The sequence below is a fragment of the Chrysochloris asiatica genome, unplaced genomic scaffold, assembly GCF_000296735.1.
Source record: "Chrysochloris asiatica unplaced genomic scaffold, ChrAsi1.0 scaffold00037, whole genome shotgun sequence".
NCBI lineage: Eukaryota > Metazoa > Chordata > Mammalia > Afrosoricida > Chrysochloridae > Chrysochloris > Chrysochloris asiatica.
In genome coordinates, this window is record NW_006408555.1 from 2,727,936 (window position 1) to 2,797,986 (window position 70,051).

At 52.5% G+C, this 70,051-nt stretch overlaps 3 protein-coding genes across 3 annotated transcripts; 1 reads left to right on the plus strand and 2 right to left on the minus strand.

Moving 5' to 3' along the window:
• Positions 1-8,838: 8,838 nt before the first annotated feature.
• Positions 8,839-10,501, minus strand: FOXC2 (forkhead box C2 (MFH-1, mesenchyme forkhead 1)). The gene has a single exon (XM_006860119.1). The coding sequence runs from the start codon at positions 10,410-10,412 to the stop codon at positions 8,907-8,909; it is 1,506 nt and encodes a 501-aa protein (XP_006860181.1). The 5' UTR covers positions 10,413-10,501; the 3' UTR covers positions 8,839-8,906.
• Positions 10,502-24,043: 13,542 nt separating this feature from the next.
• On the plus strand, positions 24,044-38,596 carry MTHFSD (methenyltetrahydrofolate synthetase domain containing). Its single transcript, XM_006860280.1, has 8 exons — positions 24,044-24,059; positions 26,843-26,946; positions 28,227-28,340; positions 29,597-29,710; positions 30,871-30,961; positions 32,816-32,928; positions 33,164-33,289; positions 38,069-38,596. Exons 1-8 carry the CDS (start codon positions 24,044-24,046, stop codon positions 38,594-38,596), a joined length of 1,206 nt encoding a protein of 401 aa, XP_006860342.1.
• A 15,888-nt stretch (positions 38,597-54,484) lies between these two features.
• On the minus strand, positions 54,485-56,772 carry FOXF1 (forkhead box F1). The gene is made up of 2 exons (XM_006860120.1): positions 55,754-56,772; positions 54,485-54,642 (listed from the first exon to the last, which is right to left on the minus strand). Exons 1-2 carry the CDS (start codon positions 56,733-56,735, stop codon positions 54,485-54,487), a joined length of 1,140 nt encoding a protein of 379 aa, XP_006860182.1. The 5' UTR covers positions 56,736-56,772.
• Positions 56,773-70,051: the final 13,279 nt, after the last annotated feature.

The window sequence follows — 70,051 nt, forward strand, 5'->3', positions numbered from 1 at the left end:
TTTCTTCCCATGCACTAAACAAATGTGGAGATGGCATCATGTAGGTAAAATGTCTTCTTGATGCCTGGAAGTTTTTAGAGATCTTGGGAAGAGATGTGGGGAGAAAGAGGGTGAGTCCATCCAAGCAGTTGGGGTGTATGCTGAGAGGGGGACAGAACCCTCCTGGAAAGATACCCATCAGGCCCTGAGTGGGGAAGTGTTTTCTAGGGACCTGGCATCCCCCAAAGGGACATGGAAGAGGCTTCAGGGTTTCTAGGCATCTGAGGTGCCCCATTTCTCCAGAACAGGGCACAGGGGACGAGGGACCTGGTAAGGGGGAAGGTTTACAAATGAACTGGTTTGGAGAGTTGAGGGGTGGGGTGGGGATTAAGGTCATTCTGGTCTGGTTGAGGTTGCAAGCGAGGAACACCATAAAAGGGGAATTTGGCAGCTGAGGCAGGAGAGCTGGTATTTGTGAATGCGGGTCTGTAGCTTTATATTCTGTGCTTTCCTGTTTATAACAAGGAGGGGGGTTATAACAACTTTACAAGTGCACGCAGCTGGCCCGTGATTACATTTAGCATTTGGGAAGCCTACTTGCGTCTCCCCCTAACCACCCACTCACCCACCCAGGGGGGTGTAAGCAAACCACCTCCCTCTCATTTTGCATTTTAGCAAAGTCAGGGTTTGAAGGGGTGGGGGGGAATCCTGAGGGTGCTTACTTGAGAGGTCTCTTCCCCAAACTCTACCTTGTGTAGTGTGTGGTGTGGTGTGTTTGTGTGTGTGTGTGTGTGTGTGTGTGTGTGTGTGTGTAGAGAATATAGATCTAGGATGAACGTTTTTAAGACAAAACAAAACAAAACCAAGAATGGAGGGTAACTGAATTCAGGTCTCATTGAGTAAATCCAGAGGCAAGCCACAGAGGAGGGGTAGCTGAGGGCCACATGGAGTGGAAGAGGCATCCAATGTGCATTGATGGGGGTCTCTGCCCTTGTCTTGGAAAGGTGGCACCAGGCTGGGGCCTGGCGGTGAGTTTCAGTTCACCTCCTGGACACTGAGATTCAGGGAAAGCCCCAACTTCACAGCCAGGAGGTCAGCAAGTGCCCCCATGTGTCTGGGGGTTTCTGGATACCTGGTGGTGGAGCAAACACACTGCAGGGAACCAGTAAACTGAAATACTAAAAAGGAAGTCCCAATCAGGGTGGAAAAACCGGTTTGGGTGCAGGCACAGCCAGAGGCAGAGCTGGGTCAGGCCTTGGGACATCCCTAGGCCTCCCTCCATAGCACTGTGCTGTACCTTAGGCCAAGCCACGCTAGGTTTGGTCCTGGCGGGAACCCTAGCTAGAAAGGGGGTGGAGTGAGGGCATTGTCCTCTCTCTGAAGAGTTCTAACCTTTCTCTGAGCGCCCCCTTTCAACCCTGGGGTAAAGAGAACCACAGAGACCATACCTCTGTCACTCGCATGACGCTATATTCTCTCCCCACACACACCCACCTCCACCGCCACCCAACCTCTGCAGATCTGAGCGTCCCAGAGCAAGCTCAAACGTGGCTCTAGGTCGGCCCACTCACCCAACCCAAGCCAAGAGACAATACACCCACCCCACCTCCTCAACCCACAACTCCTCCTGGACCCTTCCTGGGCACCCTTAGCCCCGCACGCACAGCTCTGGCCTTTCCTGAAACGCGCGCCAGCCTGGCGACTCTCCTCAATTCTAAAGCAAATCCAAGCTTGATTTCCTGCGATAATAAACACCCGCCCGATTTTGGCAGGGGATGGGGCTCGGGCGGGGACACGCGCGGCTGGAGGAGGGTGGGCGGGGCGCGGACAGTAAAGAAAGAAAATATCCGCGTTCTGGTGGTGGTTTGGAGAAGCATGCCCAGCCAGCCCGTTTGCAGACGTCCCAGCAGGAGAAGTCCCGTGGCTCGCCCCAGCCCCGCTCAGGCTCCGGCCCGGGCGCGTCTCCCTGCTCCCTGAGGAAAAGTCTGAAACTTGAGCCTCAGAAGGGGCTGCGATCGGATGAAGCTGCACAGGGGCAGATTTTCCGGGGAGTGCATGATGCGCGCGGATGCGCCCTCGTGCGGAAACTCCACTGGGAGAAGACGCCCAGAGGCCGAGTAGAGACCATTGAGGCTTGGGAGACAGCCTGGCAGCAGGGCTGTCCCAAAGATTCGATGGGGGCACCTAGAAAATGCCCTGCAGGTACCCAAAGATGAGCGTTTGTCTAGGAGTCATCAGGTAGGAGGGCATCGCCTGGCCCTTTTGGAGGCGCTGGTGCTTGGATCAACTTCCAGCCCTGGGGCTTAGCAAAGCTGTAGTCAATGTCCATCAGAGCAGAGGGTCCCATTCCCAGGCCGGGGGGCGCAAGAGGTGTCCTCCTGGGGAGGTTGGGAGGATCTTTGGCAACTATATTGTCCTCAGGAAAAAAGAAAAGGGAGGGAGACCCTGCACTCATCCTGCCGCAGATGCACAGAAGAATGAAAACATCCGCATACAGGCTACCTGCCACCATCTCTCCAAATACCTGCATCCGTTTTCCAAGCGTGAAAGCCAGCTAACAAGGTCAATGATCATGCACGTATCCTTGTCTGCTGTGTAATAATAGTGCAGCGTCGTGGTTACGAATCGGGCTGCGAACCGCAAGGTCAGAAAGATGAGGCTTTCTGCTCCGGTAAAGATTTACAGCCTCAGAAACCCTGTACAGGGTCGCTATGAACCAACTCCACGGCATATAACCACCACCACTACGTGTGAGAAAGGGGGAGCTGGAAAGACCCTACTGTCGACCTGAAAAAAGAACTACGATAGGAACAGCGAGATTACTAAGTACACTAAGGAGTGCGCTGCGTGTCAGCATCATTAACCATTAACTCATTCATTCTCACAGCAGCCCTAAGAGGCAGGAACCATTTTGCAGAATCCCCATTCAGCAGTGCAAGAAACGGAGGCCCAGGCGGTTAAGTCAGCTCACCTAAAACTGTCCTCTGAGAAAGTGTCCCAAAGACAGAGGCGCAGTTGTAGTATAATGGCTACCATATGTGAATGCTAAGGGCTTTGTGAAAGTTTTAGCCTGAGACTTCATAGAAAATTTGGGAAGGGGGCAATGATTCCCCCATTTTACAGAGGAGAAAACTGAGGCTCAGCATAACACATCCAAAGATCACAGAAGTAGTAAAGGAGAGAATAGGGATAGGGACACCCCCCATGCCCTCATAGCATAGTCGCCCTTGAAGGTCAGTCATGTGCATTTTAATGAGCTCAATCTGACACGCTCAGTAAACCACTGGGGCTCCAGAGAAAGAGAGAGACAGAAAGACAACCCATGAGGGTGGAGGAGGCTCCCCCAGAGAGGAGAGGCATTTGGCAGTCCCAGAGACTTGGGTCCTCATTTAGGAATCCACTGAAAGCTAGATGCTCCTCTTCCCTATTGATTTGAAAAGAGAGGAGGGGTTTCTTTCATTGCTTCTTGTGAGGTTATGGGGGGAGGGTAGCATGGGATTTAGAGGAGTCCTTGAAGATGCAGGAAGAAGCCCAGAAAACAGGGTAGGATTTTCCAAATTACTGCTTTACCTGGGTCCCAGAAATTACTTAAAGGGTCTAAATGCCTGGCAATTAGGCCACGCCTCCCCCCTCCCTTTTTGGCCCGATGCAAATAGTGAGCTGAGATCAAAGAATCCTTCTCCTCAGTCACTCAGACCAATCCCAACTGCTAATCCTGGGAGTCCTCACTGCAGGGCAGCTGCCTTGGGATGCACTTCCTCAGCTGTGGCAGGCTCATTACTTCATACAACCACCCATTGGATGAGCCTACGGCCTTTCCGTTGAAATGCTAGCCCAGAAGGAGAAGGTAAAGTGCTGATAAGGGCCGGAGTTATTTCCCATGGATTCAGCTGCCCTTAAAAACAACCCCCAGGCAGTCTGAACTGGGGCCTGGAGACAGCTGGGAAGGCAAGGGACAGCCAAGGGTTCTGAGACTTAAGGCTTTTCTGCCCGACCCCCCACCCCATCTCCCATGCAGGGTAGGCAGGCACAGACTGACTTCCCCAGAGCACAAGACCATACCCCAGGAGTTTGGAGGAGCAGAGACCCTTTCCCAATGATATCCAACTCCATTTCCTTAAAAGGACCTTGGATACTAGCACCCTGCCATCCTGCCAGCCCCCTCCCCCACCAATTTAAGCCCCCCCACACACACACACACACACGACTCTATCAATGAACTCTGAGAAAACCATAGCTCCTACCGTGGGGAGGCAAAGCATCACGTGAGGGCTACACATGACCCATCTTTTCTGTCTTTGCTGGTGAGCAAGAATGCAGAAGCAGCAAGGTAAAGACTTGCGAAGGCTCCCCACAAGAAGCTGTCCCACACAGCCTGCAGCGTCCTTCAAGCTGTCCCCCTACTCCCTTCTCCAAATGCCTGTGTCAGAAAGCACACATTTGGAACGCCTTGGCAAGCTGAGGCCACAGAAGAGGCAAGCAGGGAATGCTTCTGGAAGTTTGGGAAGGCATTTCAAGTATGTGGTGCAAGAAGGCATTCACTGCAGGGGGGTGACAGGGAGAGGCTGAGCTGGGGGTCCTGTTCACCTGGAGCTGAGGGATGGGACTCTAAGCCCACCAGCCTTCCAGTCATCTGTATCTAAGGAGTTAAAAGCTCAAATCCACACATCCACACCCATCACCTGCTGAGTACCTGACAGGAGGGCACAACACTGGCAATCTTTCCCTGAGACCCTAGCACTTTCAGAATCACAGCCCCTTCCTGAAAATGTGGTCCTACCCCTTCATCAATGGGCATCTTCCTCAGCATCTCCTTCTAACCAGCTCAGATTGATGGCTATCAATAAATTCCTATCAACCAAACTTGCCCCAAATCCCTGTTCCCCGGTTTTGAATTTGTTGTTGTTGTTGTGTGCCATGGAGTCCGGTTCTGACTCATAGTGACCCTGTACAGGGTTTCCGAGGCTGTAAATCTTTACCAGAGCAGAAAGCCTCATCTTTCTCCTGCGGAACAGCTGGTAGTTTCGAACTGCTGACCATGAGATAAGCAGCCCGTCAGTAACCACAAAGCTACCAGAGCTCCTTGGTTTTGAATTTAGGGGTGGCGATAAAGGATGTTTGTTTTAGGGGGAGCCAAGGACTATGCTGTTTGCACTTGGAGTGTGACTCACAACCCTCTCCATATAGTGCAGTGACCCCCAGGTAGGCCCCAGGGAGAAGGAGAAGATGGCCCCCAAAAGAGGAGCCTAGTGACCTGGATCCCAAGCCGCTGCTTCTACCCCTCCCTCTCACTTCTGATCTCCTGGGGGAGGCTGGTGGGCTGATGGAGACCCCAAGGCAGGAGCCCTGCTAAGTGGTAAGAAAGTTGTAGTCAGTCTGAGCACTGACCCACCGGGTCATTTTGCAGATAAGAAGACATAGGTCAAGGAGGGGATGTGGCCTGTCCAGGCAGCAGATGGAGCCATCTGGGGTTTCAAGTCTCCTGAATCTGGTGTCTGTGGGGACAGGCCATTTGATACAAGGTAGTGGGGGACAGAGTCCGGTTTTCAGGGTCCTCTTGTTAACAGCAGTGAACTTGGAAAGGCAACCCCAGATTTTCCCAGCCGATGCTCTGAGGTTAAGATGGACCGTGGTTGGTGTCACAATCTACCCACAAAGGGCCAGCCCAGGGGACACAAGATTAATGCCAGGGAAAAACAGGCTGTTTGCCATGAGTCTTGATATCTGGGTTGCTTTCATTTCATTTGCAATTATTTGCAACCTTGAAGCCCTGTCTTCTGGATGGAGAGCAAGGAGCCGTGTCAGATGAGGCCTCTCACCAACTATATTTGCCTCCTCGAAGGCTGCAGGGCCCTAATTCCAAGTATAAGGCCGCCTCCTTGCTCCCCTCAAAGGCTCACGGAAGGGGTTGAAGCGGACCGTGGAGAGAGGGCGGCTTGGGCCGTGAAGCGGCAGAAGCGCAGGGCGCCGCATAGGCAGCCTGGCGCGAGAGCGTCAAGCGGGAGCTTCCAAGAGCTTGGTGCCTCGGGTCTTCCCACGCCGCCCGCTGGGGAAGCAGCCAGACGGTCCGACGCCGCTATGCCCCAGGTTCAAGCAGTGCACATCTCCGGGGCACCTCAGGCCGTCCAGGGCCAAACTGAGCTCTGAGCCCAGAACAAGGGTCTCCGCACCCCTCCTGTCTCCCTCGACGTCTCGACCTACAAGGTCACCTTTGGGAGTCTAAAGCACGCTAGAGCCTGACACTCCCAGAGGCCTCCAGATACTTGAATTAAGCGGTAAATATGCCCCCCAAAGTGTTCCCATTCCAGGGGAATGGACGTCCATCACCCTGCCTCCAAGTGAGGAATTACAAAACAAATTGTCCACTGGGGCTGGCCGACCCATGCAGAGCACGGACTTTTTAAGAGAACCGTCATAAAGATGCAAAAGCCAGCTCGATTTCCACGCTGAATAGAGTTCCATCACACCCCCCACCCCCGAGTCCATGCTTGTAGCTCCTTTATCCCCATGTGTCCCACAGGCCTTGGCTGAAAAAACAAGGACTCCAAATCTTACTTAAGATGAGGTAAGCTTTCAGGAAGCCATCTTTGGAATCTCTGGGGCTGGAGGAAGCCAGTTAGCGTGCTTGGGATCTAGAACACACTGGTCTTTGCCCTGATGGCCAAGAGCTTAGAGGGGGGAACAAAATGAAACTGAGTAGCAGAGGGGGACCGGCTTGGATCATCTCTCACGCCTCAGATAGGTTCTTTTCCTTTTCCTTCCACCGGACTAGCTAATTCAACCAAGCAGTGTGGCCTACGGTGAGTGGGGGGTGGGAGGTGGGGGAGGCTAATGAAAGCTAAGTACCCACTCCCTCCCACAAGTTACAAATTGTTGTTGTTGTTAGGTGCCATCCAGTAGGTACCGACTCATAGCAACCTTATGCACAGCAGAAAGAAACACTGCCCGATCCTGGCCCAAACAGCAATAGGAAAAAATAAATAAAACTTGCCTTGGTCCCTAAATCCTGCCACTTGCCTCTTTTCCAGGAATATGCTTCCAGCTTTCTGCCAGTCTATTTCAGCATGAGGACAAAATACTCAGGTTCTGACAATGCTGCCACATCGAACAAAATCACCTTTTGGAAAGTTCTCCCCACTTGAAATGGTAAATTCACAAGGAACTTTACCTTGGCAACCTATAATAGCTCACCTGCTGGAATAGGGACCAGAGGAAATTCTAGCCCCCCAAATTCATACTCAGAAGACTGTGGGGGAGTTGTGTGGTTTGGCTGATGAAACCGAATAAAACCATTCAGGCCACATCTCACCCAGACTCGCTATTTAAATATGTAAAAAGCAGTAGTCATCATGAGAAAGACAAACAGTGGCCTGGTTGCAGAAAGTTTTCAATCGTTGAGACATTTGGAGTCAGCAATGCATTGGGAATTGTTTGAGGTTTGAAGAAAAGTTTTCACTGAGACAAAGGAAAAGATTTCTAAATCAAATCCTGAATCACAGAGGGTTGGTTGATCTCCACTGTAGAACGGAACAAACGGGGGAGGAAAACGCTGACACCTCCGGTGATCTATCTACATTGTATTATTTTCTGGACACCCTTGTAAGTGGGTGAGGAAGCCCACATTTCAGGGACCAGAGGGACTTCCCCCTCGTTGTAATAAACAAAGGGGAAATGTTTATTTCGCCCCCCTAAATTAGGCACTGCTGGAAAACTGAGATGGAGTGCCCAGTGCCACTGTTTGCTTTGACAATGGATATCTTTTTCTGCATTTAGCAAAATGCAAGGCTGCGAAGAGACCCGCACCAAGTCCTTCATTTGGTCCATCCAGCCCTTGGGTGCCTTGGACATTCTTGGCCACAGTGGGATTTTAAAATTAAGTCAAAAGCCTTCCCCACACTCCACACTCTTGTGCAAACAGCTGTGTAAGTCTATCCATACGCCCACCTGTCTAACAAAAAATAATTAAAACAGGTGGGTTTGCAAACATACCTCATTTAAAAAAAAATTCCATCACACAAACACACTGTGCAAATTTTGGGCAGAAAAACAACACAGATTTATTTCAGGGTAAGTACAACAATTAAGACCACATAAGACAAACACAGGGGAAGTGAAATTGGTTTTTTTTTTCTTCTTTTCCTTTCTTTTAGTAATGCCCAGGGTGAATTCTACTATACAAAATCATCACGCTTGGTCAAGAAAAAGTATCAGATACTAGACTTCTTTATCCGCGGACAACAAAAACAATAAATTACTTTCTTGTTTCGTAAAAGCCTACAGCTGGGAAAGAATGACCTTGCATAATTGTAAAACGGGGTGAGGGGAACCCATCTAGGTTTCTTTACTTCAATTTGGCAGTTAGAAATGGTTGGGCAAGATGAAAAAACAAAACAAAACAAAACACGTTATCCAGTGAACTCAACTTTAAATATTATATTAATGGCTCTGAACAACAACAACACATAGCCTGGTTACAAATGCACACATTTGTACAACACGGTTAGAGAAATTCATAATAACACACAGCACTACATTATCTGTAGAGAGTCACATACACTTACGTGAGTCTCCACAGAAAGGTACTGTTGGTCTCACTATATGGGACAGGGTCCATAACTTAATTTTCTTTCTTTCTTTTTGAAACCCGGAGAGGAGCCGAGCACAGCCATTCTGTTTACAGGGTAAGGGAAGGGGGCTGGAATTTCAATATCCACCCCCTTTAGAGGTGCTTCCTGGGGTGTCAGAAACCAGTCGGCGAGTTAAAGTTACCTGCAACTTCTCAGAGGGCTGGTGCACAGCGCTCTCTCTGCTCCCGGGTCTGAGCAAAGGTGGGTTGGGCAAGTTTGGTGTCTCTTTTGTGTCTCTGCCGCCTTAACTGTCTGAGAGGGAAGCCAGAGCGAGCCGGGGGCAGGGGAGGCCCGACGGAGTCAGTATTTCGGACAGTCATAGGAGTAGGGGGCTGCGTGGCGGTACAGCGACGGCGCCGACCTGTAAGGCAGCTGACAGCTGGCGTTGCTGCTCACCTGATGATCCCCAAGACCCGAGTTCTCCAGGCCCAGCCGGTGGGAGTTGAACATCTCCCGGACGTTGGGGAAAGACTGCTGCTGTGCCGCGAACGTGTGGCCTGAGAGGTGGTTCAGCTCCCCGCTGTGGTTGAGATACCAAGAGGCCGTCTGGGCCGCGGCGGTCCCGGGCTGCGGCGCCGGCTGGGGCTGGGGCGCCGGCGGGGGCGGCGGCGCGGGTGGGTGGTGGTGACCGTGGTGCTGGTGGTGGTGTCCCGCGGCGGCCAGCGCGCCCTCCTGGCTGGCTGCGAGGTTGAGAGCATTCAGGGGTGACGTGGGGCCGCTCGCGTGGTCCGAGAGCGCCTCGTCCAGAGCAGGCGGACCGCACACGTGCGCGGACCGCTCGGCGCCGGCGTACAGGCTCATGGCGCGCACGCTGCACTGGTAGCCGCCGGTCGGCCCGGCTTCCAGGCCCTGCGCACACGGCTGCCCGTAGGTGGCGGGCGGGGCAGCGGCGTAGGGCAGCGCCAGCGGCGGCACCACCAGCCCCGCGCGCCCCCCGGCGGGGCTCAGCTCACCACCCGGCGGCGACGTTCGCAGCGTCATGATGTTCTCCACGCTGAAGCCCGGCAGCCCATTGGGCGGCCCGGCCTGGTGCTCCGGCAGCGAGCCGTCGGGGGAGCCGGCGGGAGTGGACGCGGCGCTGCGCGGGCTGGCTTGCAGCGCGCCCTCGGGGCTCAGGGTTTCCACCTTAGTGATGACCGGCAGCGCTGGCGACGCCGCCTCGCTCTTGATTACCACCTTCTTCTCAGTTTCTTTGGGGGCGTCCGCTAGGGGGGGCCCGGTCGGGGCGCCCTTGGTCGCTGCTGGAGGCGGCTCCTTGAGGTGCGCGCGCTCCTCCTTCTCTCGGGGCACGTCCTTCTTCTTGAAGCGCCGGCGTCGCCGCAGGAAGCTGCCATTCTCGAACATGTTGTAGGAGTCCGGGTCCAGCGTCCAGTAGCTGCCCTTGCCCGGCTTCTTGTCGTCGCGCGGCACCTTAACGAAGCACTCGTTGAGCGAGAGATTGTGTCGGATGCTGTTCTGCCAGCCCTGCTTGTTCTCCCGGTAGAAGGGGAAGCGGTCCATGATGAACTGGTAGATGCCATTTAGGGTGATCTTCTTCTCAGGAGCGTTCTGTATGGCCATGGTGATGAGCGCGATGTAGCTGTACGGCGGCTTCACCAGGTCCTTGGGCGCCGCGGGCTGGTGGTGGTGGTAGGGCGCGTACGAGCGGCCCATGCCTGCGCCGTACTGATCCGGGTGGCCGGAGTAGACGCCCATGGGGCTGGCCATGCCGCCGTAGCTGCCCGCCGCGCGGTAGTAGTTCTGCTCACTCAAGTAGGGCACCACGCCTAGCGCGTTGGGGTCCGACACGGAGTAGCGCGCCTGCATGCTGCGGCCCGGGGCGGCCGGCCACCGCCTGCGCGCGCGGACGCGGCCGGGCGATCGGCCGGGCGAGGAAAGGCCTGCCTGCGAGAGCGAAAGAGAGAGAGAGAAAAGGAAAGAGGGAGGAGGAGTGAGGCGAGAGTGGAGCCGGCGGCCAGGAGCCTCAGAGGTGCTGCGCCGGGTGCGTCGGCCTCGCCGCCGCCGAGGCCGAGTGGTGCGCGCTCAGCGGCCGGGGCGGTTCGGCATCCCCAAGGCGCGCCGGGGAGCGCCGCCGACCACTACTCCCTCGCCCTCCGGACGCCCGGGGCAGGCGACCGGGACCAAGGCTCGCCCTTGTGGCCGCGCGTGAGAGGAGTCCAAGCAGATCGGCGCGCTGGGGTCCGGAGCGGGTGGCTGCGGAGCCAGAAAAAAAAAAAAACAGTCCAAGTCCCTTTTCGGGTTTGGGAAAAGTTTCAAAAGTCCTGTTGCTGAAAGCAAGTTTTTACTTTCCTCTGGCCACGCCCCCTCCTGAAACTTTGGGCCAATCCGAGGGCAGCTGTGGGAACCTGGCACCAATCAGGGCGAAGAGCGGCGAATCCGTCGGCTCTAAGACCCCGCAGAGCTAGACTTTGCGGCTCGATAGCAACTTAAAGAGCTTTTTTTATTTAAGTTCTATCTTATTAAAATTTATTTTATTATCACATTTTGTTTAATGGGCCTACGTGTCCAGAGGGGGATTAAAAAAGGTGTTCCTTTGCAAAAATCCATCTTGAAATATAAAATCGAATTGATTAATATAGATCTCCCCAAAGACCCTATAGGTAACAAGATCCAGTGACCATTTTTCTCATTAATGAGTGATGAGGCGAGTAATTGGATTTCCTCATTAACGGGGCCCAGGTTGACTGGATTCAAAGCTTACGGGCCAGACTCGAATGGGAACATCTCTCTATTGGGTGCGATTTAATACCAAGCAGGTCCGGGACCGTCAAGAATGACCTAGAACGATTTTAGAAGCGAATTGCAGAAACCGAATTCTCTTCCTCCCTCCGGCGGAGCCGGGCCTGGCGTCTACGCGGGAACACTGAAGGCTGGAGGTTAGCGGCGGTCCTGACAACTGGATCCTCGCGCATCTCCACCAGCAATGCGGTGGATTTGGGGAAGGACTGCGCAGTAACTGCCCCGTTCCCCACTTCCCTCTCCTGCGTAAACGGCTCCAGTGGCGAAGGGTCTCTCCCTACCCCCCAGCTAGAAGCCCCTTTGGGCGAGTCGGCCCCCGCGCTCCCGAAAGACCAGAACGGCGCAGCAACCCACGGACCCCAGGCCGAGTCAGGGTCCCTCTGCCCGGCGACAAGAACTCCAGTCCGAGTGCGGAGCGTCCGGGCTCTGAGCTAGCCAGACCCCGGGCCAGGCCCCGACCTCCCGCCTCGGGCAAACCCCCCTCGCCGTTTGCCAAGTCGACTCTCTGCCTTCTAGCCTGTTCTATTTGGTTAGTTTGGGGAGACGTGAGTTGGGGGCCTGGGCTCCTTGGGAGAACCGGGTAAGCGATTCCAAATGGTCAAGACCCTTCAGAGGTTTTATTTTGGATGCCGATCAGCTGCGACCTGGAGTTCCTCGCCCTCCGACGCTTCGGTTTCCTTCTTCCGTCTAGGAATTGCGGGCACTTTATTTCTAGACTGATTTATTTATTCCTTCAACGCCTCAGAAAATCAGATCCCGTTCGCCCACTTCCGAAAAGGAGAATCCCGCTTGTAAAGGGCTAAATAGTGATCAAGATGCTTCTGAAAGCTGTCGGTCTGCTGGGGGGTAGGAGAGGAGGATTTCAGAGGAAATGTTTGTAATTCAAGTATTCTGTTTTTTCTTCCATTAGTCTTTTATTAGATTTCCCAGCAAAGGCCGTTCGCGATTGAGTTGCTCTGCTCGTAAATTTGGGGAGGTTGACAGAAGACATTGGTAGTCTCATTCATTAAAAAATAAATAAAATATTTACGTGCGTTATGAATATTATTAATGCTTTTTCTCGATAAATTCAAAATCAAAGAGACCGAACAGAACGATTTCTAGTACCTTGAATATTCTACTTCGGAAACCCTCACTATATGTATTTCATGGGTTCTGTGGGGAGTTTATCTAACTTGATCCTTTTATTATTATTATTTTAACGAAGTATACATCCAGCCAGCTCTCAGCTCACACGGGAATGTTTTGGGCTTTCTTTGCTTAGCTTCCAGCACTGCTTTATTATAATTTAATAGCTCTAGACTTTTCACGTCAATCTTTAAAAAAAAAAAAATAAAACAGACTCATCAAAGTGCCATTTCGCTGGAGGCACCCTGAGATTTTTTTTCACATTTTTTTCTTTTAATTGGAAATGCTGAGTATTGTCAAAGAACACCATTCAGTCTGTGGGCTTCCTGGAGGAATATTATTTATTTTGCTTTTATGAGTTGTTTAAAAACAAAAACAAAACTAGTTTTTATCACACCACAGGGTAAAACCCCCCAAATAGCTAAGGATCATGAAGAATAAACTCCAAAATGTCGGTTTCTGCCTCACTTTGTATTTATTTACAAGAGTACCCAGGTTTTAACCAGTATCATCGGAAAAGAAGGAGGCTGCGTTGCCAAAAGTAAATATCATTTGCTCCCCTCTTACCCCCATAAAGTGGGGACTGGTTCGGAGAAATCCTAAAAATCAAGACCGAGAAGGAACTTTCTGTTGCCTTGGAATTGGGTTTCTTCTCAGCTCAGCAATTCCCAGGGAGAGATGTTTGTTCAGGTGATTGAAGCGACGCCTTCCACGCACCTGGAGTTTCCGATCCTCTCACCTGCTTGGGTTTTTGGGATTGGGGACTGCTAATTTTCTTGCTGATTTCCCTGACCTGCTGCTAGTGAGCCGGAATGGGGATCGGGCCCCAGAGGACCTGCCTGTTACTAAAATAATAAGCGATGATACAGGCAAGAGATATTCCAGTTATTTCCACCCCCAACTCTGCATTCCGCCCCCAGGCGCCGCCCTGGCTTCCGCACCTGGAGGCTCCTCTAAGGACTTTTGTGGGTGTTGGCGCCATCTAGGGGGGTGGGGGTGAACTACGTCGATAAAAAAACAAACCACAAACCAGACCAATTCTGGTTGACATGGAGGTACTGACACCTTGTGGCTAGATCTTGGCATTGCACGGCAGGACTTAGGCCTCCCTGGGATGTGAGTTGTTTGTTATTAAATGCCTTGGAGTTGGTTCCGACTGTGTGCCACACGTCGGTTTAAAAAAACAAGCAAACAAACAAAAAAAGCCATTTTCTGGGGAGCAAGAAAGCTTCCTTAGGGAGACTCACAGAGTTTTTAAGCAAATAAAATTTGTGCCTCTTAACTGGCTAGGAATCTGGGTTTTTGTTTCTTCTCTCTCTCCCAGGGTTGTTGTACAAATTACCCTCCAAGCGTCTTCCCTCACACGGTTGGGAGTGCAGCACAAATTCCAGAAAATTGGATAGAAAACCCTATGAGGTTGGTTGACTTTGCTTAGAGAAAGACTTGCAAATGTGTCTCACAGTTACATGGCTTTGGAGACATGATGGAGAACTAAGAGACAGATACCAGGTGAAGGGAGTTTTTGGTTCTTAGATGTTCTTTGTATCCATCCCCAAAGCCTGCAAAGATTGTCCTGGACTCACAGGTGCTGGTAGGTTTTAAGGGCGGAGACCAGGTGTAAAACCACGGTCTCCAGCTTCTAAAATCTACCTGGGAGCTGGGTGGTGCCAACAGTTAAACTTTGCACCTGGGGGTGCCTCAGAAGACACACCTGGCAATGTGCTTCGCAAAAAGTCACAGCTTTGAAACCCTAGGAAGCAGTTCTGTTCTACACAACATAAGTCCAGCTCAACCACCCTCACTCCCACCGCTGACACCATCAATAGCAAAAGGTACTGTGGACCTCAAGAGACCTTGGGTTACACGGAATCGGTGCAACTTCCTGAACCATCTACTGTGAAAAGGAAAGGAAGCAGGAAACACAGGGAGGAGGGGTACGCGATCTGTGCATTGCAGGGGCTGCAGTCCATAAGATGAAACAAAATGTGTAGGAATTGCTGGATGGAAACCGATGGTTTTCATCCAATTCACAATAAAAAGATTAAAAACTCGATTGTGATTCAGCATCTAGAAATGGTGTCTGTAGGACATAAAACTGAGGATGTGAACTGCCCAAGCCCAGTTTACTGAATGTGCCCTTTATGACATGTTAAACTGATGTTGTTGAGAAGTGTTGTTGAGTCCGTCCCAACTCATAGCGACCCTGTACAGGGTTTCTGAGGAGCAGCTGGTGGGTTTGAACCACCGAACTTGTGGTTTCCAGTCTAGTGCTGATCTTACAGCGCCATACCAGGAGTCCCAAAGTGAAATGGTGCCCTTCATCCATAACAGAATTCTGAAGCACAAAATAACAATAACAAAACAAAGAGATTAAAGAAATGTCACAACCAAATATGTTGCAGGCAGCCTCTCAGAGGTACGGTGGGTTCAGTTCCAGATCACAGCAAGAAAGCAAATATCATAATCTTTAGTTCCCCAGTGCATAGGAAGATGTTGACACTTTACTAAGAGTCTATGAAGTATTCGGTAGCAGGGTGAAGACATCTGAATTATTGTGAGAAAAACCAACAGAGGCCACAGAGACGACACGAACTTGTATTGGTGGGAAAATGGCGCGGACAGACGTCCACCACTGCCCACAGCGGTGGCACAGACTGTCACTTTGTGCGGTATCTGCGAAGCGCAAAAAAACAGTGCATGATATATATATATATAAAAAAAAACGAGATCTGCTTTATTTAATCCTAGATGAAGAAAGCCAAAATCTTACTAAGGACAGGTCTGGGGATACTTGGGGAGCTTAAAATCTGGTGAGCACATTAGATAATAATCTCTTATGGTTCAAATTCTTGAGAGTGCTAATTATATGTGGCCAAGTAAAAGCATGTCCTTGTTTTGAGGACATGCCTGTCAAAATATTTAAAGCTGATACTCATCAACTTTGCAACTTTAGAAAGATTCCGCCAGAAGTGTGGGAAGAGAGAGAAAGATAAGGCCAAGTGAGAACAATTACTCAATGAAAGGAATGTAGGTATTTGTTGAACTATTATTGCAGCTTTTCTGGAGGTTTGCAATTTTGCAAAAAAGGAGCAAAAGTCTCTTATTATTCTGAGTATTTGAAAAGGGACATGACACCAAGGAACGTCTTTCTGTGGGACAAAGTTCAAAGCTTCGAGTGGGCATTTTTACAGTGTACACAGTAACTTCTGATGGTTAAAAGACAAAAAAAACAGCCAGAGCAGAGATTCTCTGAGAAGCTTGCCTGTCTGACCTTTAAGTGGTGCTACAATGAATATAATAAAAAGTGCAAGACACCCAATAGAGTGATACAGATGTTTCCAAGATGTGGCCTGAAAGATACACATAGTATTTCTTTGTAAAGAGTGTTAATTACCTGCGTCTCCTCCAGCCTTACTTACATACTATATGTAGCCTCCCTTATGCGGACTATCAGTCATTGTAGGCTAGCGCCAGATGCCAGGGCTCAATGACTTCATTCTGAACCAGCTCCTCAAAGTCACTGGGATCCTGGCTTCGAGAAGCTTCCTGTGGTGACCTGCTTCCATAGATACACAGCCCTAGGGATGAAGTGTTTCAGCCGGAAGTGACACATTGTATCCATTCACAACTCATCACATGGCTCCCCGGACACACTGAGGGGACTGTGCCCAGGCAGCCCAGGCAGGTGACTATTGTGTTCCATGCCTCTTGGCAGCCCCACGACCTTTTGCAGCACCTAGAAAATGCACATAGTAGGTGTTTGTTGAAGGAATGTGTGACTACTCTAAAATTCTTATTCCTAATTTACAAGGGAATTGTAATGCATTCATACTATGTGCCAGGCAGTGTGGTAAGTGTTCTGCACATAATGTCTCATTTAAAGCTTAACTGCAAGGTGAGGGGCACCTCAGTCCTCAGAGTAACACCTTCGTTTGTGGGAGAGCCTTTATTCACATCCTGCAGGTGGGGAAACTGAGGCTTTGAGGCACGCAACAGCTAACCTGGGGTCTTGCAGTTGCATGGGATGGAATCGGGACCTTGTTAGCATCACTTAACTGCCTTTTGAGACTATGACTAGGCCTTGGAAATTAGAGAAAATTCAATAGGCTGATATAGAAATCTCTACATAGAGGAGCACGGTGGCTCCATAGGATAAGCACTAAGCTGCAAACCACAAGGTCCACAGTTCAAGCCCATCAGCCACTCTGCAGGAGAAAGATGAGGCTTTCTGTTCCTTGGAAGATTTAAAGCTTGGAAACCCTATACCATCACTATGAGTCAGAACTGCCTTGATGGCACGTAAGGACAAAATGAGTAGAATATATACAGGAAACTATATAGAAAGAGTCCTGGTGTGGTGCTGTAGGATAAGCACTGGACTGTTACCCCAAAAGTTGTCAGTTCAAACCTACCAGCTGCTTCTTGGAAACCCTACACAGGGTCGCTACGAGTCAGAACCAACTTGGTGGCACTTAACAACTCAATACCAACAATATATGGAGTCCTGATGTGGCACTGTAGAATAAAACTGTTAACCTCAAGGTTGGCAGTTCAAACCTACCAACTGCTTCTCAGAAACCCTGTACAGGGTCACTATGAGTCAGGACCAACTGGATGGCACAGAACACTGCCATAAATATACACAACACTCACAACACTGCCAGAAATATACACAACAGTCACAGTGTGTGCCTCTAGGCGTAACTCTGTACACACAGAACCAAAAGTCCATGAACATGAACCTTTGTCACCAGCTTGAAACCCAATCTTGTGGGGGTCCAGGGACTTATTCTTGGAGTCCAACAATGAAGCTGGCTGCAGGCTGGGAGGTGCAGAGAGGGCCCCAGTGTCTGGATGAGCAGAGATTGAGGAAACAATGCGGAGGCTGAGAGCCCCGCAGTCTGGGGGGTCAGGGAGCTTGCCGGGGTTCAGCACCCATGCTCAAGGCAAGCACAGGCTGACTTGTGCTTGCTTACTCATCTGTAGTGAACAATTTCACACGTTTCCACCGCATCAGCGAGGCTGCCTCTAGATCTGGCTAGTCTCTGTCTTTTCCCAGCCTCTTAGCCCCTTCCTACAGACTCAAAACCCCTTTTCAAATTGACAATCCCTGACAGGGAGAGAGTCCCCAGTCAGTGAGGTAAGCATGGGCTTACCTGTGAAAAACATAGGAATCTGTTCACTATAGACCAGTAAGCAAGCACGAGTAAGCCCATGCTTACCTTGCTTATTGGGTAACCTGCCCCTGACACTAGCATATCAAAGTATCCCCGAGGTTGCCCTGGGACATTGGAAGGACTGGACAAAGTCACCTGCCCAGAGCAGCTCCCCAGGGAGTGTGGCCGGCACTGAAATGGAACCCTCGTCACCTTGTAAGATAGGATGAAAGTCAAGAATGCTGTCCCCACATGTGACCAGTGCTCTTCCACAGAGACGTCCCTGCGCCCGCATTCTCAGAGTCCTTTCTAGGGTGTTCTTCTCTGGGCCATCTTTGTTCTGCTCTCAGCTCCCTGTCTCCTCCTCAAGAGCCCCCATCACCCACCCACCTCCTCTTCCTCCTACCTTCCATCCCAAGATTGCACATCCTCAGTGGCACTGCCTACCTGTCCCACACAATCTCATTTGCTCTTTGCCCACCCCCACCCCCCTCATGCCCAAATCAGTGCATCATGAAGCAGGCAGGGCCCCGGTCTGCTCACCCCAGCTGGTTCCCAGTCTCCACGGCTGCCCCTGGCCCAGATGCCACACTGAGCTACTGTAAATGGAATAAGGGGCTCAGAGACCCCTCCTCATTCTGACCCCCTCCTGTTCACCCTATTATTAGGTGAAGGAGGGATCTCCCACCCTAAATAGCATGAGATGGTGAGACATACAACACTTGTTAATGGACTGAATGTGTCCCCCTCCTCCTAAATATATGTCAGCTTGGCTGGACCACGAGTGGCATACTGTGGTCATCTCCTCCCCTCTGTGATGTGCGATGTTCATGAGGCAGGATCAGAGGCATCTACGTTCATGAGTACAATCTACAGGATTGGGTTGGACCTTGAGTTAATCTTTTTTGAGACATGAAAGGGATTAAGTAAGTAAATGGGGAGAGGGGAGCCTACGACCATCAAGAAGGAGAAGTTGGGGTAGGAGTAGCAAATCCTTCGGATTTCCTGTGCTGGGAACCTCCTAGACCCAGGGGAGGAGTGACGCCGGGACACGTGGAGCTCTTCAAGGGACGGAGCCCACAGATGCTGAAATAGACAAGGACCTTCCTTCTAAACTGTGAGTTAACATAGAGAGGAAGCTTCCCCTAGAGCCGGCACTATGAACTCAGACTTCTAGATTGCAAACAAAAAGAATAAATTTCTGTTTGTTAAAGCCATCCCTCGGTGGTATTTCTGTCACATTAGAACTAACACAAGATTCGACACTGGACAAGTGAGAGAGATCTGTACTTACCGAGGAGGACGCAGTACCACACAAGGCCACACGGGGGCAGAGTGAAGCATCAGAGACCACAGGAGACAGGCTTTGTGGAAATTAGAGGGTGGGGTGCCCCGGTTTCTGCGGGAGATGTGATTGGCTGATTGGAAAGATTTCCTGGGTGTATGCAGCTGGCCTAGTAGGTGTGGAAACTAGCCAAGTGAAAAGCCTTTTCGCTGAGTTGGAGGCACATCTGGTGAAAGCAGAGAAACGGAGTAAGAACTTTTGGGGCCCTGAACCTCAAGGTTGGTTTGATGGAAAAATCGGTGGTTCAAACCCACCAGTCACTCCTCAGAAACCCTGTACAGGGTCCCTATGAGTCGGAACAGACTCTAAGTCACTTAACAACATCATGAGGCTCAGAAAGCATTCCTGGGAGCGTCAGTGATTGAGTGACTGCTGGTCTAAAGGTTGAGATTGCAAATCCAGCCACAGGCACCACAGAAGAAAGACCTGGCTGTCTACTTCTAACAGTGTTGAGAGCCCGTTGGAGCAGCCCTACTCTACACGGATGGGGTTGTCATGGATTGGAATCGACTTGGCAGCGGCTGACAATGATGACAGGGGCTCAGAGATGTCAAAGTCACCTTGAAACTTTCCGGTCTTATGAAATTCAGAATTCTGGACTCCCAGAATTCAATCCGAACTCTTGGTGTTTATTGTAGGCAGAAGCTGCATCCAGAATGGGGGAGAATCAGCAAATGCCCCCAACTACAGCAGGTGACTCACAGGCTGAAATTGCTTTTGAAACCAAACATGGCATTCAGCACGTTCTGAGCACCAAGCTGTACTTAATCCTTGCCAGCGACCATCCGCATCCCCATCTAACAGACAGAGAAAGTGAGGCAAAAATAAAATCCATCCATGTCCAGATTTAAGAAGCTGGCCAGCTACAGGCCTGGGATTAGAACCAGAACCGCATGGAGCTGCACGCTCTGTCGATTTCCTCCTTTGGTATTCCCACCAGGCACAGGGATAGGGAAGGCCCGGGCAGGAGCAGCCTTGAGAATTCCAACTGAGATGGAAAGGAGCAAGGGTTAGTTCTGGGAGTAAATGGTCACGTGGCTGGTCCTCGACACCTAGGCAAAGAGAAAACTTTATGCTCAGTTGTCATTTCTTCTCCTTGGCACTTTGGGCCACTGGGTTTATCAAATAAAAATACAGGATGCCCACACATTGCCAGCCTTATGCCAAAAAACAATCCACTGTTTATCTTGAATTTAATTTAATTATATTAAATTGAATTTAATCCTGTGTTAAGTCTGACAAGCTTAAAGTTGGAGGAAAACTAGTTCTTCAAGCATGTTGGAGGGATTAAATTCAGTGAATTATCTTACACTCATTAAGTGTTAGATCCAGTTTCAAATCCACTACCACCACTGTCGATGCCAACTCTTAGCGACTTTATAGGACAAAGTAGAACGGCTCCTTAGGGTTTCTGTCTCATCTCTCTCCTGCAAAGTGGCTGACCTTTCAGTTCACAGCTCAGCACTGGACCTGCTGGGACAGCAAGGCGCTCCAAAGAGCTCTGCCTCACTACCGCTTACAGGAAGAGGGAGCAGATGGGAACATGTCTTCAGTCTTCTTTGCAATTGATGAAGAGACGAGACCTATGAGTGGACTGCTCACAGCTTGAACTATGGAAGAAATTATACTGATTTCAAAAGAGCTCCTGCCCCACCTCACACACGTACAGGACTAAAAATCTCAACATTACAGAGAACCTTCACACAGAAGGAAAAAAATGCACTTCTGGCCACATCCTCCCTGCCCACATCTAGCTCATTTAACTGTTTCTCCTGGCAGCGCCAACAGAGCTTGAAAAAAAATACACTCTTGCAGCTATTTCTTGACTTGGCGAGCCACGATGCGACGGACTGGCTTCCTGCTTAGTTTTTAAAGATGGTAATAAGTTTACTTAGAAGAAATTGGCTGGTTCCTGTCGAAAGGGGGGATGTTGTCAAACATGACCCAGATTGTTCTAGGCTTTCCATATTGCGTAATGGTCAAATGAGTTTGTGGGTTCACCTGAGGATGTTGGGGCGCCCGCCCTCCTCCGCACCCCCTCCTCTCCACCCGCCTTCTAATAGGGATTTTGTGTTTGTCTTTTTTCCGCTGGCTTCCCTGTGTGCGTTTATGTACTACCTGTTTAGGTTGTACCACTCTGCTGAGTCGATTCTGACTCATAGTGACCCCATGTGATAAGAGGAGAGCTGCCCCACAGGGATTCCCAGGTCGTAAGCTTTATAGAAGTAGATCACCAGGTCTTCTGCAAAGCAACTGGTGAAGTTGAACCACAAACCTCTTGGTTAACAGCTAAGTGCTTAACCACTGTGCCAACAGGTTCCTGCTTAATGAAGTACACCTTCGCTTTTGGGTTAATGCACTGGATTATAAAGTCAGTTTAAGGAGCTCTGGTAGCATAGTGGTTACGAATCAGGCTGTGAACCGCAAGGTCAGCAGTTTGAAACTACCAGCTGCTCCGTGGGAGAAAGATGAGGCTTTCTGCTCACGTAAAGATTTACCTCCTCGGAAACTCTATTCAGGGTTGCTATGGGTTGGAACCGATTCGAAGGCATTTAAAAACAACAATAACAAATAAGGTCAGTTTGAACTGCAAGGTCAGGAGTTCAAATTCACCAGCCACTCCCTGGAAACCCTATACAGGGTCACTATGGATCAGAACTGACTCCATGGCACTTAACAACAGTAACAACATGACCTATCCAAGGGACCCTGGTGGTACAGAGGGCTAAGTGTTAAGCTGCTAGCTGAAAGATCAGCAGTTCAGACCCACCAGCCGCCCTGAGGAAGAATTATGAAGCAGTCTGCCTCTTGCAGATTTACTTCCATGGAAACCGTTTGGATCTGTGAGTTAGAATCGACTTGATGCAGTGGGTTTTGGGTGTTTCTTTCTTCCCTCTTTTTCTTGTTTTCCCACCATGTCAGTTAGAGAGAACAAATGCCCTAGTCTTCCCCTCTACTGGTAGGATTTGGAGGTAGAACTTTGGACTTGGCAAAATGGGGAAAGGGCATTTCTGAGACAAGAAAACACAAGCAAAGTGAGGAAGGAGGAGAAGGAAGGGTAGCTGGTTTTGGGGCCTGGTGTGTGGGGTGCAGCTGGGTGCAGAGATAAGGCTGGGTGTTGAAGATGGCGGGCAAGCAGAGGTGGGAGTGTAGGAGGTCATGGCCCGAAGATACACTGGTGGGGTTTAGGTGGGTGGAGGAGAGGGAGGGGCCGGGAGAATTGGGAGGCAGGAGGCCCTTGTAGTTGCTGTCTCGGGCCAAGTGACACATCCCTGGCCTGGGTGATGACAGAAGGAACCAGTCCTGCGTAATCCCATGTTAAGTGGGTGGACAGACCTCACCTGGTCCCGGAAGAGGGAACTGCCCAGCTAGCGGGACACCTGAAGGTGGCAGGAAGTTTTCTAGCTTCTCTTGTTACTAGAATGAGTTTGTTCTTGTTAAGTGCTGTCAAGTCAGTTCTGACTCATAGCGACTGTTTAGGGTTTCCAAGGAGCGACTGGTGAGTCTGAAGCATTAACCTTGAGGTTCAAAGCAACCATGCAGTCCAGTGCTTTATCCTGCACCACCACACCAGGATTGTGGTCCTTTTCTCTATCACAGTAGGTGTGGGGTGTTTGTATGCAATGCCAGAAGGCGGAATCCGCTAAAGTGGAGGCCCCGCAGTGGTGAAAACACCCGGTTACTAATGGAAGGTGGGAGGTTTGAGTGCATGCAGAGGTGCTTCAGGCAAAAGCCTGCTTACACGTCCACATAAGTGCGCTGACATCCCACCATGCTCACTTCTAGGGAACATTCAGGCTTTACTTCTTCCAAGACTCATTTCTTCTTCTGACAGTCCATGGTATGTATATTCATTTTTTTTTCTCTCCAATCCCACAGAATGTATCGATTCTCCTACCTTCCTTTTTCATTGTCCTGACTTTCTCAGATATATGAGGCGACTGAAAAGACCATGGCTTGAACCCGACACATCTGTCATTTTGGGGTACTGTGATGGCTTTTGTGTTGCTGTGACTTTGGATGGTATGCCATCGGGATTTCAAAAACCAGCAGGGTCATGCGGGGTGGGCTGGTTCAAGACTGAGACAGAGTTGGAAGAAAGGCCTGGCGATCTACTTTCAAAAATTTACCGATGAAAACTCTATGGGGCACGACAGAATACTGTCTGCTATGGAACTGGAAGATCGGATAGTTCCCTAAATTAGAAAGTACCTCAAGATTCACAGTGACTCCAACAACGGGGTTCCAGTGGATTAACGATGGTGAGGACAGGTGCAGGCTGTTATACAACGAAACAGGTACTCACAAGTTTGCTGTGAGGGTCTTAGGGATGATTGGATATGGGATTCTGAAAGACTCTGAGTGCCGCGTGAATGCTCTTTCTCAGCAAGACACAAGGGTCTGCATTCGCCCACTAGGAATGGGTGACCAGTGGTTGGTTTTTCTCCCTTTTTTTGGGGGGTCACCTATTTCGCTAGATGACCCTCCAGACTGAGTCCCTTCAGCCGGTGTCCCTGCCTCTTGCGGGCACTCAGAGGGCGAGTGAGTAAATGAATGAGTGAAGGAAGGAAGGAACAGGTGAGTGGCTGCCGTGGTCGAGTGGACGCTCCGTCTGTTGGCAGCGTTTCCGGCTGACCCGGAGGCCAGTAGGAACCGGCCGGGACTGGACCGGGCTGACCCGGACGAACACTCGGCGGGGTTGCAGGACAAAGCCCAGGCGGCTCGGAGGCAGAAGTGTGGGTCTGAGTGGGCAGGCGCTGTTCGCGGTTGGAGTCCCAGAGCCAACGGAGCTCTGGTCCGAAAACGTTTGTTAAAGGAACAACACAGCCTCCCGAGAAGTGGACAATGAACGCCCAGCGCCGTGCGCGGACTAGACATCACACTGGCTGGCGTGCCTGACCACATCTCCACCCCTTAGGCCACACCCCCGCGCAGCGCCACGCCCCTGACACGTGGCTCCGCCTCCGCCTCTCACAGCCCGCGCGCAGGAGCGCGGAGAGCGGCTGGGCGGGTGACGTCACTCCGCGCCAGAGTTCGTTCCGGTGATGTCGCGCAGTGATAGCGTCGCCATGGAGCCGAAGGCGGGTGAGCAGTGCAGCGGGGTCACGGGGCAGACGCGGAGAGACCGCGGGGAATATAAGGGACGCGGAGGGCGCACAGGCACATCCCGAGTCGGGGTAGCCGGGACTTGGCCTTTTCCCCCGCGCTGTCCGCAGCCTGGGAGGTTTGGATGCCGATGGGCTCCGTAGCGATCGTCACCCTACACCCTTGTACTGGGGGAAACCGCTGTGTCCTGGGAAATTGCCAGGCGGAGACGATGGCCATCATTAGTGCGCATGGCTGGTTGGGCAGTCAGGTCCGCGAGCCACACCAGGAACCCCAACACGTACACACTAAAACTCATCTTTACGGAAGCAGATCGCCAGGTCTTTCTCTCGCTGGTGGTTTACAATCACCGAACTTTCGGTAACTCACTATGCCGCCAGGACTCCTGATTACAACCCCCCCGCCCCCCCCCACACACACAGCTGCCCAGTAGATTCCAACTCAGAGTGACCCTGTAGGACAGAGAAGTGCCCCCTAGGGTTTCCTGTAAACCTTTACCCGAGTAGATGGTCTCATCGCTCTCCAGAGCAACTGGTGGGTTTGAACTGCCAACCTTGTGGTTAGCATTCCAGTGCTTAACTGACTACACCACCACACCCAACCTTTTGCCATCAAATTGATTGTGCCCCATAGGACAGAAGAGCTGGCCCATAAGGTTTCTAGGAAATCTTTACCGGAGTAGTCTAGCCCATTGCTTTATACATGGGAATCCTGAAATGTCTGTGGTTCACTGAGATTTTAGGTGTGAGTGTTCCTACACAATGCTGGAGACACAGTCCAGGGTGGTTGGTTAAAGTGGTCATTGTAATAAGCTTATAAGAAACAAAAAACCCCAAACCCACTACAGTTGAGCCCACTCCGACACTTACTGACTCTATATGACGTTTCCGAGACTGTAAATCTTGATGGGAGCAGTTGGGCCGATATGATTGTTTCTAATGGCTTGAAAACAAAACCAAAGCAGTGTGAGTTTGGCTACAATGAGGGGGAGGGGGCTCCTTCCCAAATGGGGTACTGTTTTCTAGAGTGCTTCCTGGGAGAGGTGTTGTCCAGGTGGAACTGGAGGAGGGAGGCCTGAGGGAGGAGAGAGGTGGGTGTCAGAGTGCTCAGCTGGGTTCGTTGTGAGAGTACGAGGGGGCTTCAAAAAACCTCATGGGAAAATTCCATTCTCTTTCAATTCCATTTCCCCACAAACTTTTTGAAGCTCCTTCATAGAATTGAGTAAGATTACCAAGTGTGCAAACACAAAACCAAAGTCACTGTGGTCCAGTCTGTTCTGACTGCCCCCCACAAAACTGTCCAGCAAAACCAAACATCCGTGAAGCATTTTAAAAAGTGCCCATGTGGTGGTGCTGGCTTTGGTTTCCTGCTTCACTGGGAACTGATTTTTATATTCTTCCACTACCAAGAGGGACACAAAGTTCATGCAGATCTTACAAGCACTGCCCCAGGCAAAGAATTAAGCATGATGTCTGTTTCCTAAAATGGCATTTCCAAAGTCAGAACTGGAACAAAAGATTCCCACACTCATAAGGGATGGTAGTCTTTTCGACTGTTAACTGAAAGGTTGGCTGTTCAAACCCACCCAGCGGCACTGGGGAAAAATCCTGGTGGTCCACTTCCATGAGATTGCAGCCCCAAACCCACTCCAGGACACAGTTCTGCTCCCTAACACATGGGGTCAACATGTGTCAGAACAGACTTGACAATCAACACATACTTCGAGAACCCTTAGAGTTCAGACAAGCTTAGTTAAGGCAATAGTGAATGAATCAAAGCTACTGGATACTAAATAGGCCCACCCACCAACTCACTGCCATCGAGTCAATTCCCACTCACTGCGGCCCTGTGGGCCGGAGTAGACCTGCTCCTTAGGACCTCTGAGACTGTGGGGAGCAGACAGCTTCACCCCAACCGTAGGATAAGCAAGCAGTCCAATGCCTAACTCAGCACCAACAGGCCTCCTTACTAAACAGACAGCAAGGGTTCAATTGTTTTGCTTCTCAACAGAACTTGTGTGTCCCAACAAGAGCTGGGTAGGAGTGCTGGGTCCGCGGGCTGCGCTGCACTGTGGTCTCTGATTGCTGATGAGCTTAGAGGAAACCCTTGAGTTACGTTTCATTGATTCTGCCCTGGATTAATCATTGGTCCTGAATGTACAACTTAGCCTTCCTGCGCAGTTTTCAGACTTCAGGTCAGCACATCGAGATTCTTCTCTGGTGTGGTCGTTAACCAGGTGTCAAGAGTTGACATTGAACTGTGCTGACACAGTAGCTAAGCGCTCGGCTGCTAACTGAAGTATCGGGTTCAAATTCACCAGCTTCGCTGAGGGAGAACAACCTGGTTGTCTGTCTATTCCTTAAGTGTCGTCGAGTCGGGTCCGACTCCTCCAGCCCGTATAGGGTTTCCCAGGAGCTCCTGGTGCATTTAAACTGCTGACCTTGTGGTTCAAACTGACCTTGCGGTCTAGTACTTATAACACAGTGTCAACGGGCCAGATTTCCTCTGCTCTGTGGGGTTAAGATGAAGGCACTATGGTAGCGTCGTGGTGACGAGTTAGGCTGTCCCTGTAAAGATTTATGGCCTCGGCCACCCTGTGCAGGGTCGCTGTGAGTCAGAACTGATTCCACGGGGTCGAGACGGCTTAGAATGGAATTGACGATGGTCCTAGAGTGCTGACGTTGATCTGGGGGTGGCAGTGTGTCTGTGACTACGTGCCAAATATACCTCCTTGGTACTGAACTAACCCCTTGTCACAATAGGTGTCACCAAGCAGGACATCCGTGAACAGATCTGGGACTACATGGAATCAAATAATTTAGCCGACTTTCCCCGACCTGTTCATCACAGAATCCCAAACTTCAAGGTACTAAAGCGGAAGTATTTCTGGAGTTTGGCGAAAGGAAACAGGGAGTCCTGTGTGAATCAGAGGGTAACCCAGTCCCTGCCCTACTCCTGGGTAGGCTAGAACCCCGGGGGACTGGGAATTTGGCGTGAAACCAGAACCATTGGGCTGAGGTGGGGTTGCAGTTTGGAGATATCCCTCATCCTCTTAGTGAACTTTCACCCCCAAGGCCACGCTCTGGGGAAGAGCTGCTCAGAAGAGGTGTACCTGGTTGCTCTTTGATGCAAACAATACTCTTTCTCCGGCTTGGAAGCTTGTCATTGTTGTAGATTTTCACAAGCCTGGACTCCCCAAGGACACTGTAGAGGGAAGGGGCTATTCCAGTACTGCCCTACCATGAATCCCTTGGGGGAGACCCTAATGACTTGGGGAGGCTGCGGTAAAGCATGCAACAACTGCTAACTGAAAGGTCCAAGGTTCGAACCCACCAGCCGCTCCACAGGATAGAGACCTGGTGAGCTGCTCTGGTAAAGACCGACAACCTCGGAAACCCTACGGGGCAGCTCTGCCCTGTCCCACAGGGTGGTTATCAGTCAGAACGGATGGGGCGGGAGCAGGTTGAAAATTGTCCCATGGAGAGAAATGTCCATGGAATCAGGAGAAAGGTGGAAGGAATCCCAGTAAAAATTCAATCAGGGGGTGGGACTCTGGGGTGATGTGAAGTTTCTTTGAGTCCGTGCCAACTCACAGCGACCTTGTATGGGGTTTTCGAGGCTATAAATGTCTGCAGGAGCTGAAAGCTTCATCTTTTTCCCACAGAGCAGTTGGTGAGCTTGAACCACCGACTTTGTGGCTCTCAGGCCAGTGCTTATCCTACAGAGCCAATGTGCCCCCCAGGGCTCTAGGTAGTTGTTGGTAGCCTGCTGTTTCTGGGTTTAGGTGGGGGCTACACACTGTTCCGTTTGGGACAGTTCATTGTACAAAGAAAGCTAGGGCCAGCCTAGTTTTTTCGAGTCTGTCTCCCCTGGCTGCGTTCAGAGCTGTGTCTTTGGTATGTCCACATTCCCTGTGTCAGAGGTAGACTTCCTCTGTGTCTGCATGAGACCGTGGTACGGACGAGGTCCTCCCAATAACGGGTAGTCCATTTGACAACAGGGCGCGTCTCATGCCGCTGAGCAGCTACCACGCTTACAGGAATTCCAAGTGGCCAGAACCGTTAAAATCAATCCCGACGCTCCCCAGAAAAACGCACGCTTCTTCGTCTTGGACGTAAGTGCACCTCTGTCTGTCTGCTTGACTAGGGGTCACTCGTGGCTTGCCAGAACGTCAGAGAGCTCGAAGTGTTTGCCAGGACGCGGGAACTGAAAGTGGACCCTGATAAACCTCTGGAAGGTGTCCGGCTGCTGGCACTGCAGGTAACCCCGCTTCCCGGAGTTAAGGTCCGACCTGCGTGTTTGCCTGTATTTAGAAGACTGGGCCTCTGGCTCACCCGGCATAGGAGGGAACAGCTCAAGAGTCTCTCCGTAGCTTAGTGGTCGAACCACTGAGGTCCACAGAGTGTCTTGATTCAAAATAAACAGTGTTCAAAACGCTGACGTAGAGGCATGCTGAATTCTCATGCACCTTGCTTGCATTTATAATATTGTTTGAATCTTCATAACTCATGAGTAACACAGCCGATAAAGACGATAATGAATTAGAGCCCTGCTTTGCAACTGAAATACACAGGCACTTGTTCAAGAAAATAACAAAGAAAGAAGAATCAACTTACTGAAACTGAATTTGGTATGTGGGGCTGGCTATAGGATAAGTTGGAATGCTACCCGCAGGGTTGGTGGTTGAAATCCACCTCCGGGACTATGAATCAGAACGGACTTGCTGGTACTCAAGAAAAACATATATATGTTATTATTGTGTGTGTGTGTTGTTGTTAAGTGCCATCTCGTCGGTGTAAAGGGTTTCCCAAGAATCAGACGTCAGACGTTGACGGCAGTGGCAGTGTGGAGTTAGGAAGAGGGTCACTTTTGTCAGAACATCTATTTATAGCATGGCTGCAGGGCACACCCACAAAGGAACGCCTCTTCCTCCTGATTGGCTGCTCACATCAGCTCCTGGTATAGGAGGGATACACAGTATCTTCCAAACCACTGAGAATCGAGGCTTCTCCAAAGAGACAACATAACATTAGCTGTCACAGAGCTTTGCATGCCGTGTGGTGAAAGGAACGAACACGTATTCTCCTGGGGAGAGGGAGGAGAGGGATGCAGGGCGTCTCCCTGGCTCAGTCTCCCAAGTGGATGGACGGGCCCTCCTTTTAGAATCTTCTAGAAGCACTGTTTCTTCAGTAAATCGCTTTGATGAACTAGAAGGGATGGCGGCCGCAGTGTACTGCCAGCAGTCAACATTTACTGCGTGGGAGGCAGAGGTCTCAACCCTTCATACCATGCACGATCCTTTAGGAACCGCCTTTGTTCCCGGCTCTAAGTGAAACCAGCCCCACCCCATATACGCGATATAACCGAATTTACAGACAAGCAATATCCTTGATGCTTGTTCAGGTCGATGCAGATGAAAGTAACTTGCTGCGTTTCCTAAAATGTTAAACACAACATGTGTGTATAGTTGGTCATGTATAGTTTTGTCATTTACAGAACCCTCTTTCCTTTAATAGAGCCACAAAACCTTACTGGTTCCAACACCACGACTGAGGACAGGGCTGTTTAACAAGATAGTGCCGCCTCCCGGGGCAAGGAAGGACATCCTGAGAAAATGCGCCACCTCACAGGTAAGCCTTTGCTGGTGTCCCTGAGAGTAGACATGAATTACGGGAGGGAGCGAGAGACAGCCTCGGGACACTGAAAGTGACTTCTGGAAAAGCTAAGTGAGCAGAGACATTACAAACATGCAGCAGAAAGCCAGCTAGAAAAGACACAGACAAGTGTGGGTTCCGTGTGTGTAGCTCAGGTTATTGGCACAAACTGCTCTAATCCATAAAAAGCAAAGCAAAAACAAACCGTTGCTGCTCCTGCGCCCTCTAGTGGTGGAGACGGCGTCCTGCTGCAGAGCCATCTGACCTCTCGTGTTGCTAAGATGGCTACCGACTGCGTCACTTTGATAGTGGCTGGCCACCATCTTTGAGCAGGTTGCTGCTGGCTGTTTCCTCCCCATAAAACCTAACCCGCAGCCCTGGAGTCAATTCCAACTCATAGTGACCCACAGGGCAGAGTAGAACTATGCTCTAGGCTTCCCAAGCAGGCAGCCGCAGCATTCGCCCATGGAGTGGCTGGTGGGTTTGAACCACCAGCCTTGTGGTTATCAGCCCAGGGATTAACCCAGTGCATCCGCAGGGCTCCTACTCAGGTCAAAGTCAGAAGAGATGTGGTTGTTACACAACACGTACAACGCTCTTGTCTGTGCCTGCCCTGAGGAAGAATGGTTTAGAACCAGCTAGAGGTCCCCAAGCTGCTGTCTGTCACACAGACCTCGTAGTGTTCGAGAACTCTGCTCCACAAGGTTTGTGATGACTGATTTTCCAGCCTTTTCCTAGATGCATCTGAGTGGTCTTCAGCCTCCAACCTTGCTGACCGTTTTTTATGTGCTGAATTTGTTGCATTGTGTCACTCAATCCCACGAACACTCGGGTGAGGCAGGTGGCATTATCCCGGGTTTATACCTGAGTGTGAGCTAGGTCACTGCCGTCACACAGCCAATGGTGGACTTGAGCTGCGATTTCCGGCATCACAATGGAAGGCAGTTTGTTCAGTATGATGAAGTGGACGTCCTGTAGTATCTTCCTGTCACTCCCTCCAGCCACTTTCCTGGGGAGGAAGTTGGGGGACGCCACCCTTAAAAGGACTCTAGAAATGAGTGGGTGCAGAGCGGGGCTTCCTTGGGAAGGGGTGGCGGGGTGGCCCCAGAGGCTCTCACGCCCCACGTCTGTTTCAGGGTGTGCGGGACTACAGTGTGCCCATCGGCCTGGATGCCAAGGTCCTCGTGGATCTGATCGTTGTGGGGTCCGTTGCTGTGTCTGAACAAGGTGAGATTCCAGAGCCAGCCCTCGGGGATCCGTCAACTTATCCTGAAAGCTGCCACCCCACCAGCTCCCCATCTGTCATCTAAACCCAAACCCAAACCAAACCCACGAGTCTGACGCATAGCGACCCTGTCAGATAGAGAGAGCACAGCCACGGGGTTTCCGAGGTTGCCGTCTTTGTGGGAGCAGCCTGCCTCAGCGTTGTCCTATGGAGCAGCTGGTGAGTTCGAACCACCAACCTTTGGGTTGGCAGCCCAGTGATTAACTCACAGCGTCACCAGGGCTACTTGTACTTTGAAAGTCGTGGGAACTTGTGCTCTTTGGATGTCCACGTGTGGTCTTCCTAGGGGGAGAATGGACCGCCAGCTCTGTCTCAGCTCTGGATCGAGCTGGCGCTGCATGGAGCCCTCAGAGTGTCCATGAACAGTGGGTTTGAAGTCTTGGTCTTACTACGCAGTGACCACCCTGGGGCTTCCTGCTGGGAGGGGCTCTGTCCTGCGGGCCGGAGAGGCTGCATCAGCCCCATGCCAGCTGCATATTTGCCAGGACAGAGCTCTGGCCCTGTGTGTCTCTGCCCCGCACCCTCGGGAGGTGGGTGCTGTGGTGATGTGGGGCCACCCCCGCCGCTGCAGGCCTGGCTGGAAATTCTATGAAGTATCTGTTCCATGCCCTGTGCAGGTGACTCTTGTCCCTGTCCTCCCCCAAAACGGGAGAGATTGTCCCCAGACTCCCACCTCAGGAGCACTTGGTGTTGGGCCCGTAACTGCCAGGTTATGGTTCAAACCCACCAGTCATTCTGCAGAAGAAAGATGAGGCTTTCTGCTCCCAGAAAGAAAACATCCTCGGAAACCCTGTACAGGGTCGCTATGGGTCGGAACCGACTCGACGGCACTAAACAACAACAACATGAGTCCGAATAGACTTGGTGGCGGTGGGTTGGGTTTGGTTACAGATACTTCAAAAGAACTCTGGTAGCACGGTAGGTTAAGCAGTGGACTGCTAACCCACCGACGGTTCCAGAAGAGAAAGATGAGGCTGTGGGTTCCTGTCCTGCAGTCGCTACCAGGCTGTGTGTTTGCTTTGAGTTTTTGAGGGCAGGTGCCTTTCCCACACACCTGTACCACCCGTATGCCCTCCGTGTGGCTCGGCACACTTCCCTGTCATCCCCAGGAGCCTGGCAGACTTTCCCAGCACCCTCGGAGGCAGGTTTTTAACCGTGGAAGCAGCGCTGTCAGCTGGGGTCTTACGGGCATGTGTTTAGGTATTGCCTCCACAGGGTCACCCACATGCCAGCATGTCTGGGGCTTCTGACTGAGCCATGCTCTCCCTTGGGGGCCATGGGTGTTTTGGGGTCGGCTGTCTTGAGGAGCTGGGCAGTGTCTCCTCAGCTTCTGGGTGGCCCTGCACTGGGACAGACCCCCACAATTTGACTAGGATTGCTGAAACATCCTTTCCTTGCCCCGTCCCTCCAGAATGGAGGCTGGAGGCGGGCAATTGTCTCTTGTATTCTTTAGAAGAGGGTGATGTTGTTGTCTCAGGTCATGAAGCCTCAGTTGCAGAGGTTTTAGTCCCTCCCAGGGTAAACAGACGAACGTGGTTTGGTTTTGGGGGGACTTGCTCGTAGTCCTCACAGAGCTGCTCCTTTGCTACCCATCAGCATCAGCCTTCCACACCTCAGGTCCTCAGTAGGCGCTCGGTTCTTCTTGGAGTGATGCCCGTGCCCAATGCTCACCTCTCCCTGTCACTTCCGGGGTCACTGTCCCCCGGGGCAGGCTGGGATCTTGGGCTCTGGGTTCTCTGTCTTCAGAAAGGCCTGGCCCCCGTGCATGGAGGTTGAGTCATGGTCTGTCCTCTCAGGTTGGCGGATTGGGAAGGGAGAAGGCTTCGCTGACTTGGAGTATGCCATGATGGTGTCGATGGAGGCTGTCCGCGACGAGACACCTGTGGTCACGGTCGTCCACGACTGCCAGGTGCGTTCTGCTAAGAGCCAGGCAGGGCGACGCCACTCTCCTGCCAGTGGTCCAGTAAAGGGAAACTGAGGGACAGACAGACAGACAGACAGACCCCGGCCTCGTGGGTGCTCGCATCAGGTTTGGTGCTCATGGGCGAGGCCGAGTCCCGTCCACAGAGGGAGGGACAAGCTGCCCAGCCAGTACCCTTCTTCAGCCATCCCTCAGTCAGCTCCATTGTCCCTCTGTCTGGCAGGTCGTTGACATTCCTGAAGGACTCGTGGAGGACCACGACCTCACCGTGGACTATGTGCTCACACCCACGCGGGTCATCAAGACAGGGTGTCAACGCCCCAGGCCAAAGGGCATCATGTGGTGTAAGGTATGCCGACTGTGCAGCAGGTCCTCCCTCCCCGCTTCCCCAACCCTGGCCAGGCTGACCGAGTCCAGTCCCCGGGGCCTGACCCAGGCTGACCTAACCGAGTCCACAGCCCGGGGCCCAACACTGGCCACGCTGACCGAGTCCAGTCTCCGGGGTCTGACCCAGGCCGACCTAACCGAGTTCAGAGCCCGGGGCCCAACACTGGCCACACTGACTGAGTCCAGTCCCCGGGGTCCAACACTGGCCAGCTTGACTGAGTCCAGTCCTTGGGGCCTAACACTGGCTGACCCAACCAAGTCCCAGGACCCAAGGCCCGATTCTGGCCAGGCTGACCAAGTCCCAGTCATCATGGCCCAACACTGGCCAGACTGACCGAGGCACCCCCACCGTGGACAGTCCACAGGCTCAGTGTGCCGGAGCAGATCCGTGCGTTTGAGTTCTGGTCTCAGTGAAGATATAAGAACAAAGGTGCCTTGGAAGAACACTCCTTAGAAGCCACAACAGTGAGACTTCATCTCTCAGACTTCGAACATGTCATCAGGAGGGACCAGTCCCTGGAGAAGGACATCATCCTTGGTAAAGTGGAGGGTCAGCGGAGAAGAGGAAGACCCCCAATGAGCTGGATTGACGCAGTGCCAGCAGCTGTGGGCTCAAGTGCAGCAGGGGTTGTGAGGGTGGGTGGGGCAGGACCCGACGGGGTTTGGTTCTATTGTGCGTCAGATCATTATGAGTTGGAACTGACTAAACATCACCTAACAACAACAACGTGTCCCTCAGCTTTAAGAGTTGCCTCCTCCTCTTCCAGACTGTTAAGTATTCGACCACTAACTAGCACGTTGGTGGCTGCAGCTCACCAAGTGGCACCAACTGACCTGGGCTTCTCCAAAGCACAAGAACTTGGAGTCCGCGATCCCAGCCTGTTCCTGGAATGGTGGTCCCGGGAGTCACCGTCAGAGGTCCTGGGGAAGGAAGAACCGGTGAGCGAACACTAAAACTCCGTACACATGGGGTCACCCCACGACAGCAGCTGGTAGCACCAACAGAGCCCAGCCTCAGCAGTCAGCCGGCCCAACCCCTGGGTACTGCCTTTTAAATGGAAATGTTCTATCTGTGTATGTAGCTTCGAGCAAAACCACATGGGACAGAGGGCACCCTCCCGCCCCCCAGCCTGCCTGATGGTGCCACGCTGTGGGGTGGCTAAGTGAGGACGTGCCTTACCCATCAGCCTACAGGGGAAATCTGCGGTCACCACACTGAGGACCCACCATGAGGCCGGCTCTGCTGGGGGGATGAACAACATTCTGCCCGTGTCTCCCACTCTTCCACCCTGATTCCCTGGAGCTGGAAAGAGGCCTTCTTGGGGCCTGGAAGTCTACTTGTCCCCTCAGGGTTCCTGGCCCACAGGCGGTGGCCAGGGTGGACGAGCGCTTGCTCCCTGACCAGCCCTTACCACAGCCCTGAGGTCTGAGCAGCTGAGTGGACCAGGGTGGGAAGGGCAGGTCACTCCAAGTCCAGTTTTTGGATGCACGGCAGGGGAAGGGATATTGAGAGCACCTCACGTGGAGGCGAGTTCAGGACGGGAGTGCGGCTGGCCTCCCAGAGCACGTCAGAGAAGGCCATCGGTGGCAGCAAGCGAGAGGAGATGTGCAGTCCCCCCAAACCCCTGGGAAGAAGAGTCATGCCTAGGGAATCCCCGAGCAGAATCTGCAGGTTTGCACTTGAACAGTGTGAAAATGACCAGTTAGGTCATTTGACATCCTTACACCAAAGACAGCCACACTCTGCCAGAGCTTTCTGCTTACGGGGCAATGTGAAACCTCCCTGGCTGCTGGGAACCCCTCCTCTCAGCAGACGGTAGTCACTGATTGGCTTTGGCAAGACCCCCAAACTTCTGCAAAGCCATTTCTCGATCTGGGCCCATATTCTCCGCTCTGTCCTGCCTGGTCGTCACTGTGCACTGACCACGTGAAGCCGCGATGCGTTCTTGCCCCTGAGTGCTATGTAAGGAGCCCTTTCTCAGGAGAAAGATGAGGCTCTTGGCTCCTGTAACGATTTATTGTCTCCCAAAACCTGTATTTGGTTGCTGTGAGTCAGAATTGACTGTAACTGGGTTTGGTTGTGGGGTTTGGAGCATTATGAAAGAACATTTTCACTGACATTGGATGGGAACAAAATCCCCAGGTACTAATAAAGGTAGGAGCCGCTCCTCTGAAAACCTACTACACAGGGTCGCTGTGAGCCGGAACCAACTCAATGGCATTTAACAACAGCAAACCTTGGGTAGCCCTCCTCAGACCCATCTTCTTAGCTCTTGGGACATTTCAGTGCTGCTCACCACATGATCGGCGGGTCAAACTCACCAGCGGCTCCTCATAAGCCTTGTGTAGAGTCACTATGAGTTGGAACCAACTCAATGGCAAACATTGGTGTGTCTTTCCATGATATTCTTCTAGCCTTGGGCTCATTGTTGTGGAGACCTGGTTCCAGACCACCGCAGTAAAGCGAATACCACAGTCGGCGCAGTCTGAGGAATGTTTGGGTTTCCCGGTGAAAGCGGTGCCGACAGTGGACAATAGTCGGCCAATGATGCAACAAGCATGGTGAGAACGCTGGAAATCTCATGAAAATGACCAAAATCCGGCACTGAGACAGGGAGTGAGCACAGGCTATTGGGAAAACGGCACCGACCATCAACGCTTAGAAGATACAGCAGGTGTGTAGTGCAGTAAAGGCCTGCCCATCAGAGGACCCAGTGTAAGGTTGGAGTGATGACTAGCAGGGCAGAAATACTGTTTAGCGTCTGATTAACAAGCTTTCACTGCACATGGAAAATGGCAACAGGAGACAGATTCTGAACAGCCAGCCAGGAAGGGTCATACCAGGGGCCTCTTGCCCCCCACAGGATGGCCCTGCCACTGGGCAGCGAGAGCTTGGGAGCCACACGCGCACACACACAGCAGGGGAATGCCACTTTCTAGGTCCAAAGACGCGTCTGGGGGTAGGTGAGGGGGAGCAGGGCCTGACGCCAGGCTCTGCCAGTCCTCACGGGAATCCATGCCTCTGATATGTGCTGTGTTCTGGGAAGGGCATCGCGTCCACTGTGGAGACCCTCTGCGTGGCCAGTGGGGGTGGGGTGGGGAGTGTTTCTATGTTGTCTGTATGTGTGGTACCGCGATTGAAGCACTGTCTAGCTGGGTGGTGTGTGCGGTGGGGTGGGGAGAGTTTGTATGTTGTCTCTGTGTGGTACCATGATTGAAGCACTGTCTAGCTGGGTGGTGTGTGCGGTGGGTTGGGGAGAGTTTGTATGTTGTCTCTGTGTGGTACCATGATTGAGGCACTGTCTAGCTGGGTGGTGTGTGCGTTGCTGGAAGGATAAGCAGAGCCAATGAGGTGCAGTCCCACCCAGCCAATGTCGGAAGGGATTTCTGCCTGGGAATGTGGACACCCCCTGGGCGGTCTGCTGGTGGACAGGCTGTGAGGGCTCCAGCATCCCAGTCAGTCATAGGGTCAGCCGCTCTGACCCTGAACCACGTCTCCTCCTTCCACATAAGTATGCAGTCATGTGTCCTGGAACGTGGTCACCCTTCCTAAACACGAAGTCGTCTTGTTAGGTGCCATGGAGTTGGCTCCGACTCATAGTGACCCCTGTGCACAACAGAATGGACCTCTTCCTGGTCCTGCGCCAACCTCACAATCTATACTGTGCTTTGACCCACTGCTGGTGCCACTGTGCCAGTCCATCTCATTGGGGGCCTTTCTCTTTTTTGCTGACCCTCCACTTTACCAATCATGATGTCCATGTCCAAGGACTGGTTCCTCCTGTTAATATGCCCAAAGTAGGAGAGATGAAGTCTCACCCTCTTGGCTTCTAAGGAGCCTTCTGGCTGCACTTCTTCCAGCATACATTTGTTGGTACTTTTGGCAGCCCATGGCGCTTTCAATATTCTCCTCCAACACCAGAACTCAAAGGCATCAAATCTTCTAGTGTCTTCCTTATTCATTGCCCAGCTTTTGCATGCATATGAGGTTATTGAAAATACCGTGGCTTGGGTCAGGCACACCTTAGTCCTCAAACTGACATCTCTGCTCATTTGTGCAGCACATTTGTCCAATGCAATACGTCGTTTGATTTTGTGACTGCTGCTTCCGTGAGCGTTGACGGCTGAACACGAGGTCCAGAACCAGGGAGATCGTTGAAAGCTCATGACCTCTGTTTCCCTCCCATTTTCAGTCTCCACCAAAACATCTGGAGTCTGAGCTCTTGAAGAAGGTGGGACAGGGCTGTGGACAGACACTGGCTTAGCTGGGCTGTGGCCACAGGACTGTCCAGGGCCCAATGACCACTGCAACCTAGGAAGTAGCCCTGGTTGGCACCAGGCTGCTTAACCTGCAGTTGGGTGACTTGAAGCTACAAGCAGCTCCGAGGTAGCAAGACCTGGAGATCTGCTTTGGGGGCAGCTCCATTCTGCCACATGACGTCACTGTTAGAAGGGACTCAGTGTGCCATGGTGGCGCAGATGGGGTCTTGCTATTGGTTGTCAGACACCCTGCTGTCCTGGGGTATGGTGGGGGTTGGGGCAGGAAGCCCTGGGGAGTTGCTGTTCCTGTCCTGTGACCCTTAGCTTGTTTGTGGGGTGGGTGCCACAGGAGAGACCAACTCTGAGACAGCAGCTGGTATCCAGTGTCCCTGAGGCTGTGAGGGCAGCTGGACAGACCACCTAGGGTGGGGGTCCTCTGCCCAGGCCCTTGCTGGTCTACATGGACGCTCTGTCTTTGCAGATCCGCCCTGAGGTACTACAGCGAATACCTGTGCTGAGGAGCCTCCGCTGGCGGGAGCAGCAGGCTGGGAAGGACGTCACGCTCTGGGGCCAGCAGCAGCGGCATGAGGCTTCCCCAGACGCCACCCAGAGGCCCTGGGACGTCCCTCAGGATGTCCTCCAGCCAGCCAAGGGACCTGTGCCCACAGCCCACAGCCGTCAGCACAGGGGTCGTTCACCTCCCACCATCACGGCCACTGTGTGTGTGGAGGGCCTCCCTGCAGGCACCCGTGTGGGTCAGCTGAAGAGAATCCTCCAGGAGCACCAGGCCACCCCACTGCGACTCACCTGGCAGGGCCCGCGGCGTCCGGCACTCCTGGGCTACAGGGACGCAGCTGAGGCCGAGCGGGTGGTCACCTGCCTACAGGACCTGCACCTGGGTACCAGCACCCTGCAGGTGGAGCTGGGGAGCAGTGGGGGGACAGAGAGGACGGGCAGAGCCAGGCAGGGGGACAGGAAGAATGGGCAGAGCCAGGCAGGGGGACAGTGACGGCCAGCAGAGCCATGTGGGGGGGGACAATGAGGGCCAGCAGAGCCAGGCAGGGGGGCAGTGAAGAACCTCACCAGCTGTTCATGCCTCACGTCTGCCTCTTGGTTCTCCTGGGGACGGGACGTTCGCCTGAGTCGCACGTGAACAGGAGCCTGAAAACGAACTGGGCTGCCGGCCTCCCTCCGCCCATCCATCTGCCCTCCTGTTGGTTGTTTCCAGCAACTCCACAGGCTTTGTCTCTGGGAATGAGGATGGCGGTCTGCGTTGTTTCAGCCGAACCTGAAGCTAGAGTCGCCCTGTGACTGTTGAGTTACACAAGTCAATCAGCGCTCCATCCTGGGTAGGCCTAGTTACTTGGTGTCTCTGTCACTTGCAATAAAACAATCCAGAGTTACCATATGCAGGTGGTCCCCACCCACACGCATTTTCATTACGGTGAAGCACACTTAGGATCTTTGGGTTTGGTACGTCTTCTCACCATACTGCATCGCTGGCTTTAGTGGTTGGTGTGTAAATGTGAATAATATTAACTAGTCTTCCTCGTGGGCATATGGATATTGTCCTATCACAAGCAACATTATACTTCAGGATAGATCTTGAAATGTTCTTTTGATGATGAATACGACACCATTGCTCTTCAATTCATGTCTCACACTTCAGACAGTATCAGGAGGAACCAGTCCTTGGAGAAGGACTTCGTGCTTGGTACAGTGGAGGTCCAGTGTAAAAGAAGACCCCCGAGTTGGATTGGCACAGTGGCAGCAGCAATTGTGAGGTTAGCACAGGACTAGGCAGTGTTTTGTTCTGTTGTACACAAGGTCGCTGTAAGTCAGCACCGATCCAACGGCACCTAACAACCACCTCATCGTACTACCTGCAAAGGGGGTTCAAAAAGTGCATGGAAAATGGAAAGAAGAGGTATGTTTTGAAACCCCCCTCACTGCAGTGTGCGATCCCTGAATAACTGCGAACGAGAATGGAAACTTTAAAAAAGAACCGGCGAACGACAGAGTCATTGGACTGGAGCCCGGTCGTAAATCGGGGAATTGAGCTAGCTGGCTCACAGCGCCCCCTCTGTGCCAGAGCAGAACTGGGCTCCTCAGTGTTGATTGTGGCTGAGTTCAGAAGCGGATCACCAGGCCTTTCTTCCAAGGCACCTCTGGGTGGGTCCAAACCACCATCCTCTCAATGAGCAGCCGAGCAACCATGTGCACCACCCAGGTAATAAGGGTTAGGGTGTCTTCAGAATTAGGAAGAAGTCAATCTAAAGACACAAGTTCTCCAACTGTCAGTGTCCACACCTTGTCCCACCCTCCCTGCATCTGGGAGTCTTTACAAGGAAGAGCAATGACACAGTGCAGACTTAACAGCCTTTCCTGTGTGTTCCCAGGACCCTGGGTTGTTGCGAACACCATAATTGTGTAAATCACATAATGATAATAAGGGGGAATCATGGAAAATGACCCCTTAGCGAGGTGCCATTCAGGGTGCGGGTCGTTCCTGGAATGTCCCTAATGGTGGGTAGCTCTGCCAGTGGACGGCCAGCGAGGAGGCTTGTCCAGGATTCTAAGCACGCGCCCTGCACTGTGATCGTGAACCTGGGCTTGGGAGCAGGACAGCAGGGCCATCTGCTTTCACCGAGCAGAGGGCAAGCGTGAGACCTGCCCCGGCCATCACTGCCCTGTCCGAAGGCAAAGGGACGGCTGTTCTGTTGACTGTAACAGGATGGTTCAGGGGCAGGTGCTGTCCCGTTGTGTTGTACACAGGGTTGCTATGGGTCAGAACCAACTCAGTGGCACCTAACAATTACAATATGTCTCTGGGGTTCCTGCCATGGCAGCAGTAAGGAGCCCAGACATCTAGGTGCTCCCCTATCTCATGTTGGTTTTACTGTCGCTGTTGACCATTTGGTCTCGTAGCACTCCTGGTGACCTTTACTCTGTGATGCTGTTAATTTAGCTACAGGGGAGCATGGGGTGGGCTCCTCTGCTTCTTACAGCCCTCAGCCACCCGTTCATTCAACTCGAGTGCCCCCTCACCCCGTGAGAGGACTGAGAACAGCTCACAAGCAAAAAAAAAAAAAAAAAAAAAAAAAAGAAAAACATAGATTGTAATAAAAGAAAAAAAAAAAAAAAAAAAAAGAATCCACTGAAGGAAATGCTGGATGGAGCTCCCGGAATAAACAGAACTCAGGTCTCAGAGTGAAAGACCCGGGCACCTGGCTGCTCGGAAGACACACAGAAGTTCACAGGAGAGGCTCATAGGCAGCATCTTCGACAGGAAACCACGGCTCCACCCATCAGGACACAGTGGGACAGACGCCAAGAGAGCGTAGCGGTGTGTGGGCACTGATGTGGTGTGGAGGAGAGACGAAGACACGCTGTGAGCAAGAAGATGAGTGAGACCATGGAGAAGGCACAAGCCCCTACTCATACTCAGACCACAGACATGGCCGGGAACCGGGACAGCCCTCAGACCCTCAGACATCCTGAGGAAGCAATCACCGGGAGAGGGCTTTGGGGATCCTGCTCAGTCTAGGTCTGTCCCTCCAACGATGAGCAGATATCCCCAAACAGTATCAAACCTCTGTGGACATGTTCATACAGGAATCAGAATGAGACTCAAAGGTCATTGCACCCATCCAAAAGAGAATAGACTGGGAAGAAGAAGAAGAAGAAACCATATTTACAAAGAGAAATTCTACAAAATAAAAAAACTTCAGTCGCTGAACCAAAGACAGAATCCATGCACACACAGATAGACTCAGTTTGTTAGAAGACCGAGCCAACGGTTCATCCCTGGAGCTAGAGCAGAAGGAGCAAGACAGAGAGAAGGCAATCGTCAGGAAGAATCCAAGTCCAGACTTCCCTTCAGGAGGTTGGCAGAGGAAAGATGAAAGCAGCGGGACACACGGGAGGAATTGGAGAGCTTGAGGGAAGCGTGGACGCTATCTCCTGAAGGCCCATGGAGGGGACTGCATTCACTGGAATGCCGCAAAGTCTAAGAGCCGTTGAATGTAAAACTCTCACTCAATTCACAAACATTTAGAAAGCCAAACAAAAACCTTCCTTCAGCCCAAGAAAGTCTTACTTTCCCACATGAAACATTGCAAAGCATGCTGGCTCCATAAGATAAGCACTGAGCTATGAACCACAAGGTCAGCGGTTTGAGCCCACCAGTTGCTCTGCAAGCGAAAACTCTGAGGCTTTCTGTTCCTGCAAAGATTTAAACCCTCAGAAACCTTATAGAGGATCACTGTGAGTCAGAATCAGCCTGACGGTTTAGAACAGCAAAACAATCCACGAATAACCAGAAAGAGTTGGCAAATGGCGACAGCCACCAAAACTCTTAAGTGTTGTCATGAAGTGCCAACCAGTCAGTTCCAACCCATAGCGACCCTGTAGAGGGTTTCCAAAGAGCAGTGGGTGGGTTGAACCGCTGACCTAGTGGTTACCTGTCCAGTGCTGATCCTACACACCAGGCGTCTATAGGTATATATGTATGTATGTATGTGTTGTTGTGAAGTGCCCTTGAGTTGATTCCGACCCATAGCGACCCTTATAGGGTTTCCAAGGAGCATATATATATATGATGATGTTCTGTGCCATGGAGTCGGTTCCAACTCACAGTGACCCTGCACATGGTTTCCAAGGCTGTAAATCTTTATGGGAGCAGAAAGCCTCATCTTTCTCCCACGGAACAGCTGGTAGTTTCAAACTGCTGACCCTGAGGTTAGCAGCCCAAGTTGTAACGGCTACGCTACCAGAGCTCCTTATATATGATGTATGTATGAGTTGGAACCGACTCCACGGTACTTAACAACAACAACAATATATAAATATATAAGAGATTTGTTAAGTGCCATCGAGTCAGTTCCAATTCATAGTAACAGTGTGTAAGGTTTTCAGTGGATTTGAACTGCTGACTTTGTGGCTAGTAGTCTAGTCCTTATCCTATATGCCACACCAGGACTGGGGAATAAACCTGTAAAGCAAATCAGGAATCACATTTTTTAAAATGACAAACTTTCCTTAAAGAGAGAAAAGAGCTGAACACAGAGACATCATGTTCTCGGAGTCTGGAATCCTGATGTAGCACTGCAGGGAAAGGCACCGAACCACCAGGTCCGCGGTTCAAACCCACCAGCGGCTCCTCGTCAGAACTAACTTGACGGCACTTAACAACAAGACCACAGTCTTGGATGAAATGATTCACTGTTCTGAAGGTATTTCTTCTCCCCATATGAAGAGATGCTGTAACTTCCCTGTTAAAACCTGAGGACACGTTTTTCCTGGAACTCAGTTGGGTGGACAGTGAATGCTAAGTGTAGTCAAAACTAAACAAATAATGAGCCCACTTCTGTTGAGTGGATTCTGTTTCATAAAAACTCCGTAGAGCAGAGTGGGACTGCTCCTTAGGGTTAAGCCTACACATCTTTACAGAAGCAGAAAGCCTCAAGTTTGTCCCACAGAATGGCTGCTGGGTTTGAATTGCCAACCTTGTGGTTAGCATAGCCCAGTGCCTAACCCGCTGTATCACCAAGGTCCCCAAATACAGTCCAGATTAAGGAAAACCAATTTGCCATTGTGGGTATCAAAACGTGCTCTAAAGCGTCCATACTTAAAACGGTATGGCACCTGCAAGTGGGCAGACCAGAAGGTCCCCCAAACAGGTCAGAGTCTAGAAGTTATTTCAGGTTGGGGATACATTTCCTTCCTAAGAAATGTGGACTGAGAGCTATTGGTTGCCGTTTGTTGTTGTTAAGTGTTGTCTGGTTGATTCTGACTCATAGCGATCCTGTATAGGATTTCCAAGAATTGACTGGTGGGTTTGAACCACCGACCTTGCGGTAATCACATTTAACTTATTTGAATGTCTAAACATAAAAAGAATGTTTAGAAACGTGGAGATACTAGAAGAGACTTTATACACACACAAAAACAAGGCGCTGAGACTAAGGGGGAGTGTGTTCCTTGGAGTGTGAAATTTTGATTGGCATGGAATCCAAGTGATCCCACCAAGATGAATTATCTGAAGAATACATCTCCAAGTAGCAAAGCGAACGAGTCTGTTTTATGGAGTTATTTAATATGATCCTTTTTAATGCTGCCAAGCACAACAAATAAAGAGCTCTTCACATGAGCTCCATAAACCATGGCCAGCAAAGGCAGCCGCTCCGTACATTTCACTTGATAGCAGCGCTTGCATGCGAGAGGCCGAGGTGTTCAGCATAGATACCAGCCCGTTCGGGGCGCCTAGGAAGGAGCGTGAGGGTCACTAGGGTGACCCAGATACGCACCTGGAAAAGAAGATCTTTTTACCACACTGTTGATGAGAACTGTGGAGGAGTCTATGGACCGGCGCAGTGAAGCTGTTTCCTAGCCTTGTCCCTGCCCCTCTGCCTAAACAGGAAGCATCTCTGGTAGCGCAGTGGGTAAAGCCTAGGGTTGCTAACCGGGAAAGGTGGTTTGAATCCACCAGCCACTTCATGAGGAAGATGGGACCTTCTGCTTCCATAGAGATGCCCCTGCCCTATAGGGTCCCTGTGAGTCGGAATCGATGCGGTGACTATGGGTTTGGATGGGTTTGAGCGGTGAAGTTGGGCAGGACTTCTGTCTGTAGGGTGGCATCTGAACCGTGTGCACAGCTTCATAGAAGATGAAACAAAACCACAATCCTTGCTACTCAGCGGGAGCAATCTTGGAGCTGCTGAGACCTGAGTTTGAATTCTCACCGGTTTCAGGACCACATTGCTTCATGCCCTGCACCTCAGTATCTTCACCAGGGGGCGGCGCTGTACCACGTATAAATACTACACTCGCGAGAAGCCACAGGGTTCACACACTTCTGAGTCTCAGCACGGAGCCAGGCTCAGGATCCTGCGCATGGGCCACCCAGCTCCCGCCACCCAGCAGCGCTCAGGGAAGAAGGCTCGCTCTCCCTCCCTCCCTCCAGTCTGCTTTCCTCACTAGATGCTGTTTTTACTCTGAAGCTTCCTGCTCCTAATTCTCACAACCTTCCTGGGATGATCCCATCACGGAGAGGGATGAGAAGACTGGGAGAAGAAGGCTTATCTACCCAAAGCCCCCCAACCCCGACTCCATCCCTAGTGTCTACTCTTCAAGCCATTGCAAAGATGACCCATAGCGCAGACAGGCATTGGCATGGGTGATGGGGCAGGCAATATACAACCGGAGGGAGGTGGCAGAGGACAGATGGGGTGGCGGGAGACACCGGGAAGAACACAGTGGTTAAAGTGAATCAAGGTCAATGCTGTTAACTGTTGGCGCATGGAAGGGATCACAACCATATAATGAAGCAAAGTAGATGGTTTGTTGAATGTAAAACTGATGATCTGCTCTGTAAACCGTCACTCACTTCACAATAAAAAGTAAAAGAAAAACAAAAAAGACGACCCACAGTAACACAGAACCACAGTATCACAATGCATTTGAGTTACGGTGTTGGAGAAACATATTAAAAGTACCATGGACTGCCAGAAGAACAAACAAGTCTATTTTGGAAGAAATACAGCCAGAGTGCTCCTTAGAAGCCAGGATGCCCACACTTCGTCTCTCATCCTTCAGACACATTATCAGGAGGGACCAGTCCCTGGAAAAGTACATCATTCTTGGTAAAGTGGAGGGTCAGTGATAAGGAAGACTTCCAACGAGATGGACTGGTACAGTGGCAACAGCAGTGGGCTCAAGCTTAACACTTGTGAGGTTGACTCAGCACCTCGCAGTGTTTCGTTCTATTGTGCATAGGGTTGCTATGAGTCAGAACTGACTAGACGGCACAACAACAACAACAACAACAACAAGAGGGTGTGTGAGTGGACAGCAAAGTAGGTAAAGAGGCAAAGAACATAAAAGAGCAAAGGGACATGAAAGTAGAAGATAAAAGCCCGCATTTCATTCTTTGATTTAGATCTCTGAATCCGTGCCTAAGATGATCTGCCTAAGAAAATACACAATTTTACTGCCAGATGTCTAAGCTCAATTGAAACAAAATACATACGTAGTTGTAAAGTTGGAGGCCCTGGTAGGGCTGCTGAGTTTGGTGGCTCAGGATCACCCACAGGTTCCCCAGAAGAAAGGGGTGGCAATCTACTCCCATTGAAAAACCTTACGGAGGACAAGTCTACTCTGACATGCATGAGGTCTCCATGAGAGGCACTGGCCATTGTAAAATCATCTCTCACACATTTAAAAAAACAAACAGACCACAGCAGTTCCTACTTAGAATATGTGCCTTTTAAACATTTTTGTTCTTCACTCAGCCCTGCAATTTGTGAAAAGAATATTTACAAAAGATTCCCTTGACACCTCACATTTATGAAAGTACCCAAATACACCCATGGGGGCTTCGAAAAGCTCATGGAAAGATGGAACAGAAAGATAATGGGATTATTCCATTACCTTTTTGACACTTCCTTCCAACCCCATATTTTTACACATTAGAGAGATTTTAGAAGAATATTGAATATACCACGGATTGTCAGAAAAGCAAACAAATCTGTCTGGAAAGAAGTACGGGTAGAATGCTCTTTAGAATCGAGAATGGTGATTCAGTGTCCTGGACGTCGGCCATGTTCTCAGGAGAGACCGGTCCCTGGAGAAGGACGTCATGCTTGGTGAAGAGGAGGGTCAGAGAACCAGAGGAAGACCCTCATCGAGATGACTGAGTGGCTAAAACACAGTAGTTACAACAAAGGGCTCCAACAGCCACCATTGTGACAATGACGCAGGACAGGGTGGGCTTGGTTCTGTTGTTCACAGGCTCGCTGTGAGTCAGGCCAACCTGACAGCATCTAGCTACACACACAACACTTTATCTTCACACACGTTACTACAGAGAGAGGTCAGAAGTAGGAACATGTTAGGACAGCTATTTATATCATCATTCCAAAAATGATTTATTGTGAAGTGCCGTGAAGTCGGTTCTCATCCATAGCAACCCTGTGTAGATTTCCAAGCCTTAATCTTTGTGGGCATCTCACAACAACAATCTTTGTGGGAGCAGAAAGTCTTACCTTCTGCGGAGCATCTGGTGGGCTTGAACCATTGACCTTGTGGTTTGTAGCCCAGTGTTTACCCTATGGAACCACCATGCTCCTGAAAATGATTTTTACATCGTATTAAATAAGACCACGTGGAAATGTAGGATAAGCACTGGACTGCTAATCACAAGGTCACCCACCAGCCACTCCTCACAAACCCTCTAAAGGGTTGCTATGAGTCGGAACCGACTTGACGGCACTTTACAACAAGTCTAGTGACCAGTACTAGAACACAGAGACATTAGAAGAGTCAGTTCATGGTGGTGGTAGGATTTTTTCTCCTGGCCCTTGGAACATGCCCTATAAGACTTGTTTTGGAGTTCTCTTGCATCTTTATACAAAGGCACTTCAAAAAGTTCATGAAAACAGCCCATATTTCCATGAACTTTTTGAAGCCCCCTCATATATTTTTATTATCAAAGAGATAATATATACACATAAATTATACTGAGATGCAAATACATGCCATTTCATCTTCACGGTAACGTCTGAGGGAAGGTGTCTCCATTCCACAGATGGGACAACCGAGGCACAGAAAGCAAATGGACTTGCACAGAGATCCCCCCGGTAGTAAGAAGTGAACCCAAGAGAGCAGCTTCTCACAGACTCAACCAGAACCACCCTGTACCTTTACTTTCTTTCCCTTGCCACCTAAGGCAGAACGGGGCCGATAGAACCTGGGGCATGTTCTCAACAGAGCAGAGCCCGCTCAGAGAAGGAGAGTGATTTCCCCAGGGCACACAGCATGAAGGACAGGGTCTCCATGTCACATCTGACCCTTGAGTCCTGGATGGCACACCATGGAACCCCTAGTACTGTGTGGTGGAGCCACAGGACTCAGAGCCCCTCCCTCTGCTGTGCACCCCTGCCTCCTGGTCACTTTGCCAAGTCTTTGTTGTCATCCCAGGTCCTCCCTGGGGCTGCGCAGGTGACCTTTCAAACAAGCAGAATTCAGAGGGTGGAAGCCAGGGCGGCCGTCTCACTATGAGCGGACTCCTGTCTTTCCCAGGCCATCAATCATTATTGCAGTGGGAGCTGATGAGTGCCCAGGGACTGTGGGCGTTTTGCACTTAGCTCGTCATGAAGGTGTAAAGTGGTGCTGAGTAAACTAGGCTGCCCTGAGCATCCGGGGGGCCCAGCCCTGCCAAGTCCCACCACAGAAAGAGAAGTCTCTCTTTGGGGAACGCAGACCCATCAGCTCTTTGATTTTAAGGGGCCACTGGTGTGGCGCTGTGGGATAAGCACTGGACTGCAAGTTGGTTTGAACCACAAGGTTAGCAGTTCAAGCTCACCAGAGCCTCCTTGGAAACCCTATACCAGGGTCACTATGAGTTAGAACTGACTCGATGGCACTTAACAACAGATATCTCATAAGGTGGAACAGTAGGTTAAATGTTGGGCTGCTCATCAGAAAGTCAAAGGTTCAAACCAGCTACTCCCTGGAAGAAAGATGAAACAGCCTGCTTTTGTAAGGACTTAAAGCCAGCCTCCTCGGAACCCCTGTCCCACAGGGTAAGCATGAGTCAGTATTGACTCGGTGGCCATGGGATTGGCTTGGTTGTTTTGGTAGATGTCTCAGGAACTTGATGGAGCACAGAGACACTCATTGTCTAATGCCTGAAGAAAATGGCTCAGAAGTCACACATTCCAAGGTCTGGCACGAGTTCAGCTGTAGGATTCTGGCTGTGTGACTCTGGGCAAAGCACTTACCCTCTCGGTGTCCTGGTTTCTTCCCCTGTCAACCCTTCAATCCTCACAACAGTGCTTTGGGAAATGTGCTCTTATTATTATCCTCATTTTTGCAGAAGAGGAAACTGAGGGAGAGGAAGCGCACCTGCCCAGGCTCAGAAAGTGAGGAAGGGGTGGTATGGCATTCGAACCCAGCCCCTCTGGCTCCGGGAACCCTTTCTTGGTCTGCTTCTCCAAAAGCCTGCATCTCCATACTGACAGGTATTAACAGGACCCTTGTAGCTGTCTAGGTCTAGACGGTGGGGGTTGACTTGGTTTTTTTTTACTTTTTTTCTCTTCAGTTTTCCAAAGTATATCTTTTTGGTTGATTTTTAATAAGCCCTATCATTTGTATCGAAACCGACTCGACGGCACTTAACAACAACAACATCGTTTGTATAACTAGAAATGACAAAAAATGACTAAGTTAATGAATTTGTCCCCCAACCCACCCCCCAAAAAAACCATGACTGAGGTCCCATCATTTGTGTCCATGTGCTTGGTCACCACTTGGTGAACAATTTGCCCTGGTGGGGTTTCACTTTTAGGATTATCTCCGAATAATGCAAATAGGTAATGAACGTACTTGGCTACTAAGAGAAAGGTAGTTCAAATCCACCCTGGGGCCACTTGGAAGAGAGGCCTCAGGACCTGCTTCTGGGTGGAGGTGGTTGTTATGTGCCTTGGAGTCGGTTGGACTCATAATTACCCTATATTAGGGTTTCCGAGAAACTGTTGGTGAGTTTGAACCGCGAACCCTGCAGTTCAAACTGACTTTACGGTCCAGTGCTTATTCCACATCACCTAAAAAGCGCATTTCTACTCTGATACACATGGGGTCGCTGTGAATCGGAATGGACGCCTTGTTAATTGGTTTGGATTTTGTTAACCTTGTTAATTGGTTTGCGAAATAGCCAGCAGGTGGCGCTGCCTCACCATGGAGAAACAATCAGGGGTCGTCCCTGCTGGAAGGTCCAGCCAGACTCCCTGTCCTATTCCAGGCTTCCCCTTCCCACCCACCTCAGTCAACCTCGTGCTCTGCCCGTGGGATAATATTGAGTCGGCTACTCTTGTGACGGTTAACTGGGACCGCGCTGTGCCCCTCATCCCCACCCACATCCACCCCTGACGCTGTCTACCTGTGCTGCCCCTGAGCCCCACTTGGTAACCTTCCTTTTGGTCTACAGCAACCTCAGCCTTACCAGAACCCACAGATAACGAGCACTAATCCCTAACTTCTTCAGGGGGCGTTTCAAACACAGCCTTCTCCATTGGAGGAAGGGCCCGGCACACCTCTGCAGGAGCTTGGTGCTCTCCGCCCTGCCTTCTCCTCGGGTTCGAGGAGGTCTCTCCTAGACCTCAGCTAAGTCTGCCTGTACGGACACAAGGTGTTTTGGAAAATGAGGCCACAGAGGTTGAGGGCTACAGCTAAAGCTGCTGCACTGCATGGTGTCCCAAGGCACTGAGCCCCTGTAAGAGGTACTGAGGTGACAGTCACGGCATGGAACCTTGAGCAGGAGTCAGGGTCCACATTCAGGGCGCTTTGGGACACGTCCTGAAGCTGAGGGGGCAGGACCGTTGCCGTCCAGGCTGGGAGAACCATACGCTGTCATTATGCATGGCTGCTGCCAAGCTACTGGGTGTCCTATTTCCCGAAGATGCTGGGGAGCCAGCGCACTGGACTGTCAGTGAGGAGGTGACTCGTCGGCCTGCTCTGTGGGCCCTGTCTCAGCCCATGGCTCAGCACTGACTGGATGGTTTCTCTCTGCCCATCATGCCCGTGACATCAGAGACTCCTCTCCCTCCCCGCGCTCCATCTCGTTTGTGAAAAGTCCACGGTCTGACTTGGGCCCATGTAGATCTGGTCCTGGTGGTGTCAACCTCGTCGTTCTGTCCCTAGGCTGCTTGCAGGGAGGTGGGGGGCCTGACCTGGCGACAAACGACCAGGAGGGGGCAGCAGAGGCTCTGGGAGCGGCCAGGATTGACGGGCCGCCTGGAACGCTGGGAGAGCTGAGGGTCTTAACCTTTAGCGCTGAGCAGGCCCACCTGGAATCCTGTCAGGGCTGTGGGTTCCCAGCGCCCCCCATTTCAAATCAAGGAGTTCTTAGCTCGCTCTCCCCTCTCCCCCACCGTTTCTTCCTCACCTAGCAGAGGTGTACCCCCATGCTGGGCTCTGAGTTCATTTGAAGGGGATGAGAGAGTTAGGAGATTCTAGGGGTGGCTTTCTGTGAGAGGCGAGACCCAGACCCAAGGTGACAATTCCGTCTTGGGGAAGGGCAGGAGGTCCGGGTGGGTATAGAAAGCGAAGTTCAGGAGTTCTAACAGCGTGTTCATCAGAAACTGAGCAAGGGGGGAACTTAAAACAAATGGATTCTTGTGCCTCTGTGGCACTGCTGCACACAAACACAAACCCGTTGTATCTCTGTGTGTGGGTGTGCCTTGAGAGGGCGGATAAGGCCAATGCGCCCTTTACAGCACCGCCTCGTTAACCAACTACCGTCCCACCCCCAAATCACCGAGAACAGCATTATTAGAGATGATGAAACCAAGGGTCAGAGGTGACTCCAGCTGCCCAGGTCAGCTGGTGGCACTGGGGGTCTTTAACAGCATCTGAGACTGAGCTTTCTGCATGGGGGAGACAAGCCTCAAGCACTCCCACCCCCCTACCCCCCACTCAAGCCCCAAAGACAGAAGAAAACAGTGGGATGGGACAGGAACCCTGGCGCCAGAACCCTACACTCAGGGCACCTTCCTGCCACCGGCGCTCTGGCAAGCTCCTGGGGCGCCCAGGGCGACTGTCCTCGGGATGTGACTTAGACACACAGAAACACTGTGTATACATCCGCGCACAACCCCTTTCGAAGGCCGTTTAGGACTGGGGAATTACCTACACTCAGCAAACGGAGAATTGTTCCGCAAGATCACGCCGCCCGCGCACGCTAAGGTCCGGACTGCACGAGAACGCCTTTACGTTAAAGTTCAAGCTTGTAAATCGCACATGCCAAGCACGCTTGCGCCGAAAAACCCTGCGCTGGGCGCTTCACGCGCAGCCCGTATGCAAGTCCAGGCCGAACGCGCGGCGGGGAAGCCACAACCCAATTGCGCGCTGCTTTCGCGCAGTAATGACGGGAGATCTTAGGCGCGAGTGCCGGAGGCGATTTCGCCTACAAGCTCTGACCCTTTCTGGCTTGCTTGGCGCCAGGTTCTTCCCGTGTCCTCAGGTCTCAGGTTAGGCCCCAAGATACAAGCTAGGCCCGCCCAGGGGCCAGTTTTACTGCACAGGTCTCGGGAACGTGGGCGCTCTGGGAGATCCCGTTGACACAAAGGCGCAGCTGGGGAAATGAACCGAACGCGGGACTCAGGCCCCGCGATGCCAAAAGTCACGCGCGAATCAGGGCGCACGGAAGCCTCCGACCCGCCTTGGGGCCAACCCGGTGCGCGTGGGGGCTCTAGGGGACTGGAGGAGGCTGGAGGGAGCCGTCTGGCCGGAGTTGGGTTTCTCCTAATCAGCACCACTTCCCGGAGCCGTCGTCTTCCTAATTGGGGAACAATCTCCGCCAAAGAGAAGGGGGCCCCCACCTCCATCTCTCCCGACTCGAGCTGAGCGTTCCTCTCAAGGAGGACCCACCCGGAGGCTGTTTCTTTCAGGGCAGTGGGCTGGGAGGTGGTGTGCGGAGAGGCGGCCGCCCAGCGGAGCCGTGGCCTCCGCTGGCTCCGAACCCGCTCTCGGAGCGCAGGCCTGGCGCGAGGCAACGCGCTGGGCCCGAGAGACAGGCCGGAGTCCCCAGGCCGAAATTTTCCTTTCCGCTTTATCTCGGTTTTATAGAAAGTTTTCGTTTGGGACATTAATTGCCCAGGGGAGTTTATTGATAATTTTGATGTAACAGAGCTCCGGAGAAATTACCCCCACGTCCAAAATGTCAAGTTTGAGAAAAGCCAGGTTCAGGGGCTCACGACCCCACGACGCGGAAAAAACTGCGGTTGGTCTCCAACAGCCGCACCAACAATGTGACTTTATAGTGTTTGTTTTCCTAGATAGCGGGAATCGGAATCGAAAGGGGGTGGTCGGAAGGCACGGGATTTATTACGATTTACAGAGATATGGTACCAAATTGGAAAAATGCGGGTCAGCATACTCTACAGGCCCTTTTTAGGTCAAATTTTACTAGTTTCTCGGTTGGGCATAAAACAAACTTACATTACTTCATGGTTTACAACAAAATTTAGGGAGAACAAAGCTCAAAACTCAAAATAAAACTTCAAGGGGCCATTAGTTTAGGGGTGACAACCAAACATTTTCTAATAATGTGTATGTGTGTATGTGTGTGTAGGTATTTTGAAATACAGATAACTTGCTTGGTTTTCCTGGGGGAAGGAGGATTACACGTTTTCCTTAAACGGTCGATTATTTCTTTAAAACTAGAAATGACATTTAGAGGGGGCAGAGGGCTCTTCTTAAAAAACAGAAGCCAAGAAAAATAGTTTACTCTTGTCAGGATTTCATTTTAGTGTGAAATAAAGAGTACAAGGAGGGAGATTTGCCCACATGTATTTTGAAAGAAAAGGAAAAAAAAAAAAAATTCACACATCACCCAGGTTTTAAACATACACACACTTTTTTTTTTTAAATGATCCGGAGACTCTTTCTTTCTCCAGTTTAGGGTTTGGAAACTATTCTGCAATCCCATCCCAATCAAATACTCTTTTATTTCAAGTTAATATAATTTTCAAGACCATGTACAAATGTTATACATTTTTATTTTTGTTTTTTTTTTTTAGGAAAAAAATACACAAAAGGCAAAACATCTTCCAATGATGGTTTCATACAGTGCAGAAGAAATTTAAAATATGTGTCACAAATGCTGCACCCCAGCAGCCAGGATACTAAAAAGGAGGGAATAGTCCTTCATTATATATATATTTATATAAAACATATGGAAATTTGTTTTTACACAGATTGGGTTGTTTTTTTTGTTTTTTGTTTTTTTTTTTTCAAATTTACAATGGCTATCTAAAAAAAAAAAAAAAAAAAAATTCTACACGGCAAATATTGCCAACAAAGTTACACCATTAATACTGATAAACGGAGGAGCCTATGCGGTGTTTCGATTATTGGGGAAGAAAGTAGAATAAATAACAGGATGAAACTTGCTATATTTTTAAAAGTGCCTTAACCGTTCTGCGTCACCGCAATCCTGAATCCACGCGCGGCCACCGGGCCGTGCCTTTCCAGTCCCCATGTCGTACAACGTCTTCGCCTCGCCTCATTCTCGGACTAGAAAGTTTACAGTAGAGACGGGGAGACAGCGGAGGGGGGTGGGGGGGAGAGCCACAGAAAAACTCAGAAGAAACTTGAAAACACCAGAAGATCTGCAGGAGAGCGGGAAGAACGCGGGAGAGACGCTTTTTCTTGGATCCTTTTCTTTCCTTTCTTTTAATTTTAATTTTTAAGACGAACAGTGGCTTCAGAGATGCAAGATGTTCCACCTGTGTTTGGTTGATCGTAGAAGACATCGGAGGTGGGGAGGGAGGACGCGCCATCTCGCTAAGCCTCCTCCCCGCAAAAGGCGGCTCTCTAAACGGAGACAGGCAGGCGCACTCCCAGACCCGGACATTCTTCGAGAAAAAAAAATAATAAAATAAAAGATAAATACTTAACCAAAAAATAAAGGTATTTGATAATGATTGGTCTCACATGTTTGCTTTCTTCCAAAATTCCTCCGGAGTTTGGCCACTGGAGGGGGAGGGAGAGACCTCAGCAGAATTCTCGGTTAGATTTAGAGGGGGTTTCCCCCAACACAGCACCTTCTCAGCCGGACTCAAGAGGATCAAAAATAGATACTGTTTACCGACAGCTGCAGTTAGGGCAGACTTCTACCGCCACCCGTTCTGTTCCTAATTTGTGTGTGAGTGGGGAGGGTGTGCCGCCGTCGCCGCAGCCGGGGTCTTGGTGGAGAAGCTTCCTTTCCAAATAATCCGCTTGGGGAGGTGTCTGACCCTTTCTTCTGCCGACGGTTATACCTCGAGATTAAAAGCAGTTTCCCGCCATGGGCTCCGAAGTCACTGCGCCGGGAGGACGCGCCGAGAGCGGAGCAGCCTCACATCACGCACGGCTTGATGTCTTGGTAGGTGACCTGTTGGTAGTAGGAGCCGCCGCCCGCCGAGTGCATCGAGGATGAAGCCATGGCGTTGAAGGAGAAGACGAACTCCTTTCGGTCACACATGCTTGGAGACTGCGAGTGGTAGCGCGGAATGCCTGCGGGCAAGCGACAGGGGTGGGGACACAGAAGTTAGCGGGGCGCGCACCGCCGGCCGGCCCAATCCCACGCACAGTGCTTCTCACGCTCGGCGTCCAGCGGAAGACCTGGCCTTGGCCTCCGTGCACGGGGTTGCTACCTTGAGAGGGGTACAGTTATGAGGGTGGGCGCTCTGGCAAGCAAATGTCAAGGAGGGCCCCGAGGGCGTCACTCTCTAGGGCAGTCCGGGGTCCCCAGGGCTGTGGACACCCCAGTACCAGTGAGGTCGGATCGGAGCCGAAACGGGCCAAGCAACCGGCTGCGGTACAGGACAGCTTCTCCAGAGGAACGTCTCAGGGAGAGGAAGGGTTCCTAGAGATGAAGGCCCCATGGACAGCAGGCTCCTGGCCCGCCGCTGATAGCTAACCCTGACAGGCCTCTCTGCTCAGCTCCCTGCTGGCTCTCCCCAGCACTGGGCCCAGAAGATTGCGGTTGGGTGCCCCAGTGGTTTCTCTTTCTCTTCCATCTGAGAGATGGGACCAGGGGTCCTGACAACCTGCATTCTGAGAAACAAAGGCTGCCGGCTTGGCCCTGAGACCCTGCCTGGGTCACTACAAAATGTCCTGTAGACGCCACTGTCCGAAGTCAGGCCTGGCCCTCGGAAAGGCGGGGCACTGAGCCTTCTTGTTGCCAGCCGCGGCCTAGGGCCTAACTTTTCCGCTTGGCCCAGGCTCCATCACAGCCTGAGGGTGCGGGCACCACAGCCAGTTAGGGCTAGGGCCCCTTCTAGAGCTTCAAGAGGTCCTAAGTGACCCATAAGGCCTTGGAACAGTGAAGTTGGGCCTTCTCAGTGAGGACGGGCCTACTGAGGAGGGTTGGGACTGCTGGCAATGAGCAGCTTCGGTGGGAAAAAGGGAAACATTGAAATCCCGGCCCAAATCAGGCTGCAAACTGCTCAGCTCCAAAGGCAGAGGGTGGCGGGGCTGCCTGGGGCGGGAGGAGGGGGGCTGATGTTGGGCCCAGAGGGATGGGACACAGAAGTGGTCTCGGCTCAGGCCCTAGGCGCCAGGGATTTGCCTAGTTGTCATAAAGCGCTCAAAAATGCTGGGACTAGCCAGTCCCTCCACTCACCTTGCAGCTCAGCCGGGCCGTTGTGGCTGTTCTGGTGCAGGTAGGGTTGCTCCAGGGAATGTGTGGAGAGACTGCCGGACAGAGGGTTGGCCGAGGGGTTGCAGGGGGACAGAGGCTGTTGCTTGATGTAGGAAGCACCGCTGTTGAGGGCGGCAGAGGCCGAGGGCGGCCAGGCGGCTGCGGAGCCTGAGTAGACGGCATGAGGCTCCATGACGCCTCCGGCAGCGCCCGACAGCAGCGGGGAGGCAGGCACGGAGCCGTCGTGGTGTGGGTACTCGCCCGTCGCCGCCCCACCGCAGCTGCCCATGTACGAGTGGCCGCCGTTGTTGGGCAAGTGGGGCACTGAGTGGCTGGGCAAGGCCATGCCGTCCACGTTGCCCGGCAAGTGGCCGTTCATCATGCCCAGGCCGCCCTCGAGCGCCAGGCTGTTGGGCGGACACGAGAGACCGCCTGCCGAGCCCTGGAAGCCATAGGTGTCCGGGAGGTGGTTGAACCCGAGCCCGTTCATCATGCTGTACATGGGTTTGAGCGCCTGGCATTTCCTTCGGAAGCCGCGCGGCCGCCGCCGAAACGAGCCCTCCTCGAACATGAACTCGCTGGCCGGGTCGATGGTCCAGTAGTGACCCTTGCCGGGCCGCCCGAGGCCCTTGGGCAGCTTGATGAAGCACTCGTTGAGCGAAAGGTTGTGACGCACCGAGTTCTTCCAGCCCTGGTAGGATCCGCGGAAGAAGGGAAAACGACTCTGCAGAAACTGGTAGATCTCGCTGAGCGTCAGGCGCTTGGTGGGAGAGCTCTGGATGGCCATGACGATGAGAGCGATGTACGAGTAGGGCGGCTTCTCAGGGCGCCGGATGCCGGCGTTGCTCTTCTTGGCCTTGGAGGGGCCGGACGACGCGGGGTCCATGGCCGAACCGCCTCCCCCGCCGCCGCCGCCGCCGCCGCCGCCGTGCGGTGGCTGCTGCTTCTCCGGCGCGGAAGACATCGGGTGGCTGCTGCCGCCGCCGACGCTGCCGCCGCTGCTCTGCGCCGCCGGCCAGCCGGGAGGAGGAGGAGGAGGAAGAGGCGGAGGGGGGAGGGGGCTGCGCGCGAGGGGCCGGCTGCACCTCTGCCGTCATCGGCGGCCACTTCTCCCGAGCGAGCTTCGGAGCGCCCTCCCCCGCCCGCCCTCCCTGAGGAGCGGCCGGAGTGGCCTGCGGTTGGCGCAGAGCCCCCCTCTCCAACTCCTCCTCCCACCCTCTCTCCTCCCTCTTTCTCTCCCTCCCTCCCACCGGGGAAGGAGTATAGCAGAGACTGAAGGCAGCCTCTCTGAAGCCCTGGAAGAGGCCGCGAGGAAGCCCCCCTCCACCCCCCGAGTCTTTGGGGGCGGCCCGGCCCCCTGGACCTCTGGCCGTGCGCCTTTGCCCGCGGCGCTCCGTTCCACGACACGAGCCCAGGCCTTCTGCCCTGTAGCTCCGATCGGCTGTATCTCGAGGGAGGCTTAAGACCCTCCAGGAGGTCCCTCCCTCCCTGGCCTCCTTCTACCCCGGCACAGACTGCTGCTTAAAGGGCCCCTAACCCGCGCCGCCCCGCGCCGCGCCGCCCCACGCAGCTAGCGGATCCCGCCCCACCTCCACCAACCTGGTGAGCAAGTGTTAAGACACCCGGAGCCGGTAGTTCAACTCTCCTGCCCGCAGGGCCCCGCTTTTCTGGCCCAGGAGGCCCAGCGGGAGACGCGCCCGGGGCCCCAGGCCTTCCCCGAAGCGCACGAGTCCTTGGACACTCGTTGCGACGAAAGTCTCCAGCTCGCGCCCATCGCGGCCACAGCGGGCTGGGTTCCGGGGTCCCGCGAAAGTCCCCGAGAGGGCCCGCCTACCACTCTCCCCTCCCGGAGAAAGATTGTGCCGCGCCCGGACTAAGTCGACTCGCCCAGCAGCGCTCGCGCGGGCGGGCAGCAGCCAAGCCGAGCGCGGGCGGAAAACGAAAGCGCAGGGCGGGTCGTTGCAGCTTTGTCTCCGGCGCCGGGGGGCCGGCCCGGCGTGAGAGAGGACTGTTGGCCCGACAGGGGCCCAGTCGCTCAGGCACCCTGGCGCGCGCGCACACATAGCACTGCATTCTTGCACGCACTTAGCACACGCGCATGCACAGATGCACACGAAAACCCAGTAAACAACGCAGATTCAGGTATACAATCCCACTGTGAGTGTGTACCCACTCAACTACACAGTGCCCTGGCATGTGCGCACCCATGAACGTGCGCGTCACGCACACAGAATAGGCCCTATTCAGTTTACACTCGCACCCACTGCTGCTCACGCGTGCACATGCCACGATCCAATCTCAGCTCACTCATGACCCCGTGTTCCCTGCCACACCCACCCACATACTAAAAAGCCGTATTTTGGGCCCCCGCGGACCCAACTTCCCCGTCCCCCACTTTCCAAAAGCAGTTTCCCATTTCCCCCAGAGATGCAAACGCCAAGGCCGGATGTTTACAAGGCTCAATGTAAACAGGTCCTGGGGATTCTTTAATAATAATAATAGAGTTCCGCGTGGGCGGGGGGAGTTGGCCTAACGCCCCTGTGGGCTCGGCCTGCTGCCTCTGGGCCTCTGACAACGCGCGCCAGCCAGGTTCTGGAAAGCAGGCGGGAGGGAAATGTGGGCCCGGGCGGCTCTGGCGCGCTTGGCCGCCCGCCCGCCCGCAGGGGGCTTGCACGCATGTCTTCCTTTGCCAGATCCGCATCGCGGGGTTTCGGGCTGGGCTGGGGAGTGGGTGGCGCCAAGCCCAGCGCGCCGGACAGCGAAGGAGCCTGGGCGCAACGCGGTACGCACGGACTAGGGTGAGTGTATTTCGCGCAGACAGGGCGAGTGCCCAAGGTCTCTGGCCAGAATCGGAGTCGGGAGGAAGGGGAGTTGTTTTCGTTGGTCAGCGCAAGCTGGGACGAAAGGCGAGTTCCTGACACACTGAAAGATCCGCGGCGCTTTTCAAAGCTTGCTGGCTTGGCGGGTTTGTCCGCCTCGCCCTCCTTGCCCGGACGCCTTGAACCTCGGTGGGAGACTCCTTGTCGCCTTCAGGGCGCCTGGCGCGCCCATGAGAGGAACAGGGGTTTCGTAGGCGGCGTAACCCGCCCGCCATCGCCGCCTCCACTCTTGGAGCGCTGGCGGGCGAGTTACCTTTCTGGTGCTCCGCCTTTGCCTGGCTCTCCGGGGTCTCTGCTCCGCAGACAGCCCGGTGGCCTGGGAAACGGTGAGTGTGGGCCGTGGTTGCGGACTGTGGGTGTACGTTCACGATGCGTCTCACTTACACGGTACACTCAGCGTGTACGCCCGCGGACGCGGCAGCACTCACGCCTTCCCACGCACCCCTCACTCGTTTAGGTGGGGCAACCCTGCACGGATGCGCAGGCTGGCCACTCACCAGACATTTCCTGTGGCACACACACTGCGCGTTCACGCACGTATAGCCAACTGCACACGCGTGCACACGTCCACTTGCATTCTCATCTTTGCATTTTCCTCCACTTTTTTTTTTTTTCCCCTGGGCAAACAGTTGCTGTAGGGAGGAGGCCTCTGAGCCGGGAGGGACGCTCGGGGAAGGGGTCGCTACCGCCAGCTGCCAGAGCACATCTGGCCTTTAGAAGAGAGGAGCATGGCAGCCACCGCTCCCCAGCCAGCAGGGGTACAGCATGCACCCCGAGGCAGCTCCCCCTTTGTCTTGCTATTTATCTCCCCCATTGATAGGGTGCCTCCAAAGTGAGGGGGCCTATGGAACAGTGTTAGAGACCCTTCCCCTTAGGTACTCTCCAGTTTCCGGGAGGGCAGCTGAGCTGGCTTGATTTTCCCTCCCTTTAACTGCAAAGCAAGGTCGGTGGTTCAAACTCACCAGCCACTCCTCAGGAACCCTATACAGGGTCGCTATGAGTTGGGACTGACCTGAAAGGCACTTAACAACAACCATCTTGCATGGAGTCCTGGTGTGGCCAGTAGGATAAGCACAGGATCTCAAAGTTGGTGGTTCAAACTCACTAACCGCTCCTCCTCGGTTACTATGAGTCCAACCGACTTGATGGGAACATTAAACAGCAACCATCTTGCATGTCACTGTCTCTCAGCCGTTCCTTTTGGGGGGTTCAGCTTGGTTGTGTTATGGAGTGGGGGGGGGCTTCCTGGGGAGGCAGTGCTCAGTCAGGGCTCCACCTGGCCTCACTTACCTCTTAGAGAAGGGCGACATCAAGATGTCAGGGGAAAGGGACCCAGCACTGTGGGAATTTTACGAATGTACAACAACCAAGACTCTCCCAAACCTCTCATCTCCACTGGGGCCAGAGGTGAAGGGTGTCAGAGGGAGAAGAGTGGGCTGCCTACTCTGTAATTTGTAGGGACCCTTCCCTCAATTCTGGGAAAGCCACAACCAGGACAAAGAGTGTGTTCCTGGTACCTAGAAACTGGTGCTGGCCTCTTCAAATGCCCATAGGTCCTGCCTGGTGCTGCATTTTGAGCGGGGAAACTGAGGGTCCATGAGGCAGTGGCCAGGGCCAGCTGTGTCTGCATTTATTTTCCCCTTCCCCAAGAGCCAAGTAAAGTTTGATTTCCTGGGTGCCTCTTTATAGGGTTGAAATGGAAGAGTAGGGAATGAGGATGAGGAAGCATTAAGAACCATCTGCTCTCTGTAGTGGGAATGGCCATTCTTGGAATGATTCGCCCCTTTGATAAACTGGTAAGAACCACAATCCTCCCCCTTCCCCATAGGAGACCAAACCTGCCATATTTGTGGTGTGGGCTTTCAGGCTTCACCAAACCCATGAACCAGAATCCCAGTTCAAGGGCCCATGGATGCTTGTTCTATCTTCCCAGAAGCCCTCCCTTTACAGAGATGACCAGCCAGGTCTGCAGCGGGCAGGGCAGAGACCCTCTTCCATCCTGTGGTGTCACTTCATCTCCGTGTGTCTTGTCTTAACTTCTTCACCTCAAAAATGAGTCTAATGCTGTTCCCTGTTTCCTGTGGTAGTTAGAGGTTTGAACAGGAATGTGCTCCTGGAGACCTGGCCTGAGAGGGTAACCAGAACAACCCCAGGAGCCTGGGTGGGGAAAGGCAGACGGGACAGTGAAGGCAAGGTCTCAGGCAGAGTTTTGTCCTTGCTTAGTGTTGTTGTTAAGTGCTGTCAAGTCGATTCCGACCCATAGTGACCCTGTCTAGGGTTTCCAAGGAGGTCCTGGTGAGCTTGAACCAACGACCTTGCAGTTCAAATGACTTTGCAGTCTGACACATTAGCCCACAGTGCCCTAAAGACCCTTAAAGATACATCTCTTCATCCTAAGTCAAACCCATGCCCCCTCCAGCACCAGGAATCCCCAAATTTGGTGGTGGGGGGGGGTGTAAAAACAGACACGCCAGCGACGTCTCCAACTCCCCGGGCTCCAGGTATTTTTACTGGTTAATTGCTTAAGTGAAGCTGCCCGGGCCTTGAGCCGCCCGTAACCTGAGCAGGGAACCAGACCCCGCTCGGATTGTTCCCGGCCGGCGCTCTGGGCAGGGTGTGTGTGTGTGTGTGTGTGTGTGTGTGTGTGTGCTTCGACCACCCACCTCGAGGGGCAGCCTCCCAGCAGCCTCCACTGGCCTCATGGTCATGCTGGGGTCTGCCCCCTGCCCCCCACGCAACCCCCAGTGAAGTGATATCCAAACAGTGACATGAGTTAGCACAGCCTGGGCCCCAGACTCCTGAGGTGGGCACTGGGCGATGTGCAAACTAAAGGGATCCAAGGATGGGGGAATGAGGGGGGATGGAACCGCTGCTGGAGGGACGAGGCCGAGATCGCTGCGGGTAGGGATTGAGGATTGTGGCAAGAAAGGGAGTTTGGAGGGGAGACGACATGCCTCTGGGTGCGTTATAAGGTGTGTGGGCAAGACACACGTGTGTACTTGGATCCGCGTGCGTGCAGTGTTGCTCAGAGGGGCCTGGCGCTGGACTAGGGGGAGACCACAGAGTGTGTCACACACAGAACTGTGCAAGGAACAGCGCAGAAGGCGGCAGGGGCGAATGCGCCAAGGCTGCCCGCTGATGCTTACTCTACAGATCCTGCGTATTGCTTGGGAAGGGGGGAGTGCAGCTGAGTGAGCCACATGAGATGCATATTAAGGTGTAAATACAACAACCTGGGACACATGCCCAACGTTCCGTTACAATATGAGGTGTTCTGCACACAGCGTATTCGACCCTGTGTACACACAGAAATCCTGTGCTATATTGTATTCTGGCTGTAGCGTGTTGAAGACTCTGTAGAGGATATTTGTAGGATATGCTAGGACACTGGCCGCTATAGATGTGCACACGATTCAATGTGTCCAGGGCATTGGTACCCAGTGCGCTGTGCTGGCGGAGAGGGCTCTCCACTATAGCGGACACTGTCTACACAGAAGAATCAGGAGGCGTGTGGCGGAGTGTGGCTCTGGAAAGGGCTGCTGTGGGAAGCTAGTGTGTCCTGAAGCACAATATGGCAAAGCTGCAGTGCAACAGTATCACAACACACAATGCAAATGCCTTAGTGCAGCAATGTAACAATGCACAAGGCTGAGGTGTGGGCCTGGCCCCCAGCCCTGTACGCCTGCTGAAGCATCCAGGCGCTGTCTGCTCTGTCTGATCTCCGACCCAGGGCTCTCTGCTTCAGTTTTGGTAGGTGGAGCAGCTCTGGAGTGTTGGGGAGGGCATACGGTGCCCCACTGACTGGGGGTCTTAGAGTGGTCTGGGACACACTCGGAGCAGAGAAGAGGCTGAGAAAAGTGGGGTGCAAAATGGGCACCAGAAGGGGAGGGCCAAGTCCTGGTGGTCCCTATGCCAAGGAGACTGGGAAGCACCCCCATCTGAGTAATGAGCCACATTTGGGGGTACGGCTTCCTACACCAAGTCAAAGCAGTCTTCTGTCCCTTCAACTTGATTCTGGGGCTCCCTCCTGCTTCAAGGGTCCCAACCCCAGAGACCAGGAGAAGAGAGGCCAGCACCCACTGGCTTTGCCCAGGCCTGAGGCAGCGTCAGGTCACAGATGAGGCATGTGAAGGTGGGCATTGCTCCCCACCCCTGCTGTGGAGATAGATTATCAGGGCCAAGTTCAGGGACCATGCTGGGGGCGGTGACTCCTGGCACGCAGACCCCAGCACTGCCCCCCTCTCCGCCAGCTGGGCACCAGGGGAGATCAGGAAAGTAGCAATGCCTATCCACTTGACCTTTTACCCAAAGGCACACATTTTCCATGACGTCCCTTCTTCTCCAATTAAATATTTGACAACATCGCACGCAGCTCAGGAATTCACAGCCATCTCTCCTGTGAGAGTTTTTGGGAGTTTTCTGGCATTTGCAGTACATACTGCTCTAAGACAGACGGCTTCCTGGTGTCCTGGCTCTGGGATGTCAGATGCAGCCCTGCCCCTGCTGCCCCCCCACACTTAGACTGGCTAAGAGGTGGTGAGGAGAGTGTCCTTCCAGCATAGGGTGGGGCTGAGGGAAAGGAATGCTGCAGGGACCCTCAGATAGTTTTTCGGATCACAGGATCCACAGGGGAGAAGAGTGATGATATTAAGAGGCAGAAACCAAGGAAAGTGACAGAGAGGGGTTCCGAGGAAATGTTGGGCTTCAGAAGAAAGAAACCCTAAGGTGGTGGTGGGGTGATGGAGAAAAAGAGACTGTGAAAAAAAGGAATGGGTTAGAAAACAAAAACAAAAACTATACAACTTAAATTTCAAGGGTCAAGATTTTTTAATTTCTCCAACTTGGAAGATGTAGTAACACACATACCATCACATTCATACACATGTACACACCTCCACACTCCCACATGGTGTCACACACACGCACACACTGAAGTCAAGGAAAGAAGGAGGTGGGGGAGAGAGGGTCCCGTTTCACCTATGCAGAAGCACAGGTGAAAGGGGACCATGTTGAGATTTGTTTCTGAATCAAAAGCAGCATTTTGCCCCCAGAAACCTGTAATGTGGACACTCAAGATGTGCCTAGTGGCCTCCATTTTTAGCTTCCTGGGCTCTGTCTAGCTGTCTAGTTCTCTTTGGAGAGTGCTGAAAATGACAAAAACAAGTGTGCACTTTTAGGAAGAGAAGCAAATGTCTCAGCTCTGGGTAGGACTGGCCAGGGGACAGGGAGGAAGGGGCTTGTTCTGGGAGAGAGAGGCAGTGCCCCCCATCCCCACTCCCAGGTCCCTTTGGGCCCTCTGTCCCAGGGACTCAGTCATCGGACCCCTTGGAGGGTGTGTAGAAGCTTCAGGCCTTTGTTGGTATGGTTGCATGGTCAGATAGCCAGCCCCTTGTGCACAAGTGGGCAAAGGGGCCAGGCTCGGACAGGAGGGTAACCTGTTGAATGTGTAAACAGACAGAGACCCCTAGGAGTCAGAACCAGAGAGCCAGAGCCCCAGCAGTTACATGCACAGTGTAGGGAGAGAACTCCAGACGGTTGTAAGCAGTGGACTGAGAGACAGGAGGTGGGGAGAGAGGGGGTGCAGAGAGAGGAGGGAGGGGGGGAGACACAGTGAAGCCAGACAGGGTGGGGAAACAGGGAAGGAGAGACAGAGACAGAGGGAGAAGGGGGGAGACTAAGGGACTAGGAGGATGAGGGCAGTGCAGTCTGGGGTGGCCAGCAACACTCAGATGCAGTGACAGGCTCCAAGAGAAGGGGAGGCCCTCACATCACTTGCTGGTGGGTGGGGAGAGGTGGGCTGTGTGTATGGGGGTGAGCTAGGCAGTGTCCACTCGATGATGCCCCAGCTGTTCTGTAGCCATGTTCCTGAGGTAAGCATGGACGTCCCAGACCCCAGCTCACTTGGCTGAGCTCCCCCAGAATGTGCAGGGAAGTATCTTCAAGGGGGTCCTGTCCCTGTCCCACAGCGGGAAGCAGAGGGACCCAGGGGAGCCAGGCTCCTCCCCAACCCTGACCCTGGCATGCACTAGCTCTGAGCTTCCGGACCTAACATGGTTTCTTAGTGCAGCAGGCAAGTGCACCCCACTTCATGCCCGACGTGGTGGAGGTGGGGTGGAGACAAGACGCTGCAGGACAAGCAGGTGAGGCTCTGGGTTACACAAACACACACACACACACACACACACACACACACACACACACACGGAGAACTGGAGATCTTGGAGGTCTCCGGGCTCTGATGGGCCTCTCTGAGCCTCAGTTTCCTCATCTATAAAATGTAAACTGTAGCTGTGCCTCCCTTCTGGGGGTGGGGGACTGATAAGTCTGTCATTGTTAGCTGTGGTTATCACTAGCATGGTGCCTGATGGTTGGATTTAGAAAGAGATGGGATTCCTGAACTCCTTTTTCTGGAAGTCCCCCAAATTCTGTGTGGGTCCCCAGCCTTGGGACTATGCTTGGAAGAACCCAATAGATGAATCTGATACCCTGAAATCCAGTCCCTGGACTCCACCTGAGACACTGACAAGCCCCGCCTTCCAGGCTTCATTTTTCTGTGGGGAAGACTAGGCAGTGAGGAGCTGGCTTCAGGGGGAAGGGTGCTGGTTGGAAAGGGGGTCTAAGCACAGGTCTAAGCACAACTCTTAGGCATGGTCACTTCTACCATAGGAAGTTGGCTCTGCCTTAGGCATGGTCACCCTCTTGCCTATCCAAGAGGCCCTCACAGTGACCATTTGGGGAGAAGCGCCTGGTGCAGAGGCCTTCCCACCACAGAGCTGGGCCAGCATCATGCCCCATCTGCTGTGTTCCTCAGAGTCCCCCTTCCTCTCTGATCATAGGAACTTGAGGGACACCCTCTAGGCTTGCAGTGTGGACAGGCCTGCCCGTGGAGAAAACGCGGAGTGAGTGCTTGCTGGAAACCCACGCTAAGGGCTATAGGTTTTTCTTTCTCAGTGGCGAAATTCCTTACTCCAGCTATCACCGACAGCCAAACACAGGGCACGGGCAGACAGGAAGGGCTCAGAAATGTTTAAGACATCGTCTTCTCCCTCCCCAAAGGCGCACGATGCACACTAGTGCCAGGGGTGCCCAGCCCAGAAGGGGAAAATGTCCAGTTCCCCATTGCGATTTCCACTTAGTGGTTACCTGAGTTTTGTTTTGTTTTGTTTTTTAAACTATCTATCCCCAACTTCCCACCACGCGGAACAACAAACCGGGAGCCTCCAACCTGTAGTTTCACCCTCCATCTCGTTTGAGAGCAATTGGAGGGGGCGCAATCTGAGGTCTTCGAGGTGGACAGCAAGGCCTCACCAAGCCCCCCTCCCCGCGCGCCCCCTCCCCGGCGCTTCCTGGCACCGCGCCCCTGCACTCCGGCTTCCGAGAAACGCAGGGGTGGGGTGGGGTGGTGGTTCCACCAGACCAGCAACATTGCACTCTGCCCGTTTTCTGCGGGGAAGGGGATATTTAACCCTATATTGCTTCTCCGCAGGAGTTTAAGGAGAATATAAAGGCCCCTTTCGGCAGCCCGAAATTGGGGCAGTAAAATTCAGTAAGCCGATTGGAGCAGCCCCGGGCTTAGCACCTAGCCATCTCCCCAAGAACTGGCTTCAAGGGGGATAGGGATCCTGAACCGCCCAGGCACTGCTGACCCCTGCCCGGACGCTTCTCAATTCCTGCTCCCCATGACCCGGTCAGGCACAGCTCGTTTGCAATTTAAAACGCGCCCAGTCCCTTTCCCCTTTTTAACACCTTTGTCTTTCTCTCTATGCGGACTATACTCCAACCAGAAATTTCCAGCGCCGCAAGACTGACACATCAAATGCGCTGCAAACATCCTGTAGCGTCTCCTTCTTTCAGTCCCTTGATTTTGAAAGGTATTTATTCAATGCCTGAAACCCACCAAGTCTTTGGACAATTTGGTCACACACAGATCCTTGCGCGGTTCGTTTTAAAAGTAATTTCCTTGGTTCACTTTATTTTCATATTGTTAAGTGCTATCGAGTCGGTTTCGACTCATAGCAACCCTGTATAGGGTTTCTGAGGAGCAGCTGGTGAGTTTGAACCCGTAACTTTGAGCGCCACACCAGGGTTCGAATTTTCATATAGGTACCTCCTTTCTCCGCCCCAGAACCAATTACTTCTTACCCTGTACATTAAAAAATGAAAAAAGATAGAAAAAAAGCCAGCAACAATTTACCTGAAAACTTCTGACCCCGCTGTGGAAAGATGCATGAGGACCTGCTGTTTTTTTAAAGCACAAATCTCAAAATATTTCAAATATTCTGTTATATTTCTAAGGTCAAAGTCGCCTCTTTTAGCTCCTTCTCTTCCTGCCTCCTAGTTAAAGTGGTGAATGACTTTGGTCCACTTGAAGAAATAAAATCAAAGCATTTCATTTTTCCTCCCAAATTGCGCTGAAACCCATTTAATACGCCACGGAAAACGAATTCAATTAGGAATCAAATTCGTCCTTTCAGAAGAAACCCTCACCGCTGCCGCCCCCACGTTTTTCTCTGCGTTTCTGCAAAATAGCATATTCTTAAGGACGTCGCTTCGCGGAAGCCGCCCCCAAAACACCGCCTACCTGCCCCTAACTTGTTTCACTCTCGCGTCTTGCGTAGCCCAGACTCGCTCAGGGTTTGAGAGTCTGACCCGAACATTCTTTACGTTGCCTCGCAGAAAAGCGTGTTGTTACTGGGCGGGCGTTCGGCCGAGCCGGTGCCCAGACGCCCGGATGAAGCAGAAAACGCGTTTCTTTCGGTGGTTCTGGACTCACCACGAGTTGGTGGCCCTGGATCGGATGGGGCTGGCGGCGGCGGGAGGGTTTCGGGTAGACTGTGCTCATTCTGCGATGGAGTAATTATTTTAACCGTGGTTTGGGCTAATGATGGGTTTGGTTCTGCTTGCATGAACGCCGTGTTTATTTTACCTCGACCATTCGGGGAGGGGGTGCGTGCCCGGCGCTGGGCGAGGGAAGCAGGACTTGCAAATTAGAACGTTCTCAGACTGGGGAGATTCTATGGGTGGGCAGTAAGCGCCCCTTTCTCACTGCTTCAGTGGGAACCCAGGACGGATTCAACCTTTCCGAGCACAAGGGGCCAGGGCAGATTGGTCGGGGGTCCCAGGCCATGTGGGTAAACTAAGGACTCACGCCCTTGGGGAAGGGCCTTGTGAAAACCTACTGCGTGCGTCTCCAGCCCTCGACGCTCCGTTTGACCACCCTGGACTTGTCCCAGAGGGCGACGCCTGTTAATCTGAGGTCCAAGAAGGTGGGATACCTCGAATCTACTTATTCCCTATAAAGCAAAGAAATACGCCTAAAAGTGCGAAATTGCTTGCGACGTGTCTACATGGTAACAGGAAGTAGCGAATACCAAAGATAGCGCAGTAACACGTAAGCAGGGAAGCTAGCCATGTCAAAAGTCTGCCACTTGGACACTTCCACTTGGGACCGAATTAACCTACAAACTGACTCCGGACTCCATTTGCCCGTGCCAGTGTAGACAGGGCTTGGAGTCGTGTAGTGGGCAGATTCTGGCTTGTTTCCTTTCGTGGTTCCTGAAACCCTCCCAGTTTGGAAGTACAGGTTCCCCAGCGTCCCCCTACACACACCCCAGGCAGGCGCAGGGGCCGCCAAGTTAAGGTACAGACCGGACAGAATTCTCTCTGATTTGCCATGAGGCCTCGAAGGCGCACGTGCGCACGTACACACGAGGAGAGCTGGGAACCAGGTTCGGAGCTGCAGGAACAACATCTCTGATTTGGGCGGTAGAGGGGCCTCAAATACTGCGCGCTCAGTACCACGAACGCTTCCCAGTGAGCGAGGGCTTCAACTCAGTCGGAGGTCCTAGCGGCGTCCCCTACTCAGGTCCCCTCCTCACAAGTCTTGCCTAACGTAGCCCTCGGTGGTTTCAATTAAATTAGCTGGTTGCCGCTAGGCCGCCAGCGACGCGCTCCGCTAGCAATTAGGGCCGCGCCGGCGGGGCGGGGCGCTCAGGTAGTAGGAACCAATTTGCCCAAAGCGTTATCAACTAGCGGCTTAACGCGGACTCGCGCTGAAGACTCGGAATTCCCTCGGGGCTCCAGAAGCGGCGTGATGGGAGTGGGGGCAGGGGATGCTGAGTGTTTCAGAGTGACTTGGGGGGTTCAAGCTTCAAAGCCAGCCAACTCCTGCCTCCGTCTCAACCCCGTGTGGGCCCGGGAGCCCTGGGCGTGTCCGAAGGACCGGGGTCTGGCCGGTGGGCGAGCGCGGCTCGGTGGGCGCTGGGCCGTCGTTCCAGGCGAAGTAGGTGGCCGTGTATATTTTTGTTCAAGTGGTGTTTATGTTCCTGAAAAAGGATGGAATTACAAACAGCCCGCCGAACGCGCTGCGGCCGCCGGAGACTCGTTGCGCTTGCGTCGGAGGTGCAATCAAAGGGCGCGCGCAGAGACCTCCTCCCCTTCCTCCATCTGGGGCAATTGTCTGGCCCCCAGCCTCCCTTAATCTCCCTCCTCAGAAGAATCTCTTGGTTTGCCAGCATCCCCGCAGGAGCGCAATCAAGTTTTTTTGTTTTTTGTTTTTTTTGATAAGAACAATCCCTAATTTAAATACTGCAGCACCTTTTTAAATAGGGACCTCAGCTCACTCTTCAGGGACACTAGGGCAGGGAGTGCTTTCCGACGCCCCCCATTCTCACCTCCCCGGACTCTTTCATTTCCCCCTTCCTTTCAAAAACCTTTCCCTTTTCTTGCTTTTGTTTTAATTAGCCCAAGCTTTTGACATTTTGTTCCATAGTCCGACTGCCTGTTTTCTTTTTCTGGAAGAATAGCAGTTAGGCTTTTGAAAGACGGCCTCCAATTTTCCCCTAGAGAGCTTTACTTTTTGTTCTTCTCTTGCACCCGTCCTTTCGCTCTGTGGCGCGTGCCAGGGTTTGCTCCTTTTATGCAGGTAAATGAGAGCAGCGAGGTGGAAACGGAGCGGCGAGCTGGAGTGCGCGTCCGCAGCCCCGGGAGCGACTCGGGCCACGCCCGAAAAGACTGGACAAGGCCGTGGCGTGGCTGGGCCAGGACAGCGAGACTGATGCGGGCGCCACACGCGGCCTTCGTGGGGCAGCCCGTTCCCTGGGAAACGCACCCCCCGTCTATCCCACAAAAGCTGCGGTAGCGTCTCTACAAGCAAAGTGAAACGGGGACTTGGAGATTGTTGGGCCTGGTGAGACTTCAGGGCCTTCTTGTAGATTTCCGCAGCTCTTCGCCACACTCAGCTGGTGTAGACGCTGTTCCCTGCTTCAGCTCCGCCTTGGTGCGCAGGGCACCAGACTTGCCTGCCGGGGAGTGCGGCAGCTGGACCGCACTCCGTCGGACCTGTGACCCGTTGAGCTGGGCCTGCCAGTCCCCGTTGCCCCTTCCCTCGCTAAGCTGACCA

Bases quoted from the DNA above. Each gene is read 5' to 3' on its own strand.
- MTHFSD (XM_006860280.1), top strand. The intron at 30,962-32,815 runs GTGAGATTCCAG...CTGTCCTCTCAG, and splicing joins CGTTGCTGTGTCTGAACAAG to GTTGGCGGATTGGGAAGGGA. The intron at 32,929-33,163 runs GTGCGTTCTGCT...TCTGTCTGGCAG, and splicing joins CGGTCGTCCACGACTGCCAG to GTCGTTGACATTCCTGAAGG.
- FOXF1 (XM_006860120.1), bottom strand. From the start codon at position 56,735: ATGTCTTCCGCGCCGGAGAAGCAGCAGCCACCGCACGGCGGCGGCGGC. The intron at 54,643-55,753 runs GTGAGTGGAGGG...GCTTGCCCGCAG, and splicing joins CGGCCCGGCTGAGCTGCAAG to GCATTCCGCGCTACCACTCG.
- FOXC2 (XM_006860119.1), bottom strand. From the start codon at position 10,412: ATGCAGGCGCGCTACTCCGTGTCGGACCCCAACGCGCTAGGCGTGGTG.